The sequence below is a fragment of the Arachis ipaensis genome, chromosome B3 (genome assembly GCF_059453495.1).
Source record: "Arachis ipaensis isolate K30076 ecotype BB chromosome B3, ASM5945349v1, whole genome shotgun sequence".
In the NCBI taxonomy this organism is placed as follows: Eukaryota; Viridiplantae; Streptophyta; class Magnoliopsida; order Fabales; family Fabaceae; genus Arachis; species Arachis ipaensis.
In genome coordinates, this window is record NC_142438.1 from 123,283,712 (window position 1) to 123,355,800 (window position 72,089).

Here is a 72,089-nt window from a genome sequence, read left to right on the forward strand (position 1 = left end):
TGGCTGTTCGCTCACCTCCGAAATGGCCTCCATATTGAGATCCATGGCAATGCCATAGGATCCTTTGTGCTTCTTCTCTAGGAACACACCTACGGATTATTCCGTCTGCACATCTCTTAAAGAGATAGGGTTCATCCCACAAGTAGTACTTTGCGTCAGTGATTAATTTTTTCTTTTGTTGCCTGTTGTACTCTTTGAGTATGAACCTTTCAGCTTTATAGTTTGCAATATCGGCAAACCATGGTGTTTCCTGAATGGCAAATAAATGCTCATCCGGAAAAGTCTCAGAGATCTCAAGAAAGGGGAGGGACGTCCCTTCTACTGGCTCTATCTGGGACAGATGATCAGCCACTTGGTTCTCTGTCCCTTTTCTGTCTCTTATTTCTATATCAAACTCTTGCAGAAGCAACACCCATCTGATGAGCCTGGGTTTTGAATCCTGCTTTGTGAGTAGATATTTAAGAGCAGCATGGTCAGTATACACAATCACTTTTGATCCTACTAAGTATGATCTGAACTTGTCAATGGCATAAACCACTGCAAGTAATTCATTTTCTGTGGTTGTGTAATTTTTCTGGGCATCATTTAAAATGCGACTAGCATAATAAATGACGTGCAGAAGCTTGTCATGCCTCTGTCCCAATACTGCACCAATGGCGTGATCACTGGCATCACACATTAGCTCAAATGGTAATGTCCAGTCTGGTGCAGAAATAACTGGTGCTGTGACCAGCTTAGCTTTCAGCGTTTCAAACGCCTGCAGACACCCTGTGTCAAACACAAATGGCGTGTCAGCAGCTAGCAGATTGCTTAGAGGTTTTGCGATTTTTGAAAAATCCTTTATAAACCTCCTATAGAATCCTGCATGCCCCAGAAAGCTTCTGATTGCCTTAACATTGGCAGGTGGTGGTAATTTTTCAATTACCTCTATTTTTGCTTGATCCACCTCTATCCCCTTGTTTGAGATTTTATGCCCAAGGACAATCCCTTCAGTCACCATGAAGTGACATTTTTCCCAGTTTAAAACTAGGTTGGTCTCTTGGCATCTCTTCAGAACAAGTTTCAGGTGATCAAGACAGGAGCTGAATGAGTCTCCATATACTGAGAAGTCATCCATGAAGACTTCCAGAAATTTTTCTACCATATCAGAGAAAATAGAGAGCATGCATCTCTGGAAGGTTGCAGGCGCATTACACAGCCCAAATGGCATCCTTCTATAAGCAAACACTCCAAATGGACATGTGAATGCTGTTTTCTCTTGATCCTGGGGATCTACTGCAATCTGGTTATAGCCTGAGTAGCCATCCAGAAAGCAGTAATAATCATGACCTGCCAGTCTTTCTAGCATCTGGTCTATGAATGGTAAAGAAAAATGATCCTTTCTGGTGGCTGTATTGAGCCTTCTATAGTCAATACACATGCGCCACCCTGTAACTGTTCTTATAGGAACCAGTTCATTTTTTTCATTATGAATCACTGTCATGCCTCCCTTTTTTGGGACGACTTGGACAGGGCTCACCCAGGGACTATCAGAAATAGGATAAATAATCCCAGCCTCTAGTAATTTGGTGACCTCTTTCTGCACCACTTCCTTCATGGCTGGATTTAGCCGCCTCTGTGGTTGAACCACTGGTTTAGCATTATCCTCCAATAAGATTTTGTGCATGCATCTAGCTAGGCTTATGCCCTTAAGGTCACCTATGGACCACCCAAGAGCTGTCTTGTGTGTCCTTAGCACTTGAATAAGTGCTTCCTCTTCCTGTGGATTTAAAGCGGAGCTTATGATCACTGGAAAAGTGTCATCTTCTCCCAGAAATACATATTTCAGGGATGGTGGTAATGGTTTGAGCTCGGGTTTAGGAGGTTTTTCCTCTTCCAGAGGAAATTTCGGAGGCTTTTTTATCTCCTCTGAATCCTCCAAATCAGGCTGAACATCTTTAAAGATGTCTTTCAACTCTGATTCGAGACTCTCAGCCATGTTGATCTCTTCTACCAAAGAGTCAATAAGATCAACTTTCATGCAGTCTTTTGATGTGTCTGGATGCTGCATGGCTTTGATAGCATTCAACTTAAACTCATCATCATTGACTCTCAGGGTTATTTCCCCTTGTTAGACATCAATGAGGGTTCGTCCAGTTGCTAGGAAGGGTCTTCCTAGAATGAGAGTAGCACTCTTGTGCTCCTCCATTTCCAGCACTACAAAGTCAGTGGGAAAGGCGAATGGCCCAACTCTGACAATCATGTCTTCAATCACGCCTGATGGGTATTTAATGGAGCCATCAGCAAGTTGGAGACATATCCGGGTTGGTTTAACTTCTTCAGTTAAGCCCAGCTTTCTGATAGTGGATGCAGGTATTAGGTTGATGCTTGCCCCAAGATCGCACAAAGCTGTCTTGGTGCAATTACCTTCTAATATGCATGGTATCAGAAAACTCCCAGGGTCTTTAAGCTTTTCAGGAAAGCTTTTTAGAATGACTGCACTGCATTCTTCAGTGAGGAGAACTCTTTCTGTTTCTCTCCAATCCTTTTTATGACTCAAGATCTCTTTCATGAACTTGGCATAAGAAGGTATTTGCTCAAGTGCCTCTGCAAATGGAATCTTTATTTCAAGAGTCCTGAGATAATCTGCAAAGCGAGCAAATTGCTTATCCTGCTCCTCTTTCCGGAGTTTTTGAGGATAAGGTATCTTGGATTTATATTCCTCAACCTTAGTTGCTGTAAGTTTATTGCCTACAGAAGTGGTTGAAGAAGCCCTTTTAGAGGGGTTGTCATCAGCACTTGTGTGTGTCTGATCCCTCACTGGCAATAGAGTGCCAGAGTTAGAAGCTAGAGTGACGTTAGACGCCAACTCCTTGTCTGTTCCTGGCGTCTGAACGCCAGAACTGTGCCCATTTTGGGCGTTCAATGCCAGATCCTTGCTTGTTTCTGGCGTTGAACGCCAGTCCTTGCTTGTTACTGGCGTTGAACGCCAGTCTTGGGCATGGTCTGGGCGTTCAGCGCCAGCCTTCCACCAGATTGCTGGCGTTTTAACGCCAGAATTACTTTTCCCTGGGCTCTTACTGTCCTCAGGTGAATTTTGGGTGGTTTGCTCATTTCTTGGCTCTTTGCTGCCTTGAGGTGGGGTATTTAATGTTTTCCCACTTCTCAATTGAACTGCTTAGCATTCTTCTGTTATTTGTCTTGACAGCTGTTGCTTTGTTTGCTTCAATTGTTCTTCCATATTTATATTATCCATCCTTGTTTCTTTTAGTTTATCCTTGAATTCGGCTAACTGCTTTGTTAGAAAGTCCAATTGCTGATTGAATTCAGCAGCTTGTTTTACAGGGCTGAGTTCAGTAGTTACTGTTTTAACCTCTTCTTTCATGGAAGGGTCACTACTTAGATACAGATGCTGATTTCTGGCTACTGTATCAATGAGCTCTTGAGCCTCTTCAATTGTCTTTCTCATGTGGATAGATCCACCAGCTGAGTAATCTAGAGACATCTGAGCTCCTTCTGCAAGCCCATAATAGAAGATGTCTAACTGAACCCACTCTGAAAACATTTCAGAGGGGCATTTTCGTAGCATCTCTCTGTATCTCTCCCAGGCATCATAAAGAGATTCCTTATCTCCTTGTTTAAAGCCTTGGATGTCCAGCCTTAGTTGTGTCATCCGTTTTGGGGGAAAGTATTGATTCAAGAATTTTTCTGTCAGCTGTTTCCATGTCCTTATGCTGGCCTTAGGTTGGTTATTTAACTACCTCTTAGCTTGATCTTTTACAGCAAATGGAAACAGTAATAGTCTGTAGACATCCTGATCTATTTCCTTATCATGTACTGTGTCAGCAATTTGTAAAAATTGTGCCAGAAACTCTGTAGGTTCTTCCTGTGGAAGACCAGAATACTGGCAACTTTGCTGCACCATGATAATGAGCTGAGGATTCAACTCGAAGCTACTGACTCCAATGGAGGGTATGCAGATACTACTCCCATATGAAGCAGTAGAGGGGTTAGCATATGACCCCAGAGTCCTCCTGGACTGTTCATTTCCACTTAGATCCATGATGGAGAAAGGGAGATGATGTAAAATAAAAAATTTTATTTTAATTTATTTATTTATTTATTTATTTCGAAAATAAAATAAATTAAAATAAAATAAATAAAAATAGGTGAAGATTTTCGAAAAAATGAGGGGAGAGAAAGTGGTAAGGAAGTTTTGAAAAAGATATGATTTGGAAAAGATTTTAAATTTTGAAAAAAAATCTGAATTTTTAAAAATAATTTTCAAAAATTTGTTTTAAAATTAGAGAGAAAAGATATTTTTGAATTTAGTGAGGAAAGAGAAAAACAATAAAATAGCACAAGATTTAAAATTTTTAGATCTAATGCTCCTTGTTTTCGAAAATTTTGGAGGGAAAACACCAAGGAACACCAAACTTAAAATTTTAAGATCAAGACACAAGGAAAACTCAAGAACACTTTGAAGACTCACAAGAACACAAGAACATGAAGAAAGAACACCAAACTTAAAATTTTTAGAAAACCAAACTAAAATTTTCGAAAATCAAAGGGAAATCAATAAGAAAACACCAAACTTAAAATTTGGCACAAAATTTAATAGAGAAATTATTATTTTTGAAAAAGATTTAAAAAAAAAAAGTATACCAAACTGCCACGGACTTAGACCAACGCTCTAGCCAATTGGACAGTAAATGTAACACTTGTTTTGAAGAAGGATATTTTTAACCAAGAATAATAATAAGAGACTCTAAACCAAAAAGAAAAATTTTCCTAATCTAAGAAACAAAATAAACCGTCAGTTGTTCAAACACGAACAATCCCCGGCAATGGCGCCAAAAACTTGGTGCACGAATTGTGAATCACACTTTTCACACTCGTACCACTAACCAGCAAGTGCACTGGGTCGTCCAAGTAATACCTTACGTGAGTAAGGGTCGAATCCCACAGAGATTGTTGGTTTGAAGCAATCTATGGTTATCTTGCAATTCTTAGTCAGGAAGTCAATTATATTTATCAGTTGAATTGCGAATAAACAAGAGAGCATGGATTAAAGGTTACTTGTTATGCAGTAATGGGGAATATGTTGGAGTTTTGGAGATGCTTTGTCTTCAGAATCTCTGCTTTCCTCTGTCTTCTGATTCACGCACGCACGTCCTCCTATGGCAAGCTGTGTGTAGGTGGATCACCGTTGTCAATGGCTACCATCCATCCTTCCAGTGAAAAGGGTCCAGGTGCGCTGTCACCGCACGGCTAATCATCTGCAGGTTCTCAGTCGTACCGGAATAGGAATTACTATCCTTTTGCGTCTGTCACTACGCCCAGCACTCGCGAGTTTGAAGTTCGTCACAGCCATCCAATCCCAGAATCCTACTCGGAATACCACAGACAAGGTTTAGACTTTCCGGATTCTCATGAATGCCGCCATCAATCTAGCTTATACCACGAAGATTCTGATTAAGGAATCTAAGAGATATTCATTCAATCTGATGTAGAACGGAGGTGATTGTCAGACACACGTTCATGGATTGAGGAAGGTGATGAGTGTCACTGATCATCACCTTCTCCATAGTTAGGCGCGAATGGATATCTTAGGTAGGAACACGCATGTTTGAATAGAAAACAGAAATACTTGCATTAATTCATCGAGACACAGCAGAACTCCTCACCCCCAACAATGGAGTTTAGAGACTCATGCCGTCAAAGAGTACAAAGTTCAGATCTAAAATGTCATGAGATCCCAAATGAATCTCTAAAAGTTGTTTAAATACTAAACTAGTAGCCTAGGTTTACAGAAAATGAGTAAACTATAACAGATAGTGTAGAAATCCACTTCTGGGGCCCACTTGGTGTGTGCTGGGGCTGAGACTAAAGCTTCTCACGTGCCTGGGGCTGTTTTGGGCATTCAACGCCAGCTTTGGATCCTTTTCTGGCGTTGAACTCCAACTTGCAACTTGTTTCTGGCGCTGGACGCCAGAATTGGGCAGAGAGCTGGCGTTGAACGCCAGTTTATGTCATCTATCCTTGAGCAAAGTATGGACTATTATATATTGCTGGAAATCCCTGGATGTCTACTTTCCTACGCAATTAGAAGCATACCATTTGGAGTCTTGTAGCTCCAGAAAATCCATTTTGAGTGCAGGGAGGTCAGAATCCAACAACATCAGCAGTCCTTTTTCAGCCTGAATCAGATTTTTGCTCAGCTCCCTCAATTTCAGCCAGAAAATACCTGAAATTACAGAAAAACACACAAACTCATAGTAAAGTCCAGAAATGTGGATTTTGCCTAGAAACTAATGAAAATAAACTAAAAACCAACTAAAACATACTAAAATCTATATCAAATTAACCCCAAAAAGCGTATAAAATATCCGCTCATCAATAGTACTTCTGAAAAACAGCATATTGAGGAATTTCGTTTAGCCACTCTCCAACCAAATTTTGAAAATGCCAAGACAACTGAAGACCTTTTTTGGGCTGTTTTTTCTCTATTTCACTCCTGCAACAATTTTGTTAACAATAATTTGAACTTTACTCCTTTTCTGCGTCGAAACTGTGGCCCTGCATGGTTCAAATGCTTTCTCTTTCCTTCAGATGACGGGGAGAACGAAATAACCAACTCGAACTGGGCACACATTCTTGCTGTTCAGGTAATCCTCATTGGACTGCCCCAATACAAAAAAGAACAATTCAGAGTGGTCCTCTATTCTCCTCACTACGTCGCCAGACAACTAGGATTTTCTTAAGCCATTCCAGTACCCATCCCTCGAATTAATCATGCTCTTCAAAAGAAGACATTGATCTTTATCTTGCAATTAACCGACAACACTGAAGCAATTACTCCCATCTCTTCTATGAGCGCATCTCATTCGTCACCAAATCCTTCTCTGAGTGGTGAAATAAATAATATTCTCAATACGATCGTACTTTCGATCTAATAAAAAATCCAGCATTGAGAATCATTCCAATTGTTGATCGTTCACCAAAAAGAACTTCGAAAAGAAAACTCGAAGTCACAGCACAGCACCAACAACCAAAGTAAATTCAAAAAATTCTAGCAACAACCTCCAAAAAGGTAAACTTTTTGACCAAACTTTTCTAAATCTTCCTTTATCAAATTCATTTGAATACATCTCAACTCTAAAATTTTGGCTATTATTAGACTCAATCATCGGGCGAAAGTTCCTCTGATGAAAGCGAGCAACCAGCACAACCAAACATCTTTGTTCCTTCTCAAGAATCTGATTCGGATAATGACTCAGATGCTATTTTTCCCCCATTTCATTTGAAGAAAGTTCATCCAGGTAACTTCACTTTAATTTCGAATTGCTTATGTAAATCGAAAGAAACATAACTTATAAAACACTTTTTCATATTGCAGACCAAAAAAACTGCTAAATTTGTCTCTACTCCCTCATCGACTCCTGAATCGGGAACACAAGGGGATCAAAGAAGACAAACACAACAAGAGTCCCACTCATCTACTCAAATCGTGATTTTTGCTGATCCTATTTGGATCATCCTGCCAGAAACACAAGTTTTGGCCGATTCAACTCAAAAGCAACCCTTACCACCAACAAATTAACCCATTGAATATCCTCTTTCTTCCATTGAGCTGATGCGTTTCACACATCTCATATTACACACAGCCCTGAACTATCTGCTTAAAATGCAGGGACTGTCCCTTCTCCTCGAAGAATTTAAAGTCCAGAAAGAACCATTGAACTTTCTTCCTCATATGGTCCAGAACCATCTGTTAAGATACCTGACATTACTTCCACACCTTCGAACACTGAACTAGCCAAACTTGTAGCAGTTCTAACAGAAATCGTTTAAGAAGGAGAAGTGCCTATCTCAACTCCCATTCCTACAGTTCCTTCATCATCCAACGTTTCTTCTAAACTCAGTCAACACATTCTGCAGCAACTATCCAATCTTTTAGAACTTTTAAAACACGCTCTTTCTGAATGGACCAGTCAATTGAACCTGAATTATTTTTTATCATATATTTTTAGTTCTTCCCTCGAACTTTAGGTTCCTCCTGCACTTTCTTCTATAGTGAAGAGATTTACAAAAATTTCAAATAGCTACATCACTATTCAAGATAAGTTGCAGGGAGCCAGAGAAAAAATAAATAAGACCAAATCTGAGTCAGAAGAAGTCAATGCGGTTCTTCAACCGATGAAAGAATCCTATCAAGAATATGATTTAAGGGTCACTCAAGCCCTCACTGGTCAAGCTTACTATAACAAGCAAGAAGAAGATCTCGAGATAGAGTTAGCCCGAATCGAGCAAAAACTGGCTAGAATTCGACAAAGAAAAGTTGACTTGGCTACCCCTTTAACTGCCGTTCAACAACAACAACAGAGGATCTTCAAGGAGCTTTGTGTTGTAAAACCCAAACAGAAGAATTGCACCGAACAGCTCAATCAGGCTCAAAGTGAGGAACACATACAAATAAAAAATTACACTACTCTGGATAATGAAAGGGTTCAGCTTCATTCAAAACTTCAAGAACTTTTAGCATCTTTTGTTCCATCCGTTTGAAACTTTTGTTATGACAGTAACTTCATATATGCTTTTATATATATTTATGTTCCTACTCTTGATCCTGCATACATCGATATTGTTTCAAATATTTCCTATTTATCGATTTAATCACGTTTCCAGAATCAATATCCTTAATTCGATATGCATTTTTAGAATATAAATCAATCACTTGAAAATGTCCTTCCCAAGTATGAGACCATTTGCCAAGAAACCTAGACTTCTTTTTCATCGGCAACACAACTTTTAAAACCAATTCTCCTATATTGAAACATTTCTCCTTTATTCGACGATTATAATTTCGAGCAACACTTTCTTTTTGTTGAATCATGTTTTCGAGTGCCAAAATGCGTTCTGAGTCTAAACCATTCAACTCTTCATACATTGCATTCCAATAATCATCAACTGAAAAATTATCTTGGCTCAATATTCTTAACGTATGGAGATTAATCTCTAATGGCAAAACTGAATCATGCCCATACACCAATTTATAAGGAGAGGTACCTGTTGACCCTCTTGATGAATTTTGATAGGCCCACAATACTTAACTCAAAGTTTCATGCCAAGTTCGAAGTCTACTCCCAATTTGTTTTTTAATCAAATTGATTAAAATTTTGTATGCTGCTTCGACTTGCCCATTAGCTTGTGCATAATAAGGGGTTGAAGTGACCATATTAATGTTTCTCGAGGCTTTAAAATTCTTAATTCGCTGACCAGTGAACATAGTTCCTTGGTCAGTACTTAACGGTTGAAGAATTCCAAATCGATGAATTATGTATTCCTCGATAAAGTCTATTACTTCATTCTGCCCAGCTCTATGAGAGGAACAGCTTCAACCCGCTTCGTGAAATAATCTATTGCCACCAAAATAAATTTATGATTTTTCGATGAAGGAGAGTGTATCAATCCGATTAAATTCAAATCCCATCCTCGAAAAAGTCATGGCTTAATGATCGAATGCAACTCAGACGCTGGGATCTGTTGTACTATCCCATGGCATTGACACTCTTGACACGCCTTTGCATAATCGATGTAGTCTTTGATCATAGAAGGCCAATAATAAACATGATTTCGACGTAATACCCATTTCATTTTTATCCCAACTTGATGGGCCCCACATATACCTCTATGAACTTTTCCTAAAGCAATATCCTTATCAGCTTGACCTAAACATCTCAAAAGGCTTCCATCAATTCCTTTCTTATATAATTCATCAGCCATCAATACAAAGTTCATCGCTTTCAATTTTATCTTCCTATCAACTCGAACATTGGGGTCTTTTAAATAATCAGCAATGGTTTTCTCCAATCGTCATCTTCCCATTTATCCAGACACAGCCTCTCTCTCATCGATAGGCACTAAAATCTGATGAATTTCTGCCAGCTTTCTTAGTGTCTCTGGGAATATCTTATATCTCGAAGCGATTTGAGCCAACTCATTCGCAATTTTATTTTGAATTCTCGGAATATGAACTAATGAGACTTTCCGAAAAGAAGTTAACAATCCCATGCTATTTCCAAATACTTTTGTAACTTCTCATTGTTACATTTAAATTCTTTCGACAACTGTTTCAAAACTAACTGAGAATCACCAAGAATTTGAACTTCTAAGGCTCCTTTTCCAATCAAAATTTCGAGGCATAATATTAAACCTTTATACTCAGCCACATTATTTGAACAAGAATATTTCAATTCAAACAAAAATTCTGATGGAACCCCATCTGGTGAGATAATTAAAATCCCTACTCCAGCACCACCTTTATGTTTCGAACCATCGAAATACAATTTCCAATAATCAACATAGACATCAATTATATTGGCCCCCTGTTCATTTAGATTATTCGAATGATCTACTAGAAAATCTGCAATGACCTGACCTTTCACGGCCTTTGCTGGGACATATTGCAAATCAAACTCTGTTAATGCTAACATCCATTTTTCTAACCGACCTCTCAACATTGGATATGTCAACATATATTTAACGAGATCAGTTTATGCAATAATTTTCATAGGTTTAGCAACTATATAGCACTTTAGCTTTGTACAAGCATAATACAGGGATAAGCACAATTTTTTGATGGGTGAATACCTTGTCTCAATATCAGTCAATACTCGACTAAGGTAATAAACAACTCGTTCATGTCTATTTTCATCATCTTGAGCCAACATACACCCAATCGTATTCATGGATGCCGAATTATACAATTTTAAATCTTCATAAGGGAAAACGTTTGCCATTACTGGAGCTTTGGACAAATAAGCTTTAAGTGACTCAAAAGCCTCTTGATATTCTTCTGTCCACTCGAACTGAGATTCATTTTTAAGTTTCACCAAAGGTGCGACTACTCGAGTTTGACCCGAAAGATTCGATATGAATACTCTAAGATAATTAATTTTCTCAAGAAAAGATTGTACTTCCTTCTTCAATTTAGGAGGGGATAAAGCCAAGATTGCATCAGCCTTACCTTTATCGATAGCAATCCCCTTTTTATGGACAACAAATCCTAAGAAATTTTCGACTGAAAGGCTGAATGCACACTTTAAAGGATTCATTTTTAATCATTTCTTTCGCATAGTAATAAATGCTTTTCTCAAATGATCGATGTGTTGAGTCACAGAGTTCGACTTAACCATAACATCATCGATATATACTTCCATAAAGTTTCCAATATACTTCTGAAAAATAGTATTCATGGCACGTTGATATGTCGCACCAACATTTTTCAAACCAAATGGCATAACAACCCATTCATATGTACCTAATGCCCCAGGACATCGAAAAGCAGTTTTGGACACGTCATCTTCTGCAATGAAGATCTGGTTATATCCCGAATCACCGTCCATAAAACTTAAAATCTCATTTCCTGTAGTAGAATCAATTAACATATCTGCTCTGGGCATAAAATATTCATATTTCGGAGTAACATTATTCAAATATTGAAAATCAATGCACACTCTCAATTTCCCGTTCTTCTTCATCACAGGGACGATGTTCGAAACCCATTCAACATAATGTGAGGTGCGAATAAATTTTGCCTTAATCAAGCATTCAATTTCTTCTTTAATCTTTTGATTAATCTCAGGAGCAAATCGTTGATGCGTTTGCTTTATGGTTCGAGCATTTGGTCTCAACGCTAGTCGATGTTCCACAAGAGAACAATCAAGACCAAGCATCTGATGATAATCCCAAACAAAACAATCTTTAAATTTGAGCAAAAGATGACGTAATTCAGTTCAAAATGGGACTGGAAGGTCCTTACATATGTAAGTAATTTGAACATCATTAATAGATCCCAAATTAATCTCTAAAGGATCTTGCGACTCAAAACCTTTCGCATTTTCACCATCTTATACCGAATACTTTTCAAAACCCAGCAATTCCAAATCATAGATACAATCAAAAGATAGATCAACGAATTCATTAGGATTGAAACAAACTTGATCATTCGCTAAATTAACAACAACTTTGTTTCCAATACAATGTACTTCTGCTACACCAGCAGCAGTTTGATTAACAACATTATCCTCATAATAGGAACAAAAAGAACTTAAACCATGGCTAAATTCGACCGAAGGGGTCGAGCCTACATTATCAGAAGAAGATGAAACTAATTTCCTACATGACTCAACTTCATCAGAAGAATCACTTTTATTTTCTACTGAAAGAAAATTACTTAAATATTTATTTAAAGTTACCAGATAATCCGAGACATCTCGTTCACTTGCCATCGAAGACTGTCCTCGAATTTATGTAGAAGAATCCCACCCAGTCGGAGGAATACTGAGTTGTGGATAACGAAGCTTAACACTCAAACCTTATGATGTCAGATAATAGCCTTCACAATTGAAAGAATTCAAGACCCCGTTAACATTCAAAGGTTTTAGTTTTGGACTATACACCCTGAAATCAACATGCAACTGTTCAACGTATAGATTCGAATCAGCCTTAACTACTTCAGGTTTTCCATCATCTGTCCAAAGAAGGATACTCTGATGCACAGTGGTTAGTACAACCCCAACACCATGGATCCAATCTCGCCCCAGTAAAGCATTGTAACTAGCTTTCGAAGACACCACCACAAAGATAGTGTTTTGGTAAGAAGATCCAAGCTTTACCACAAGAGTAACCAACCCCTTAGCAGGAGTCAAAACACCACTGTAATATGTCACAGCAATGTTAGTAGGAATTAGATCATCAGAGTGTTTCCCCACTTTCATCAACATCCTCTCCGGTAGAAGGCTAATAGCTGCTCCTCCGTTGATCAGAAATTTGTTTATTTTGATCCCACTCATAGTTGCAGTAATGTGTAGTGAGCACAAATGAGATTTTTGTTTCTCAGAAGGCCTTTGAAAATAACCAGGTTCATCCTCATATCGAATGAACGAAAAGGCTTCTTCATCATCCACATCATATCATCTATAGAATTCTTTTATATTACCCTAGATATTCAGTCGGGATAATCAAAAATGGTACTGACCATCTCATCTTCTCCTTCTTCGAAGTAATCTTCATCTAAACCAGCAACCTTATCTTTGTCACCATCTGAAGCAATACCCACTGCTTTTCCTTTATCCAACTTCACAGGGGAGGGAACTCCCTTTGGACACGTCTATCCACCAATCGGAAAAACTATTCGAGAATACACAGAAGGTGTTGCCCCTTTGACTTTGTTGACTGAAAACACCTTGGACATCGAGGACATAGAGATACGTCCCCGATCTTTCAACTTTTCAGTTTTGAATCATTCGACTTCTCATTGTCAGAGATTTTCTTAAGTAAAGAACAAACATAAGGAGGGCATTTCCTAAGTTCATCCAAATCAACTTCTGCCTCCAAATCAAACTCCTCATCAGAGGATTCCATGGCCACATAGGAAACTTTCTCCTTACGAGAGAAAGGTTTGCTCTTTAACCTCCTTTCATTTTTATATTTCTCTTTTTCTTTCTTCAGAATTTCTACTTGCCAAACCCTCTCAGCTAAATGGGCTAAGTCAGGAATATGTACATTAAGTAATTTTCGACGCATATAAAATCTTAACCCCATAACTGCTATCTTCACTACACTTTCAGAAAGTGACATAACAATGACTTCTGGCATTTTTGAAACGAATTATATAATCATCAATGGTTTCACCATCTTCATGTTTCAAAGTCACTAAGTCAGTAATTGCCACATTCAATTCTCCCCGATAAAATTGGGCATGAAAAGCAGTTTCCAACTGAGCCCATGTTGTTATCGAATTTGGTCTAAGATTCAAAAACCAAGTAAATGCATTCTTCGTTAACGAAGAAGGAAAAAACTTCATTTTCAAACTTTCATCATTGGCCAGATTTCCAATCTCAACCAAATATCGGGCAACATGTTCAGTGGTTGACTCCTCAACTTCTCCTGCAAACTTCATAATTATTTTAGGATTTTTCACTCCCCTTGGCACTTCAGCCATTTGAATATTATGAGAAAAAGCTTACACAAAGTGGGGGTCAATTCATGAATCCTATATTGAATCCAACCCTATTTAAAACATCTTCCACAATTCTGGTAACCTGATAACGTTCACCGACTTGATTAGCGCGTAATCGAGCCAGGACATCATTTGCATTTTGACCACGAGAAATTAATTGAGGATTTTCTCTATTTCTAAAAACATCGTTCTCATTTTGAAATAAATTTTCAAAACCATAATTATTTCCTCTGGCATTCTGCCTTTCTCCTTCATCATAATCAATGATTTAAGCAATTCGCTCGACTTGCCTTACAAGACGATCAAATTTCGATTCATGATCAGCCATCATAGATTCAAAATTGTAGTCATTTGCTGGGTTCATAAATTGACCAAATCATTATGACTTTCTTCTACATGTTGTCGAAATGCCACTATAGAATTAGAAGTATTCAATGTAGAGCTCACATTATAATCTCGAGAAAACTCGGATTGCTATTGTGGATTTTGAGCATTGTTTATCCTATGTGAACCCCCAAAACAAATTGGAGGAACGAAACTACTCACTGGTAGAGTATAACCAGGAGGAAGGCCATAAGGAGGCCAAACTAACAGTTACTTGGGGCTGAATTAATGGTGGATTACCACGTGGACGAGTGTTACGCACGTTATTTTCAACTTGAACACTAGTAATTGCCACACTTTCATTTACAACTACCCCTTCCGAACGTGAAATAACATCCAAAGGCTGTCTATTTACTGGTGCACTGTAATTCGTGGCCAAAACACTATTCACATTCAAAACTTCGTCAGCCATGTGAACAATCCTCCCACTCCTTAATCGCATACACTAAGTGACACCAAAATATTTGACACACTTTAATTAAAAACTGTCCCATCGGGCGTGCCAATTTGTTTTGTTCTATTTTTAGCAAGTCGATGGTGGTTCGATTCTAATAGTCTGGGAGCGAAACCAACTCCTCTTTTGCAAGTACCAATTTTCTAAAAGTTCATCAAAGTTCCTCGAATTAGACGAGATTAGAAGAAAAGACTGAAAAGACAATAAATAAAAGGTTTTGAAAATAAAATCAACTGGAATTGAAATGGTTTGCATTAAATCTAAACAAAGCAGTAAAATGCCTTCGACTGAAGGACTTTTGACATGAAGATTAAAAGTTTTGAAACATAAATTTGGACGAATAAAGTAAATGCTGCTTGAAAAGTAAATTTGCATGAAAAGTAAAGTCTGCAGAAAATGTAAATGGAAAATAAAGACATGTGGAAGGAACCTTATAGAAAATTGACTCGAAGCAGACTCAGAAAGTCCCTGGGATGTGAGTGTGCATGAGTAATTTCTGAAGCAAAGTTCCAACCCCTGTGATTTCGAGCCTTCTAGTATTTATAACCATTTTCTTAACCGATTAATTTGAAATGAAAATTCCACGTGTGCGAAAACGTGAATAACCATTCTTGCTCTTTTATCTGATCATGTGACGGTTTCAGAATGACTTTCGATTTCAAAGTCTTCGATCTTCTTTGTCGAATACCTCCTCAATTCACTAAGTTAATCGGACTCTTACTTAATGTCCTCAAACACGTGTCTCCTTCGATGCCAACTTCTTTCCGAAAGCTCACTTAGTTACTCGAATAATCTCCTACTTCGAATTCAATTATTTTTGAACAACAGAACCCTACAACATCTTGTTCTTCCTTTGTCTTGCATTTCCTAGGATAGTAGTTCGGCAGTGAGATTGATGAAGCGATACATTCACTCACCAAAAGCTCTTCCATGTCCTCCAAGATAAAAGTATCTTCTATCTGCACTGGTTGTGCCCTAACACCTGATTCGATACAACATTCATTTATATAAAGGATAATTTCTACAAATAACTTTTACCCATATTAATTATCCAAATAGCGCTTACCCAGAACGTCGAGCACTGCCAATGCCATTGTAAGAAACAGTGGATGCGCCTTCGGTTATTGAAAGACTCTGCATCTGACAAGACAACATCTGGCTCTTCGAAAATATCAGCAGCCCATTCCTCGTTGGTCGTCATCGTTACTATTGTTGTTTTCTCCCAATGTCATCCACTCAATTGTGTCATGATGCAATTAAAAACCCTTGTATTCATTACCCTTAAAACCGGTGATTTGCTTCTCACAATTCTTTCATGAACTGTAAATCCTATGAACCCTATCCTTTCTCACAGCATAGTAATTATACGTCCAACCTTCCAGACTTTTGAATTTGCAATGTCACCCTTCCTATAGCATCCCCTTTAAAGTAACAGAAATGACCCTCGCTCAAACACCTCATGGAACATATTTAAATCATCAACAGAGTCCACGAATCCTGCCTACATGGCTTAATCTCCATCCTCCAATATTTAGCCGCAACATGTGTCTTCTTAATTACTTATTAAGCTTCCTTCATTTTTTTAAATATATTAGATTTATATTCTGCCCTACGAATTACATAAAAATCATGTATGGCTACATATAATATATAACATATACATCCTCTAAATTAATAACAGGTTTTTAACCCATTATTACCACCAAATTCTTCAAGATTTTATCTGTTTTTATAACACAATATATTACAAGAACTATTATTTTACACAATCCTACATGTAATTGTTACAATTTATAAGGTTAATTATGTTGCACAAATTTAATTATTACCCTAAACTTTTAAACCTTGTTCATTTGAAAATCACATATTATTACTGTGTCCATGACAGTGTAATACTTAATAAAATATCTTCTCATCCATCTTTATATTCGTTATTTAGGATAAGCGCTCTTATTCCTGCATGCATAACCACTCAATAAACTGTCTTCTCATCCATCTCTACATTCGTTATGTAGAATCAACGCTCTTATCCCCGCCTCAATACCAGATACTCAATTTTTTTGTGATTGTTACCTGCTTTATTTTCTCCATGCATGTACATCCAAACTTTTGTTCTGAAATTAAATCGTAAGCCCTAAAACCCTAAACCTTAAAACTCAACTCGCAACCCTAAACCTAAACCCAAAACGATAAACCTCAAACCCAACCCTACACCCTAAACCATAGAGCGCTAAACTATCCATATTAACCCTAAATCCTAAACCCTAAATCTTAACCTTACCCTAAAAATCCTAAAATTCTCAACCTTAACTACTTTAGCCTAATCCCCACGTTAATAACCCTAATAAGTAAACCCTTAAAGATAACCAATAAATCTTTTACACCACCACCAAAATCCTAAATCCAAACTTAACAACTTCTTTCAATATTCATAACTCAAGTTGATTACAACTCATTACTTACCTTAACTACTAATGAAATACATTTTGCTTCCCACATGACTCACGATAAGTTGCAAGTAAACCCATATTAAACATAAGAACAAAACCTATTAGACAATTACTATATAGCTTAATGGCTCGTGATATTTAATATGCCATGCTAACTCAATGCAACTAATTCAATTATCCCACTACATACTATTCGTACATAATGATCACGTACACGAGTGCATCTATCTTTGCCTTTCATAACAATTTATATACTTAACTATACATCCTAACATTAATCCATCATCAAACCCTAAACCAAGCTACAATAAAATACGAACAACAGCCTCTTCATACCCTCATGCAAATAATTTTACCGACACATCAACTAAATAATGTTTATACATTATCATCTTTCCAATTCTTCATAAATGTACCCATGCTTTGGAATATGTCGCAGAAATTTCTCAACATCACTAATTTAATCTAAAATGAAAAAATATTTACATCTACATTGCATGTAACCCTAAGGTGAATGTTGTTATCACGAAATTCTCTTATCATTATTTTGTTCTTTCACATGCTGTGTCATTTCTAGGTAAATGATCCATTTCGTTCACATTCATGGATCATGTTATTTCATGCCGCTTTTGGTTCGACGCCAACAAGTCACCAAATTCATCGGGAATCACTATAGCCTACACTACTATTTCATTTTAAACCAACATAACTCAAGAAGCTCATACAAAATAGTCCATTAACCCACCTATCTTAACCACTTAATTAGCCATAATGAAACTGACACACGGAACGGGGTACATTTCCATTTTCGTTTTCGTTTCACTAGCAACCTTACCTAACACGCATCGCTTTCTTACGATGACATGGGGAGACATCATTCCATGCTGACCACTTCCATCAGCATGCTAGAATTTTTCTAATATTAAAGGCTAATTAGAGTCAAAATAAAATTTGGAAAAAAATCTGTCAGCTATGCCGTAACTTGTATCAGAAAAAATAGGTTAATGCGTCTCATTGTAGTCAGCACATGCTAAAACTCACCTACATTCATTGAGATAATAATAAAAAAAAATCTAAAATAGAAAATATGAAAGTTTTCAATCACTTTTAAAAATAAAAAAACATGACTATCATATTCATACGATAACAAAAATATACAAAAATAAAGACTTTTTAGTATAAATAAAATAAAAAAATCTACTTTTATTAGATTGTTTTAAACTAAAACTTATTATACATGCATCATATTTTGTAATTTATATAAATCACTATTTTTTTAATTCGTAAATTGAGCTACTTATCATAATTTACTAAGAATACCATAATATATTTAAACTGAGAAAGATATTGTGTTTAATGAAAAATATGAATTTAATTAAAAAACTAACTTTTTTAATTTAATATCAATTACTTTTTTAATTTAAAATTATAAAATTTAATTTTAAATTCTAAATTCTCAAAAAATAAGATTGATAAAATAATTTTGCAATAGAAACATGTTGGCTAAACTCAACATTATCATTTAATAAATAAATTGCGGTATGGTAGTAAGCTTTTAAAGTTGCACATCTATACATACTAGAATTCAAGAGGAAACATCACCGAGGTGGAATTTTCATAGAATTTAGAATTTTCTTAAAAAAAAATTCTCTTCTTTACCTTTTTGTTTTTACAGTCTATCCATAGAATAGGTTTATTAGATTTCAAAATCTATAGTCAAAGGGATTAGGTAATTGTAATAGGTATGTACGACAGCAGGAAAGTTATTTCCAACCCACTTTTTCTTTTTTTTTATTTTTCTTTTTCGGACAAAATTCAAGCCCAAGAGCCCAATGAAGGAAATAAAGAAATGAGGTTAGGAAGAAGAAGAGGTAAGGAAGACAGAAAAACAGCTATGGCTTTTGATTCTTCACCCATCAACAACGGTACACAGCTCTCTTCTTCTTCTCTTTCGTCTTCTTTCTATTTTGTAATATTTTTAATTTTATTTTTTATTTAAACCTTTTTGGTTTCAGGTCCTTCATCTCCAACAATTCCCCTTCAAGCCCAACCGGCAACACCTTCTCCTCCCTTGGCGATACTTCTCGCCGCAATCATCGTCGTTGAACTCTTCCATGCCGTCCGCCTTTGATACCCCGCCTGTGCATTGTTCCCGGTTCGCCGCAGCCACTGATGCTCCACCTACTCCAATGTGATTCAGAGGCTCCTGAATGATTATTCTCCGGTAAAGAAATTTTGGATTCCGACACAAAGTTTCATGAGTTTTGTGAGGAGTTCTATCGGTCTGTGAAGAATAGGGGAGTGGCAAATTCAGGGATTGATGAGGCTGGAAGTTGAAGACCAGGGTATGGTGGGTTAATTCTATCATTGATTTCCTTTTATGATCTTTTTCTTTTATTCAAAATCAATAAATTTGTAAGGATTTGTTTATTATTTAAAATTTTTATTCATTTTTGTAGGTTGTCTCGATATTGGTGACCCTGTGTATACTTGTCTATGTTGTGGTGCGTCGTTTTGGTTACTAGAGCGGGTTGAAAAACAGTCAAGAATTAATCAGCTTCTTTTTACACTTTGTTGTTTTCAAGGAAAAATTCAATTACTGTATCTTCAGAAAGGGCCAAATTTATTATATAATTTGATTCATGGTCATGATAGTAAGTCTTTATAGTTTCAGAAGAAAATTCAGTATTATAATAGTATGTTTGCTTTCACTTCTCTTGGTGATAAAGTAATAGACTCAGTGAATGATGGAACTGACTCACCACAATTCATCATAAGTGGCCAAAATTATCATAGGATTGGAAGTTTATTACCTCAGACTGGTCAAGTTCTGAAATTTGCCCAATTATACATATATGACACAGAACATGAGTTAACGCATAGAGAAGGAATATTTGGGTAAGGTCAACTCTTACAAAAATTTTGTTATGATTGTTTGTAATTTTAATTTGTTTCTTTTATTTTCAATTTAATTTTTAGTTGGTAAGATACTAATATGGATGTAACTTTGATTATTATAATCAAAATATTTGTATCTTATTGTTTAAATATTGTTGTTAAGATTCATTCTAATTATAAAAAATGCATGTTTCTTCATTTTAAGTAAAATTACTTAGTAATATTGTGTTACTATTTTTCTTAATTATAAGCAAAGTTCAAATATAGATAGACAGCTGATAATTGATTTGACCCAAATGATTGATGAACACAATTCCATAGAACAATCATTTAAAAGAGTGAGGGAATTCCATGAGAATCACCCGCCTGAGGTGTTTTCTTTGAAATTGTTTAGTCAAAGAGAACGTGATCGAAGAGTTTATAATTATCCTTCGTGCGATGAAGTTGCTGCTTTGGTTGTTGATGATTTTGATTCTTCTGATACTGGTCGTGATGTCATTGTTAAATATGCAGCTGGCCAACTTCAAAGAATATATGAGACACATGCTTTATACTGGCCATTGTAATATTCCTTGCTTTTTCCTTACGGGAAAGATGGTTATCAATTGGGTATTCCTTATCGAGATATTCAAGATATAAATGTTGCAGGGAGAAGGACTAGAGTATCCATGCGAGAATTTATCTGTTTTTGTTTGCAAATGAGAGAGCATGAGGATAGCATTATTCATAAGTCTAGAAGATTGTTCCAACAGTTTGTTGTTGATTCATTCTCTATGATTGAGTCACAAAGGCTTTATGAAATCAGGAAAAAATAGAGCACATTAGAGGAGAAGTCTTACAAGGTATTGAAGAAGCTATGCGACGCGGTGATACTGAAGCATCATCAATTGGTACTCGAGTGATTTTTCCTTCTTCCTTCACTGGTGGTAAACGTTACATGTTTAATAATTGCCAAGATGCTATGGCTATTTGTAAGCATTTTGGGTATCCAGATCTATTTCTTACCCTTACTTGCAATCCTAAATGACCTGAGTTTCAAAGATATACTAATCGTGATCAAGTTCCAATTGCTGATCGGCCAGACATTGCTTGCCGAGTCTTTCATGCTAAGATGAAGTGTCTTCTTAATGATCTTAAGAATGGTGTTTTTTTAGTCCTCTTAATGCAGGTATATCGAATATAGAGAATTCTATATTGAATTTATGCTTATTTATAAAAATTTCTATATTTTCAGACATTTTTTTACTTTTTAGGTATGTATACAACTGAGTTTCAAAAAAGAGGTTTGCCACATGCACATATTCTACTTTGGCTTGATGGAAGGAATAGATTGCAAAATATTGAAATTGTTGATGAGTTGATTTGTGCGGAACTTCCTACTCCTATGAGGTTTCCACATTTGTATAGTGTGGTTAGTAAATATATGATTCATGGCCCTTGTGGTAGGGTAAGACCAACTTTTCCATGCATGAAAGATGGAAGATGCTCCAAGTTTTATCCGAAGCAGTTTGTTAATTATACGAGTTTTGATGAAGATGGTTATCCTATTTACAAGCGTCGAGATATTGATGTTACAGTTAAAAGTCATGGTGTTGATCTTGATAATAGATTTGTTGTTCCATATAATCCATTATTGTTGATGAAGTACCAGGCTCATATCAATTTGGAATTTTGCAACAAGTCAAATGTTATAAAGTATCTTTTCAAGTACATTAACAAAGGTCCAGATCGTGTAATTGCAACCATTAGTCATTCAATTGAGACAACTCATTCTTTTGAAGTGGTTGATGAGATCAAACAGTATTATGATTGTAGGTATCTTTCACCTTGTGAATCTATGTGGAGAATTTTTGCATATGAAATTCATCATAGATGCCCACCTGTGCAAAGACTCACATTTCATTTACCTAATCAGCAGCATGTTGTGTTCGATGATCATGATACTATTGGCTCTGTTTTAATAAGAAATAGAGATTTGATGACAATGTTTACTGCTTGGATGATGGCTAATCGAACATATGTTGAAGGGCGAACACTAACATATGTTGAGTTCCCAAGTAAATTCGTTTATGATTTACAATCTCGATAGTGGAAACTAAGAAGAAGGGGATTTTCTATAAGAAGATTGAGTTTTGTTCATCCTTCAACTGGTGAGCTATTCTATATGCGTATGCTTCTCAATATGCAAAGAGGATGCACCAGTTTTCGAAGTATAAGGACTGTCAATTCTGTTTTATATGATACATTCCAAGAGGCATGTTCTGCTATGGATTTTTTAATAGATGATAATGAGTTTGTCTTGGCCATTAATGAAGCGGCTGAGTTATCTTCTGGCGCCCAATTGAGAAAATTTTATTTCATTGTTAATATCTGGTTGTCTTTAGGCCCATTTTAGTTTGGAATCAAACTTGGAAATATTTATCTGATGATATCATTTATTACAGGCGAAGTGAGCTTCATTTTTCAGATATTTATTTAATCTTTAGTTTATCTTTTTTATTTATAGGATTAAGAAAAACACTTAACAATAAATAAATAAAAAGTGATATGCACAAAGTTTGGAATACATACATAGCATGATAGGAAAAATTTTCAAACAATACAAGTTTTTGATATATTGATGAATTTACTAACTGAAAAAAAATATATTGCAGAAATAACAATGACTGACGAAGAGTTACAAATATTTTGTCTAATAGAAATAGAGAAATTGCTACAGGCCAATGGAAAATCATTAAGAAATTTTGCTGGTATGCCTCTTCCTAACGTTGATTTGGTCTCACAATTTAATAATTCTATGGTGTTGCGTGAATTGGAATATGACATTTCTGTGATGCTTGAACACGATTCAAATTTTCCAAAGTTGAATGAAGAACAGAAGTCAATCTATAATAGGATTATATATTGTGTTACTAACAAGGAACATGGGTTGTTTTTCATTTATGGGTTTGGTGGGACTAAAAAATTTTTTTGTATAGACTCTTATCTGCCAAATTGCGTTCTCAAAGAAGAAGTGTTATTAATGTTGCTTCAAGTGGAATTGCTTCATTATTGTTACCTGGTGGTAAGACAGCTCATTCTATGTTTGGTATCCCACTTGAATTGAATGAAGATACTATTTGTAGAATTTCAAAAGATAGTCCTAAGGCTGATTTAATTCGGCTTGCTGAGCTGATTATTTGGGATGAAGCTCCAATGACTAACAAGTTGGCATTTGAAGCTTTAGACAAAAGTTTTCGAGACATAATGACGTCGATTTTAGTGTCTTACAAAGATCTACCTTTTGGGGAAAAAATCATTGTTATTGGAGGTGATTTTTGACAAGTTTTGCTTGTTATTCCTAAAGCTTCTCGTGCTGAGATTATTATGGCATCAATCAATTCTTCAATTCTTTGGAAGCACTTTGAAGTGTTGGCATTGACAAAAAATATGCGGTTAGAAAGTGCTACAAATCAATTAAATTTGGACGAATTGAAAAGATTTTTCGATTGGATTCTTCAGATTGGAGAAGGGCGTATTGGGACAATAATTAACGAAAAGCTTTTAGTTCAAATTCCAATTGAGTTTCTAATTTTTCCTTCTGATAATGCAATTGATGATATTATAAATGCATTTTATCCTGACATAGTTAGAAACTTTGATGATACTAGTTTTTTCCAAGATAGAGCCATATTAGCTCCAACAGTAGAGATTGTTGAAGAAATCAATGATCACATTGTTCAATTGCTACCTGGGGCAGAAAGAGTATCTAAGTGCTGATTTTATATGTGGTAGTGATGCTTATTGTGACGTTGATGTTGATTGGATAAATACTGAGTTTTTGAATCAAATAAAATGTTCAGGGTTACCGAATCACTCATTGAAATTGAAGAAAGGCGTGCCTATTATTTTGTTGAGAAATATTGATCCAGCTAGTGGCTTATGCAATGGTACTTGCCTTATTGTTAGAGATCTAGGAACAAATGTGATTGGAGCTGAAATTGTCTCAGGGAGTCACATTGGAGATAAAGTTTTCATTCCTCGGATAAATTTAATTCCGAGTGATGCTGAGATACCTTTCAAATTTTAACGAAGACAATTTTCTATAAACTTGTGTTTTGCAATGACTATCAATAAGAACCAAGGTCAAACTCTATCCAGTGTTGGACTGTTCTTGCGTCGACCGGTATTTTCTCATGGTCAACTCTATGTCGCTATTTCTCGAGTGAAGAGCAAAGATGGTTTAAGAATTTTGGTATCTGGCGAGGAAAATGATGATTCTACTTTAACTCAAAATGTCGTATTTAAAGAAATATTTGATAAGATTTTATAATTTATTTTGTTTTGTTTTTATATTAATATTATTTTATGTTGTGGTTATTTTTTGTAATGATACTGCTTTATTGTATAAAATATAAAGATAAATTAGAATGTTAACTTATTTTATAAGATTCAGTTTATTCAAATACATTTTAACAAATTATTTTTCTATTTACTATATTGTATATTTACGAAAATATCTTTAAAAGATTTTTTAATTGGTAAAATATTTTTTCTTAATATACTCTTCAATAATTTTTTATTTATTAAATTTTAATTTTACCAAAATTTCTTTAATAAAAATTATATTTTACTATTAATTTCCTAATATCAATGCACATTTTTAGCATTAAATAAAAAATGCTTACCAATATTAATATGTATAACAATTAATAATAATAATTAATAAATAATTAACAAAACAAATTCCTTAAAATCAATAACCCATTAATTCTAAAATTCTAAATTCACTCTCACCTCCACATCAGAGAAAAGAGAGCAGCAACTCTCCACCAATTATTACCGTTTTAATTTTGATTCTCTATCCGTTTTATTTTTCATTTATACTTTTGTGGTAAATTGCTAACAGAGAATTAAAAAACATTTTAGAATGTTATAGTATAAGGGTAAAAAACCCTAATAAGCCAAGTCAAGAATCCTGTAATGTAAATACGCCAAAGCGAAAATCGTTTCAGCAATAAGCCAAACACTATTTTAATGTAATTCGAACCAGGGTGGTTCGAACTACAATCCTTAATAAATCGAACCAGGGTGGTTCGAATTAGGGTGAGAGAAACGTTGAACGTAATTCGAACCAAGGTGGTTCGAACTCAAAATCAACGTAATTCGAACTGGGGTAGTTCGAATTATGCATTCGAAATCAACCCATATAATTCGAACCAACCTGGTTCGAATTACCCTTGAAGTGGCTCCTTAGTAATTCGAACCAACCTGGTTCGAATTACTCGTGATTTGGCTATATAAGGAGTTCGAATCAGCCTCATTCGAACCATTCTTCCTTTGCCCTACCCCACCAAATCCCAGAGAAAACGACCCAGATTCTCTCCGACGAAGACCTGAACGGAATACTCTGCTGATGGGGGATGATCCGGCACGGTTATATCGCTTGGACGGAGTTGCTCATATAGCCGGGGTCATCAACGACGAGGTTAGTACAGAAATAACTTCGTGCTAGTGGTATATGTGACTTAGTGGTTTTGCATGCGGGTTAGATGGTGGTTTATGTAGGAGATTTATGTTAGTGGTTTATGTTAGTGGTTTAAGTTAGTGGTTTACGTTAGTGGTTTATGTTAGTGGTTTATGTTAGTGGTTTATGTTAGTGGTTTATGTTAGTGGTTTAAGTTAGTGGTTTTTGTTAGTTGTTTATGTAAGTGGTTTATGTCAGTGGTTTTATGTTAGTGGTTCTACTTAAGCTGTTCTATGTTAGCGGTTTAGTTGTGCGGTCTATTGGTTTGTTTTGCATGTGGTTCTTGTTGATGTATTTTGATGCGGTTTTACTTAGTATAATGTTTTGTTGATAATTTATCGTGTTAGTGGTGTTTGTCGTTGTTTATTAAGCTGGTTCTAACATTGCGGTGCATTTCATGCGCAGCCTCAGTGATGCATCAGGAGCATGCGGCGGCAGCAGGGCATGCGACTGGATGACAGATACGTTCCGTACTTGCAGATGGCCGGTCTATACCATCTTGCAAGGCTGAACGATAGATGGTTCCAGTTAGACGAGGCCCTTGTCAGTGCATTCGTCGAGCGATGGCGTCCGGAAACGCACACGTTTCATATGCCGTTCGGAGAGTGCACGATCACACTCCAGGACGTGGCATACCAGTTAGGTTTGCCAGTGGACGGGCGTTACGTTAGCGGCTGCCTATCAGAGTTCCATATATACATCCAGGGTGGGCGTCCAACCTGGGAGTGGTTCCAAGAGTTGCTTGGAGTGATACCTCCTCCTAGCCAGGTTCAGAAGTACGCAGTGAACTGCAGCTGGTTTCAGGAGACTTTTGGTGAGTGCCCCGAGGGAGCCGATGACGAGACTGTGCGCCGATATGCCCGTGCGTACATCATGATGTTGTTGGGCACACAGCTGTTTGCGGACAAGTCCGGCAACCGCATTCACATCAGATGGCTTCCGTACGTAGCTAAGCTGGAGGAGATGGGTACCTACAGCTGGGGTTCTGCAGCACTGGCATGGTTGTACCGGTGCATGTGCCGAGTGGCGAACAGACATGTTGTCAAGCTAGCGGGCCCACTTCAGCTACTTCAGTCATGGATCTTCTGGCGATTTCCTCAGTTCAGGCCTGAGAGGTATGAGACGTTCGGTTGGCCATTGGCCTCGAGGTACTCCACTAAGTCATCTCTATTTCAATTTAATATACATAATCCATGTTTATTAATAATGTATTACATACTTTAAACACACATTTAAGTAGCCGTAACACATGTGTATGATGCAGGTGGTCAGGTTACAACCCTTCCAGGAGCGAGAAGGGTCCTAGAGTGCAGATGTGGAGGCTCAGGATAGACCGGTTACAGGACAGGGAGATCAGTATGCTACCTAATAAATTTCTTTTTTTAACCACACTATACGAGTTGGGTCCATGACTTGCCCTGACAATGGAGAGTTCTTCGTGCAGTTTATCTGGATGCCGTACAGCAGCCCCGACGTACTTCAGGTTGTGCATCCAGAGGTTTTGGAGCCTCGGCATATGGCGTTGTGGCGGTCTGTGACGTCGCTGATCTACTTTGCCATCATAGAGTGGCATCAGATAGATAGGGTTCTTCCGCAGTTCGGAGGGGTGCAGCCCCGTCCGAATCCCGCCCTGAACATCGACTTTCTGATGTCGAAGGACGGCAGAGGTGGGGATCGATGGTTCCCGTACCATTTGCAGAAGTGGCATCTATATTGGGACGACCGTGCGGAGACCGTGCTGAGGTTCGATGTTGTTGCCGACCCTGGACCGTCGCATGAGTTCCTCGAGTGGTGGAGTCAGCATGGAAAGAGGTTCTTGTCTCCAGATATGCAGTTGGGGGATCCGAGAGTCGTGCCTATTCCAGTTGAGGCCTCACAGCGGGGTCCTGGGCGAGTTCCTGACATGGATCGTCCTGAGGACGTGCCGGACAGATGGCGGGTTGAGAGGAGATCTCGTGTCGGGACACGACGGAGCCAGCGTGACTGGAACTGGCTTGAGCATGCTATGGACGATCATGACGATGCGAGTCCTGCTGGAGGCGGACGACGAGGCCAGCGAGGGAGACGGAGAGGGCGTGGTGCGGCGGAGCACCCTGGTCGTGACCATGACGACGATGACGACGATCAGCATGGGCCCGTGGGCGGGGATGGTGCAGGGGCGGTAGCAGTTGCTGGTGTTAGTACCCACGATGGCGGATATGGAGGTGAGTGGTATGGGTCAGGTATGGGTGACGGGGCTGACCCTGGTGACGTTCGACTAGGGTCGGGGCCTCTTGGAGATTACTTCATTGGTGTACCTGCCTATGACCAGCCTCAGCAGGAGGGTACCCCATGGGTTATTCTGGGATCACAATGGTCAGACTTCCTTGCCTCGGATACGCTTGATGCGGACTTCGGAGGTCAGCAGTTTTTAGAGGAGATTACCACCATCATGCAGGAGGACATGTCGGCCCGGAGACGTGGTCAGACCTCCGGCACGCAGGCTCCTCTAGATGTCGATCTGAACGAGCCTCCTACGACATCTGTTGCCGACCATTTCGGTTTGGGAGGTACCCCACCCTCCGCCTACACTGCTGCATCACATTCAGTTGCCGGGCCGTCTGTGGCACCCATCCATTCTACGCCACCTGCACAGCCTGCCCCGGATGAGGAGGTGGATGAGATCGAGGACGAGGAGCCGCTTATCCGCAGAGGTCATAGGACACGGGTACCCCGTCGTTGCTTTATGAGCTCGCATCTGTTTAGATGATTCATGATTCATGTATGCTGGCCATGATTACTTTTGTTGTTATTTTAGCCATTTTCACTTTTGTTGTTATCTTAGCCATTTTCACTTTTGTTGTTTGTTCATGTTGTTGTACTTTGCAAACGAGGTGTTTAATGGTTATATCGTTGAATATCAGATTCATTCGTAGTACGCCACAATGTAATATTTTGATTTACTTATTAAAAATTACATTCACCAGACTTGTAGAAAGACTCAAAGCGAAACATAACATATTCATTAGTTAACGCACAGTGGGCATAGTACAACACACAAAACTCAATGATTTACATGAGTGCTTAGCTAAAACATCGAAACTCGAAACTTAAAAAAATAAGTACCAAGACTAAGAACATGGCTACTAATGGCTTCCTGTGTGAGACGATCCAGCTAGCTGTGGGCAACTCCGGCATGTGTGTCCGGGTTGGCGACAGAGGCCACACCTCTTTGGCCGGTTCTGATCTGCCTCGTCCATATTCGTCCGTATCCTAGTGGACCTCGGACGACCCTCTCTCGCGCGCCTCTTGTTAGGGTCCGGTATCACAGTGGGCCCGTCGTATGGTGGCCAAAAACTCTCCGGGATCAGAGGTGTGAATCCAATCCGATACACACTGAATACCGAACTAATCCGATAGACGTTGTGAACATAAGAGGTCCAGGTCACCCGTGAGTAGGCACAACATGCAAGTGCGTGCTGACACGGGAAATGAAGTGCCTGGAAGTACCCGCAATCACATGTCTGAGAGGCAAGCGATACTCTGTAGCTACCCAATGAGAAAGAGTCCGTCGGAGTGGTCTCTGCTACGGTGAACTCGGAGTTATCCCGGTCATACAAAGTCACCGTGAAGCACCTGGCCGTCTTCAAGTTGGCCTCAATACACTTCACCAAGTGTTGGCTGAATTGTTGTCCGGTTCCCATCTGGGCCTCAGCCTCTCTCCCCTTGCGAACAAAGAGTTCCGCAAGCCTTCCATATGTTGCCTTCACCAGAGAGCATATAGGGAGGTTTCTGACACCCTTCAGGATTGAGTTCACACACTCGGAGATATTCGTCGTCATGTGACCGAATCTCCGTCCCTCATCACGATGCTGAGTCCACAAGGAATAATCAATCCGGTTTGCCCACTCACACATCGCCGGGTCTTCAGAACGCAGAATATCAAACCAGTAATCAAACTCAACCTCGGTCTTGGCATACGCCGCATTCACTAGAAGCCTTCGTGCGTCTTTTCCCTTGAAGGTTAGGGCAAAATTAGCCGCTACGTGTCGAATGCAGAATGCACGGTATGCAGATGGAGGTAACCAACCTCCGTCAGGAGCCTCAAGCGCAGGCTTGATGCCGTTATGCCTGTCGGATATAACCAGCAGACCTGGCTGCGGTGTCACGTGCTGTCGAAGGTGGGAGAGAAAGAATGACCAAGACTCTGCATTCTCACCCTCTACTAGTGCGAATGCAACAGGTAGAATGTTAGAGTTCCCATCCTGTGCAATCGCGATGAGCAAAGTACCCCCGTACTTCCCATACAGATGGGTGCCGTCAATGCTAACTAGCGGCTTGCAATGACGAAATGCCTCGATGAGCGGTGGAAACGTCCAGAAAAGTCTGTGAAAAAAAGCTTGAGACTCGTCTACTTGTCCACCAACTCGAACGGGGCTCGTCCGTAGGATTGCAACAGTACCGGGCATCGTCAACTGGACTCCCAACACCCACCTGGGGAGCTCGTTGTATGACTCATCCCAGTCACCGTAGATAAGGGCAATAGCCTTCTGCTTCGCCATCCAGACCCTCCTGTAAGTCGGCCTAAACCCAAAGTGTGCTGCCGTGGCACTTAGGAGCACCTTGATGCTGACGGATGCATCAGCCCTAACCATTGGCATAATGAACACCGAAATCACATGATAATCCAAGCTCCTGTGGTCACTCGAGATGGAGGTCGCAAGACAAATGTGAGGTCCATTGTACCGTTTGACCTCCCAAATGCCCTTGCGCTGCCTGAGACTCAGTCGAATCAACCATGTGCACCCATTCCCAAACTCAGAACACTTGCCCACATAACGGCGATGATCAGACTCCACTACCTTGTACTGTACCCCTCGCCGGATGCTGTAAGTCTTCACTCTTAACAGGGCCTCATCTTTATCCTGAAATTGCTGACCAACCTGGAACTCTGTCAGACCAGCAGTCCCTTCCGCATCTCTAGCTCCGAATCCAACGGAGTGCCCTGAAACACCCTCCTGCCTCATGGCGTCCAGGTCCAAAGAGGAAAAATGTGGTGGATACTGCTATGTGCCAGAACTAGAACCACCGACCGCCAATGCAGTCTCAGTCGCTCCGACCTCGTTGCCACTGTCATCCTCAATCATATCCGGCTCGACGTCGTCCTCCTCTGCATCACCCAACAATCCATCTCCGACGCCAACCGGTGGAACTCCCTGTAAAGCGTTCGGCAGAATATCAAATGATCCTACCACGTCGCCTACTTCGTCATTGAGATCAACAGTAAAAGACGGGGAGGCGACAGGTTGGACCGCTGGCTCGTACACAGGGACGGACGAAGAAGCAACGGCAGGCCTGGAACTGGAACCGGCTGCCGTGGCTACAGTGGTGGTATTCCTGTTCGAACCTCCTGAGCTGGATACCACATCAACCAGCTTTGCCAATAATTCTGGTGTCTTCACCTCTGGAAACTGCCTCCGACAAAGAAACATGACTTGCAGGTCCTCATCACTACCAATCGTGAAACAATCATACTTCACGGTATCCTGCAGGACCGTGACTGGAATGCGATAGAAAAACTTCTTAACCCGCTTCGCACCTTCCAGACTAAGTTTCATCAGCACAGATCTAACAAGGTCATCATACCTTGTCGTTGGATTCACGACAATACAGAGAAGATCCTTATCTGTGAACTTCAAACCGGAACGAGTTTTCCTCTTAATGGATCCTCTGTGGTGAACCAAAACAACAAAACTCTCCTCACTAGCCATCTTACACCCTCTAATGAGAGCAACTCACGTTTACAACCCTATATATACTGCTCTGTATACCACTAAATCGAACAATGGTGGTTCGAATTAGGAGTTGTGTAATTCGAACCAGCTTGGTTCGAATTACTTGACGCAGCATCTCTCCCTATAATTCGAACCAGCCTGGTTCGAATTATATGAAGCAGCTTCTCTCTCTGTAATTCGAACCAGCTTGGTTCGATTTACTTGAACCATCTTCTCTCTCTGTAATTCGAACTGAATTGGTTCGAATTATTAACGAATGGAGTTCGAACCACCTTGGTTCGAATTACATAAAAATATGGTCTGGCTTATTGCTGAAACGATTTTCGCTTTGGCGTATTTACGTTACATGATTCTTGACTTGGCTTATTAGGATTTTTTATCGATAGTATAATGTATTTACAATAAAAAAAAGATAATTATAAAAAATACCAAATTAATAGATTACATGCTTACATATAATCTTTTCGCACTTTTTAAATTTGACCAAATTAAAAAAGTTAAATAATTTTTGAATTTTTGAAAAAAATTCATGAAATGTATATTATTAAATTTATACTTTACTTTTCTCATTTTTTTTATTTTTTTTATCTTTTTTCTTCTTCTTTTTTTTTATAATTTTTTATTTTTTTTATTCGGTCTCTATTTTGTTTAATATATCTTTCACTCATTATTTTTTAATATGTATGCATTTTGTTATATATATATATTTGGTTATTTATAAATGCATAAAATAACATGCGCGTTCTATTTTAACTAATTGTATTTATTTATTCTAATTAAAATATCAAATTATTTATTTTTCATATCATGTATGTATCCACTAGTAATAGTATAATACCTATTAGCCTAGTAGATTTTTGTTAAAAAAGATTAACATTCAATATTGATATCTAACAAACACACGCTAGAGAATATATATATATTACATTTTCTTATTATGATGATTCACATTTTGTTTAGGGCTGCACATGGATCGGATTGGATATAGCCTAAAATTCTAACCGATCCGCACTGCACTCATCGGATCGGATCAGATACGATATCTGCAATTTTTTAGGCTGGATCCGATCCGATCCGATCCGATCCGATCCGATCCGATCCGCATACTTGCGGATCGGATCGGATCGGATATCGGGTATATCCGCATAATTCAAAAGAAACTATTTTAAAATTCTATTTGGCTGTTTTTACAAAAAAATATCCATAAAATTTATTTTTTTATCTGTTTAAGTCTATTTACTCATAAAATATTATCAATAATAGTTCTCTTGAATAACAAAAATAAAATAATAACACAAGATTTAAGTTTAATTATTCTAAGTTGAAGTACAACATAAAAAATTAAAAACAAAATATCATAAAATTCATAAAATAACACACTAAAATTCATATAACATTAGGGTTTACTTTCTTAGACTATGCTATTTATATGTGATGTGCGGATATGCGGATTTGCGGATCGGATCCGCGGATATCACTGCCGAATCCGCAATCCGATCCGACCATAGTGCGGATCAGACCCGATCCGATCCGATAACTCTGCAGATCGGATAATATCCACAAAATTCGGATCGGATGCGGATAATTACCGCGGATATGCGGATATTATCCGATCCATGTGCAGCCCTAATTTTGTTAATTTAAATTTTGTATTATCATTTGATATTTTGTTATTATAAATTTATGAATATTTTTTCTTACAAAAATGTTATTTATAATTTATATGTACCTAATAAAATTTTATATTTTAGATTTTTGTTATTCTATTTAGGTGAAAAAAAATAGAGAGATTAAAATTAATGAATCAGATTCTCAATTGATCTATCCTAAAAAAAGTTCTAAAATTATTGAAGATATGACTTGAATCTAATCTTTTTTGTTATTACATACTCTTCTTGTCATTAAATTAGGTCATTTTTTATTGTTTTATATACTAATTATTAATTATATAATAAAAATATACAATAATTTTATTAATATTATTTTAATTTTATATTTACTTATTTAAATTAATTATATTTTTATTAATTACAATATTATTAAATTTTTTTATGATTATATGATATTTATTAAATATTATTTTTAATAAAAATAATATAATAAATATAAACTAATTAGTTATTATTAAAATAAAAAATAGTTATTTTGGTATAAAAATAAAATTAAAAAATTTTTATTATAAAAAAAATATTATAATTTTATATACTTATTTAATAATAATTAAATTACAACTTTTTTTCTTTATCAAAGATATGAAACTCGAACCCACAACCTCTTAATTGAATATGGAAAGACTATACCTTTTAAGCTATTACTTATTGGCTAACTAACTAACTAACTAACTAAACTATAACTTATTAATTATAATTGTTAAAATTTAATTATTTTTAAAATATTAATAAAAATATTTATTTTAAATTTTAATTTTTAAGTTTTTAATTATTTTATATTTTTTATTTATATAAAATTAATTCTATCGATTCAATTAATAATTTATTAATTAAATTAAATTAATACACCAATAATATGCCGGATTTGATTATCGTTCGGTTCTTACCACTATGTTCCTGTTTGACTAGAGGCGGTACACATGAATTACTCTTTTCTCTCTCTCTTCCCGTGAACTAATAGCAATAGCAATATCAATAGCAAAAGCAGCCAGACCAGCTACATTGCATTTGCCTTTTTCTCTCTTCCAAACTCGAAACTCGAAACTTGAACTTTTTCCCTTTCACTCCACACACACACACACAATCACAATATTCCCTTTCTTGTGAGGTCATTAATTAATAATTAATATTTAATGAAACTGTGAAAGTTTAGCTTCAGCATGTCGAAGAAGGTGGGGGTGGTAGGGGACGCCAAGGCTGCGGCGGAGTTAGCAATCAACGCAATTGGCCTGGGTTACGACCTCGCCGCCGATCTCAAGCTAAAGTCCTGCAAGACCAGGCTGGTCCCTATCGACCACCACTCCCTCCGCACCGTCGACCTCCCCGGCCGCATCACCATCCTCAATGTCCCCAAATCCATAAATTGCGACAAAGGCGAACGCACCAGATTGTGCTCCGATGTACTCTCTTTTCAGCAGGTTTACGGTTTCCCTTTCCCCTTAAATTCACGTCTTTTCATTTTTTTCCCTCTCCCAAAGTCAAAGCTTTTTCATTTTTGGAGCTAGCAACGGAGTTTCTTCTTCTGTACTTCAACTTGAAAGTTTGCTATCATTATTATTAAATACAAAGTAGATTATTCTTGCTGGATATTTTATTTTAATTTGACTTGACTATTCATATTTATTAGGGTTTTGCTAACTATGGTCTTAACGCACTTTTGAATAATTCAAGAAAAGGGACATGGAGCCTTAACTTCTTTTCTTTTTACTCATATAAAACTTTATTAAGATGGTTGAATCAAATATTTTGCTTGCTGAGTAGTATAATTTTTATTTTACTGACTTGTTTTATTATCCTAACACAACTTATTATTATTATTATTGAAGGTGGATGATTATAATTGTTGTTTTGTCTGACAATTTAGCATGGCTTGTTTGTTTGTTTTACTACCGTTTGTATAGATGTCAGAGCAGTTTAACCAGGAGTTGTCACTGTCTGGAAAGATTCCAACAGGGCACTTCAATGCTGCATTCGAGTTCACAGGAGCATGGCAGAAAGATGCTGCTAACACCAAAAGTCTTGCATTCGACGGCGTCTCCATCGCCCTCTACAACTTTGCACTTGAGAAAACTCAGGTGGTGCTTGGTGATTTTGTCAAGCAAGCTGTTCCTTCTTCTTGGGATCCTGCTGCATTGGCAAAGTACTTTCACCTGTCACACCTTCTTGCTTCATTTCCTTACATACATTTATATCTTATGCTAGTAATTAAATATGGCATTTATATCTAAATATATATTGTAGGTTCAGATTATGTAGATGATCTTTTGTCTTATCATTTTAGGTTTATTAACGAATTTGGGACCCATGTAATAGTCGGGGTGAAAATAGGAGGAACTGATATAATCTATGCAAAGCAGCAGTACTCATCTTCTCTACAACCTGCTGAAGTGCAGAAAACATTGAGGGAGATGGCAGACAAACTCTTCGTAGAGCAAGCTGGATTGAATAAGGTTTGGATGTTGCTTTCCAATTCAAATTTCATTCCTTTTCCCCACTTGAAATCCACTTATTAGCCATATGCAGCCAGCAAGCATAACTTGTAACTGTGTCTTCTCCTGCCAGTTTGATGATGGGCTTGGTTTCGACATTCCATCTGCGTCATATTCTGAATCACAGGTGAGTATATTTTTCTTTGAGAACTGAATTTTATGCCTGGTTAGGATCCTTATTGTCAATTGTATTGGCTTTGGCTCTGATAACCTCGGCCTAATTCCTTTTTCCTGTTTCTTGCAATTTAATTACTGCGTAACATGAAGACAGTTGATGGGCTAGTTTGTTATTCTTTGGTTTATTACTTTGATTCTTTTGTTTAATGGAGATTGTATTGTGTTTGAATATAAAATTCCAAACCTTTGTGATTGACACTATAATTTCATGTCCATTACTGAGATCTGCATTTAAACAGCTGAATATTGATGGTGGACAAGTGTATATTTTGTTGCATTATTGATAGAATTAAGTTTCCATTCTAGCCAAGAATGTCATCAAATTGATATATTTTTCAATAGCATCTTTTTACTGCCACAACCCAAAATCAAATGAATAAATAAAACAAAAGGAAACACAACAACTTATATTCTTACTCTTCCTTCCCTTTTACTATATTTTAGGTGCAGGATACCAAGTTCATGTGCAAGAGGAAAGGTGGAAGTCGCAAAAAATTTCTCTCCCATAATGAATGGTGCCAAACTGTTTGGTCCCAACCTGATGTAATATCAATGTCATTCATACCAATTACATCACTACTTAGCGGAATAAACGGGAGTGGATATTTAACTCATGCAATAAATCTCTATCTACGATGTAAGCAACTAAGCATGGCTTCTTTAGCCATCTACTTATTTACATTTTGACTCAAAACATATGGAATCTTCTAAATATTATGGCAGCAATTTTATAATCTTGTGTTTGTGACATTATAAGTGTAGTTAAAGAGGAGGCGGGGTTTTTGGCATTATTCCCAATGTTTGATGTCTATGAAATTAATTCAATATATGCAATAATTGTGATTATTGATCCTTGAATATGTAAGTGTATAACCATGGATTGTGACCTGTGACCACAGATAAACCACAGATTGATGAACTGCATCAGTTTTTGGAGTTCCAGCTTCCAAGGCAATGGGCTCCTGTATTTGGTGAACTAGCCCTTGGTCCTGAAAGAAAGCCACGGAATAGTGCATCACTGCAGTTCAGTTTCATGGGTCCGAAGCTTTATGTTAACACAACACCGGTAATGCTGCTTGTTTCACATTGAACATTTTCCCATGAATCCAAATGGTTTCTTGTTTCTTTTGTTCTTTGACTAGTATTAGTTGTCTTGAGTACCTGTGGACAGCCATGTTAATACCTTCCCCATATGTTTAGCTTTCTTTTATTGTTAAAGAAAATTGGAGAATTTAGGAGCAGAATTATTGACCATTCACTTAAAATTGTTTGTCATACTGTATTGTTGATCAATATACTTGTAATAGCGAAGGGTCTTTTGTTTCTTTAGATGGTCCGGGAAATGGTTTGATTTAGATGGACTTTGAACTACTTACAGGTTGATGTGGGAAAGAAGCCTGTGACAGGCCTTCGGTTGTATTTGGAAGGAAAGAGAAGCAACTGTTTGGCAATCCATTTACAGCATCTCTCATCGATGCCCAAGACCTTCCAACTTGAAGATGAGCCCAACGGGAATGTATCCGATGTGTCCTTGGAAGAACGCAAATACTATGAGAAGGTCCAGTGGAAGAGTTTCTCCCATGTCTGCACAGTCCCTGTTCAGTCTGAAGATGACACCTCAATTGTGACTGGCGCACATTTCGAAGTTGGAGAAGCTGGTCTGAAAAGTGTTCTGTTCCTAAGACTTCATTTCTCCAAAGTTGTTAATGCAACCCAAGTGAAAGCACCTCAGTGGGATGATCCTCCTGGCTTCACTCAGAAATCCGGAATAATTTCAACTTTGATCAGTACTCACTTCTCAGGTCCTCAAAAACCACCGCCGCCACGACCATCGGACGTAAACATCAACTCTGCTTTGTACCCTGCAGGACCTCCGGTGCCCACTCAGACACCAAAACTTCTGAGGTTTGTTGATACAACAGAAATGACAAGAGGACCACAAGACTTGCCTGGGTATTGGGTTGTCTCCGGTGCAAGGCTTGTGGTAGATAAGGGTAAAATATCTCTGAAAGTGAGGTATTCTCTTTTAACGGCCATTTTACCTGATGAAGAGGTGGCAGGTTATTGAAAAATATCAAATGGGGTTTGTATATATAATGCATGATTCTTTTCCATTGTACATTTGCCTCCATTCATTATAGGTTACTTACTAGTTGATCGTGTTACCATTATTTGTGTATACCTACACTTTTGGGGGAATCCTTGTAGTTTTTGAGAGAAGCTTGTGTAGTGATGAACTGATGATGCCTGAATGTTTTGAGTGTATTTCTTTTGTGTTGGTGACCGTGGCTTCTTCAAGTAATGGTTCCAGTTTTATCAATAACTTAGAACAATGGAAGGATATTTAATTCTTATTTTAATTCTTTTGCAAGGTTATTGGGTGCTTTATTTCTTAAGGTTTTTTCATATACCATTCTAAGCTTTATTAGGTAATTAGACGGGTAAACGTTGACTATGTATTTAGACGAGTGTTTGATAAGGCTGCATTTGGTTAGTGTCTTTGAGACACATACACTAAGATATATGAACATAAAGATATACTTTTGTAATGTGTTTGGTAATAAATTAATAATATGTAAAATACATATGAATAAATTAAATGTTAATTTTATTCTTTTTAATATATTTTATCACTGTCACAGTTAGTCAAGAATAAAAATTAGTAATTTTAAAAATAATTAAGAATAAAAAAATTAAATTGCGTTTTATGTATTGTCTCTTGTTACGGCTTGGCCCAAACTTCACACTGGCCGACCCGACCCACAGGCCACCCGACCCAAACGGTCGGGTGAGCGTTGTTCCACTACCGATCCGGACACATGTCCTTGACAGCTCTCCACTACAGCTGTATGAGGAAACTTCGAGGAAGGTGGGTCTGCTCCTTCGGGACCCACTTCTAACATGATATATATGGGGAGGGTCTTACCCCCTCCCCCAAGGTACGTCACATACCATTCTCTCACTTTTCGCCTGCACACTTGACTGACTAGAGTGTCGGAGTGTCTTTGCAGGTGACACTCCCCTTCTCCACACGAAGAGCTCGGGACGTTGGCTGCACCCCCTTCAACCCAGCGACCCGGGACCAGGCGATTCCCCCTCTCACCAACCGAAGTACCAACCCGAACTGTCCGGTACCCGACCTACCGTACATTGGCGCCGTCTGTGGGGACGCCTGAATGGACGTTGTACTGGGCCCAAGAGGAACAGCCCGCGAGGCCGAGCGCAGAGGGGAAGCCTCCGTGGCTTCCTCCCGGGAGCGCACGAGGTCCCCTCCACGACGAACCGAGCTGTCTTCACGATCTCAAGAAAGACGCCCCTTTGGGAGAACAGGCGACAACAGCGCCATGATAATGCAGGAACTGCGTCACAGGATGCAGAACCTGGAGCACCAGCCGGTAGATCAGGAACATCGTCAACGAACTCCCGGTCCCCTCCGAGAAGTCACTCCCGGCGGACGCCAAGCCCACGATCTGAACCCGAGAGTGCCCGGGAGGAAGGACGTCCAAGAAGACGCCGCGACCCCATCATATACACCAGGCGAGAAAGGAGACGCGACCGGGAAGACGGGCGACGGGAAGACGGCGAGGGAAGACCAAGGAGAGCGCAGAGACCTGTGATAATGGGCGCAACCCTATTTCACCGTTCCATCCTCGAGTTCCGGCTGCAAAAGCACTTTGACAAGCCGACGGACATGAGGTACGACGGAACACAAGACCCACAGGAACATCTTACCGCCTTCGAAGCCAGAATGAACCTAGAAGGAGTGGGTGACGAGGTAAGGTGCCGCACTTTTCCGGTCACTCTCGCGGGACCTGCAATACGGTGGTTTAATAGCCTCCCGCACGGGTCGGTGGCCAGGTTTTCAGATATTAGCCACGCCTTCCTAGCCTAATTTACTACCAGAATCGCAAAGGAAAAACACCCGATCAATCTGCTCCGGGTGACGCAGAGGTCCGGCGAGCCGACCAGAAAATACCTAGACCGGTTCAACGATGAATGCTTGGAGATCGACGGGCTAACTGATTCGGTAGCTAGTCTGTGTCTGACGAATGGACTCCTGAATGAGGACTTCTGAAAGCATCTCACCACGAAGCCGGTATGGACGATGCAGGAGATCCAAAGCGTAGCCAGGGAATATATCAACGATGAAGAAGTTTGTCAAGTCGTGGCTGCCAACAAGCGGCAGCCCTCCTACAATCAACCTAGGCAACACGGCGGCAGAGATAGACAAAAGGAGCACGCCAGAGACAGCGGCCCGGGCAAGACGCCCAGGCCGTTCCCTCGAGTCGAGAAGTTCACCAATTACACCCCCCTCACCGTCCCCATCATAGAAGTTTATCAGCAGATAGCCGAGAAGGGAATTTTGTCGAAGCCCCGACCTCTGAAGGACCAAACCGGGGGGAACAAGAGCCTCTATTGCGATTATCATAAGGGCTATGGACATAAGACACATGACTGTTTCGACCTCAAGGATGCGCTAGAACAAGCGATCCGGGACGGAAAACTGGCCGAATTCTCCCATCTCATCAGGGAGCCGAGAAGACGATATCGCGATCGCGAGGGAGAGGACAAGACCCGCGCGGTAAAGCAACGTCACGACCAGGACGACAACGAACAAGGCCTCACCATAGTGAACGTTGTAACAGCAAGAGACGCGCTCCCAAGGTCGAAGTCGGCACACAAGAAAGACGCCAAAGTCCTGGCGGTTTCCTCATCTTCCGTGCAAAGCCCCAAGAGGTCGAGGTCTCCACCCATCTCATTCGGTCCGGAGGACCAGTGGTTTGACGAGGTCGCGGAAAGCCCCCCATGGTCGTCACGGCCAGAGTGGGAACCGGCCTCATCAAGCGCATCCTCATAGACACCGGGGCTGACTCGAATATCACGTTCCGTAATGTGTTCAATAATTTGGGTCTGCGGGATGCCGACCTAAAGACCCACCAGCATGGTGTTGTAGGATTAGGTGACCACTTCATCAAGCCAGATGGGATAATCTCTCTGCCGATATCAGTAGGACTAGGACGGGGGCGAAGGTCGGTAATGGCTGAGTTCGTGGTTCTGCGAGACTCCACAGCCTACAACGTCATCCTAGGGAGGAAGACCATCAACGATCTCGGGGCAGTGATCAGTACGAAGATGCTGGTAATGAAGTTCGTGACTGATGACAGATCCGTGGGATCCATAAAAGGAGATTTGGAAACGGCAGTTGCCTGCGACAATACCAATCTCTCCTTAAGGAAGAAGTCCAAGGAAGCATCGGGAGTGTTCCTTGCCGACCTAGACGCTAGAGTCGAAGACAAGCCCAGACCCGAGCCGGAAGGGAACTTAGAGAAATTCAGAGTCGGCGACACAGAGGAGAAGTTCACCTTCGTGAACAGAAACCTACCACACGACCTGAAGGAACCCCTAATGGAAATGATCAGGGCTAACAGCGACCTGTTTGCTTAGATGCCAACCGACATGCCGGGGATAGACCCCCAACTCATGTCACACCACTTGGTCGTCAAGGCGGAGGCCAAATCAATGGCTCAGAGGAGAAGAAAGATGTCACAAGAAAGAGCGAAGGAGGTGGCCAGGCAGACGACCAGCCTCCTCGAGGCGGGATTTATTCGAGAACTCGACTACTCGACATGGTTGTCGAATGTAGTTCTAGTGAAAAAGCACAATGGAAAATGGAGGATGTGTGTGAATTACTCCGATCTCAACAAAGCATGTCACAAGGACTGCTACCCCCTACCCAACATTGATTCCCTGGTCGACGCAGCGGCGGGATATCTGTACCTGAGCTTTATGGATGCTTATTCTGGCTACAATCAGATATCGATGCACCGATCTGACGAAGAGAAAACAGCGTTCATAACGCCGGGAGGGATATATTACTACAAGGTAATGCCGTTCGGCCTGAAGAACGCCGGGGCCACGTACCAAAGGCTAATGAACAAGATATTCAGTGATCTCATAGGCAAAACGGTGGAGGTGTATGTGGATGATATCCTTGCAAAGACCACACGGCCTGAGGACCTCATAAGCGACCTGGAAAATGTATTCGCTTCCCTCCGGCAACACAGCATGAGGCTCAACCTACTCAAGTGTGCCTTTGCCATGGAAGCAGGAAAGTTCCTAGGGTTTATGATAACCCAAAGAGGGGTGGAGGCCAACCCTAAAAAGTGTCAAGCAATACTCCAAATGAAGAGTCCGGACTGTGTCAAGGATGTTCAGAGATTGTCAGGAAGACTCACCGCCCTATCCCGTTTCCTCGGAGCATCGGCTGCTAGGGCACTATAATTTTTCAACCTTATGAAAAAGGGGATAGCGTTTGAATGGACCCCGGCGTGTTAGGAAGCATTTAAGCATTTCAAAGAGATCCTCGCAACACCACCTGTCCTCGGGAAGCCCAAGATCGGAGAACTGCTCTACCTGTATCTAGCCATAACAGACGAAGCGATGGCAGCGGTTTTGGTACGGGAGGAAGGGAAGGTTCAGCAACCAATCTACTTCGTGAGTAAAGCACTGTAAGGGGCAGAGTTGAGATACAAAAAATTAGAGAAGTTGGCACTTGCACTCCTAACCTCTTCCCGTAGATTACGACAGTACTTCCAAGGTCATCAGGTAGTCGTGAGGACGGATCAGGGAATCCGCCAGATACTCCAGAAATCCGACCTGACGGGAAGAATGATGACTTGGGCCATCGAGTTGTCCCAATACGACTTGCAATACGAGCCCAGGCATGCGATTAAGGCACATGCCATGGCCGATTTCTTGGTAGAGGTAACGGGGGACCCAGCCGAGGCAACGGGCATACGGTGGAGGCTCCACGTAGATGGGGCCTCCAACCAGACGTCTGGAGGTGCCGAAATCATCCTAGAGAGTCCCGCTGGAGTCATATATGAACAATCGATCAAGTTTGAATTCCCAGTATCAAACAATCAGGCAGAGTATGAGGCCCTTCTGGGCGGCTTAATCTTAGCTCGGGAAGTCGGCACCACCAGGCTAGAAGTATGCAACGACTCACAGGTCGTCACTTCACAAGTCAATGGGACCGACCAGGCTAGAGACTCCCTATTACAGAAGTATCTAGAGAGGGTCAAAGAGTTAAGCAAACAATTTGAGGAGGTCGAGATCCAACACGTTCCGAGAGAAAGGAACACACGGGCGGACCTCTTGTCCAAGTTAGCAAGCACAAAACCAGCGGTGGGCAACCGGTCTCTGATCCAGGTCTTGGTAAAGGAACCAGCAGTCACCCTCCATTTGATGAAGATAAGCCCCTCCTGGATGGACCCGATAATCGACTTCTTAGAAAACGGCAAGCTCCTTGACGACTAGAAGGCGGCCAAAGTGTTGAGAAGGGAGGCGGCCAAATACGTGACCATACAGGGACATCTGTTTAGAAAGAGACTCAGTCAACCCCTGTTGAAGTGCCTACACCCTGACCAAACGGACTATGTGCTTAGAGAGGTCCACGAGGGGTGCTGCGGACATCACATCGGTGGCAAAGCCCTAGCAAGAAAGCTCGTCAGAGCCGGTTATTACTGGCCATCAATGATGAGGGACTCCAAAGAATTCGTAAGGAAATGCGTCAAGTGCCAGGAAAACGCCAACTTTCATAAGGTGTCGGCTTCCGAGCTGAGCCTGTTGACGTCCTCCCGACCTTTCTCACAGTGGGGAATCGACCTCTTGGGGCCTTTTCCGGTTGGCCCGGGGCAAGTCAAGTATCTCATTGTTGCTATCGACTACTACACCAAGTGGATAGAGCCCGAGCCACTGGCCAGTATATCCTCATCCAATTGTCAAATGTTTATGTGGAGATAGGTGATAACCCGATTCAGTATCCCAGAAGTCGTTATCTCTGACAACGGGACGCAGTTCACCGACAAGAAGTTTGTGGAGTTCCTCGCCGGCTTGGGCATAAAGCAAAAATTCTCATCTGTAGAGCATCCCCAGACGAACGGCCAAGTTGAGGTCGCAAACAAGGTCATCTTGCTAGGCCTCAAGAAGCGGCTTGACAATACAAAGGGCGCATGGGCTGACGAACTCGCCTCAGTCCTCTGGTCTTTCCGAACGACTGAGAAATCGTCCACAGGAGAAACCCCTTTCCGCCTGACGTACGGGGTAGATGCTATGATACCCGTAGAGGTCGGCGAGCCGAGCCCACGATTACTTCTGCAGGGAGTGGAGGAAGCCGTAGAGAAGGACCTAGTAGATGAGGCTAGGGAGATGGCCCATTTGTCAGAGGTAGCACTAAAGCAAAGGATGGCCCTGCACTACAACACCAAAGTACTCAGGAGAGAATTTGAAGAAAACGACCTAGTCCTGCGGCGCAACGACATCGGGCCACCGACTCCAGGAGAAGGTAAGTTGGCGGCAAACTGGGAAGGCCCCTACCGAGTCAAAGAAGTGATTGGCAAGGGTGCCTACAAGTTGGAGAGGCTCGATGGTAAGGAAGTCCCGAGAACCTGGAATGCAGGTAACTTAAGAAGATTTTATTCTTAGCCCAAACACGCCGAGTAGGCGATTTGCCGGGTTCCAGATAATTTACTTTTGTTAAGTACTTATCATTGCAATGGACTTGTTCAACTGTCGACTAATGTTCACTTGTTTAATTTAACCCTAAATTTCTAATACATGTTAAACAGAATGACGGCGCGGTAACCTGGGACTGATCACCCCGGAAACCGACCAAGTTAACGCCATAACGAACGGCTACAACGATGGCGAAGCCACGACCCAGCTTCGTCAAGTTACCAACAACAGTAAACAAACACGAACGACAAGCCAATACCAATAGAACGGTAATAAAATACGCTGCCAAATAAGCAGAAAAAGACAATAGTCATAAACCGACCAAGCAGCTATCAAAATAATCCAAAAATCACAAGTCTACAAGTTCATCAAACCGTACAGCAATTTCTACAACAAAATTACAAACTCTATGCAAAGGCACAAGAGATCATTTCTTCGGCATATCAACAATCTTGCCATCTCTGATTGTTTTGAAAACCCCGATTTCCGACGTGTCGAAGTCAGGAGCCACAATCTTCACTTGAGCCTTGAGGGCCTCTTTAGTTATTAGGATTACGCTCTTTCCCTGCTTCACGGTCTCTTTATGCTTCTTCTTAAACTCTTCTGCCTCAGCTTGAGCGGCCTTAGCCGATGAGACGGCCATATCACGTTCCTTCTCCAAAGCGACCACCCGACCTTGCGTGGCATTGAGCTGGCTCTCCAAAGTCATCTCCCGCTCGGTTAGACGGGATACGGTAGCATCAGAAGTCTTCAATTTTTCCTTGACAGACGCGGCCTTCTCCTCGGCAGCCTTAAGCTTCTCCTCCGCCTTGGACAGCTGCTCTCGAAGTGTTTCAACTTGAGTCTTGAATTGATTATTGGCCTTAGCAGCAGACTCGAGCTTCCTATGCAGCGACTGCATCTCCGACAGCTCAAACTCGGCCTTCCGAGCTATGGCAGCATCGCGAAGAAGGGTACGGTACATCCACCTTGCCTGCCCCGCAAGATCGGAGCCGTGGAAGTGTTCCTCCGTGCCGGGAAGCAGCTGGTAGTCTATGAAGGTCCCGGCGTCGAAGTTCCTCTCCATCATGGTAAGGACTCCTTCAGGGCTGGAGGACGACTTCTGCCTCTTGGGATTGGGGATAACCTTCAAGTCATCCTCCTCGACTTGTCGGGCGGAGGTCGAATCTCCAGTACCGGCCGCCTCCTCATGAACAGGAGAGACGCGCGCCCCATCAGAATCTTTGTCCGACATCTCGACGTCACGAGGTGAAGGCACGGCCTGATCATCCTTATTCTCGAGAGGGGCCTCCGACTTCCCGTCAGCCTTCTCTTCATCGCTTTCCTCCAAAAAAGTCTTGAACAGACTCTCAAGGCCTGTCACCTCGGCAGACATTCCCACTGCAATAAATAAATAAATGACTTAGTCGTTAAATCGACATAACCAATCAAAGCAACAGTAATGCAAGGAATACAAGTTAGAGCTACTCACAAATATAACTTCTGGCAACCTCCCGGTCACCCATCAGAAGATGGGGATTCACATGGTTTTTCCCAAAAACGGCCAACAACACGTCGGCAATCTTTTTGTTCACAGCGGACATCCCCTTGTAAGTCACCTTAATAAAGGTATTGGACCCCGCTCCGAAACTCCAATACGTCGGGATGAGGCGTTTCCCTTCTAACGAAAGCCAGAAGGGGTGGCGACCTTTGGTTGGACGCACCTTGAAATACTTGTCCTTATACCCATGGTAAGAGTCATCGAACAAGCCAAAAATCCTCTGACCCTGGGCAGATCGGAAGGACATGAACCCTTTCCTCGCTTTCCCTTCTTTGGAAGGATTCGTAAGGTTGAAGAAATGAAGGAAAACATCGACGGACACCAACAGCTCTAAATATTCACATACCATCTCGAAACAGCAGATGGAAGCCCAACTGTTTGGATGCAGCTGCGACGGCGCCATGGAGATCCGGTTAAGTAGCGCCATTTGAAAAGAAGAAAAGGGAATGCGAACCCCCACTTGGTGAACATTGACTTGTAGAACCAAATCCAATCGGCAACCCGGGGGGAATAGAAGTTGAGTTCGTATAACCGTTCGTTGGGGGCGGGAATGAAAACGTCGTAGTTGGCCTCCTCGTCAGTCCCACCGCACAAGTACTCGGCTTGGCGGAACTCGGTAAGCTCCTCCACGCCCATCTGGTTCGGGGACTCTTTCACGTCGGAGGTCACCCAAGCGTACGGGTCGTAACCCGTGTTGGAGGTGGAAGCTCGTGAGACGATGCGAGGCATACCTACAGTGAGGGCACCACTCGGTTAGTCTACGAGGTCGGGAGCTCGAAAAAGGCCCAGAAACTACATTTATCCTATTCAACAACTGAAATCAAGCATGGCCGAAACCACTCCTAAAACAAAGCCTAAAAGATCAACGCCCTAGAATGGTAACCCCCCTAATACACCTATCTAACATTAATGTCATCCAACACACAAGCCCAGTTAGGAAGAGCAGCATGCATGCAGGAACATAAAATAGAAAGGTAAAATGAGATGAAACAGAAAGCGAAAGCAAAGGAGGAATACTTACCAGGATTGATTGCAATAACTCGAAAGGAAGAAAGAGGGAGTGAAGGCACGAGGCTGCAGGAATCGCGATAGGAAATTTGAGAAAGAAGAAGATGAGAGTGAAAAGGAGTTAGGCACTGGAGAGAAAATGAAATGCAAAACTGGGGAGGAAGGGGAGTTAGAAAACTAACTTGAAGCGCGAAGGCAAGGGCAAAAGAGTCTTTACTCGCAGGGTTTGAAACAATCCATTATGAGCATTAAATGTCCAACGCGAAGAACGAGGCGACGAACGGTTATCCCAACAACGAATAGACACGCGCGCAAGAGGCACGTCCTCTCCACGAGCGGTCGACCTAGCGACAACATACGAGAGAACATAACACGCCACCAATGGCTCTCACGATCATTGCTGGCGCGTTTGGGGCACTGTTACGGCCTGGCCCAAACTTCACACGGGCCGACCCAACTCACAGGCCACCCGACCCAAACGGTCAGGTGAGAGTTGCTCCACCACCGACCCGGACATATGTCCTTGACAGTTCTCCACTACAGCTGTATGAGGAAACTTCGAGGAAGGTGGGTCTGCTCCTTCGGGATCCACTTCTGACACGGTATATATGGAGAGAGTCCTACCCCTCCTCCAAGATACGTCACATACCATTCTCTCACTTTTCGCCTACACACTTGACTGACTAGAGCGTCGGAGTGTCTTTGCAGGTGACACCCCCCTCTCCACACGAAGAGCTCGGGACGTCGGCTGCACCTCCTTCAACCCAGTGATCCGAGACTAGGCGATTCTCCCTCTCACTAACCGAAGTACCAACCCGAACTGTTCGATACCCGACCTACCATACATCTCTGTATCTCAATTTTAAAGAGAAACATTAAATACATATATTTTATATATATCTATATATCATCGTACCCATCTAAATTTATGTCTTAACAAATAAACGATGGACGTACCGTATATAATAACTAGTGTCCATGTTTCAATAAACGAACCCAGCCAAGCCATAATAATGATAATGTTTGATTCAGATGTTTGGATGCAGCAAAAGTCAAATAAAAATCTAGCTTGCCTCCACATTTGTCATTTGGCAATAGTGAGAGGAACAGGTAAAGGTACAGCAGATTTTTCTCTGACCCGTGAACCATCATTGCATTAATTAACCAACCATGCAAGAAGCCAATCATTAGATAACAAGATTTCTATTTTTCCGTCATTATCATCAGTGTTGCTGTAGTTGAATTAATAAAACTTGCTATGTAATGTGTATGCTGACTAAATTATTATTAATCATCTGAAGATTTAAATTGATGTCACTTTTTTATGTACTTTTCTAAATTATCCTTTATTTTTGTTATTTTAAATTTGTAAAATTTTTAATTAAAAATAATTTTAAAATAACATAATAAAAAATATCATTATCAATTAAAAAAAAAGTCATACTATGAATATAAAAAAATTAATTATTAAATTAATCATTCGTATAAAATATATATTTATTTATAAATAAATACATAATAATTAATTTAATGTCTGATTTTTGGTGTGCGGATAATAATTTTTAATAAGAAAATTAACCAAATCACTTATCCGTACTAATTGGTTATAAGGATATTTTGAGAAGTGTGAAATTATGGAGTACTAAATTACTGAATAACAGTTATTCCATTCCTTTGTGTTGGGTTGATGCAAGTTTTACGTAATTGGATGAAAGGATAAGATATTTGGTCAATGTTCAAAGTCAAAGGAATGGAAGCCGCGTTGCGTGCACTGGAAGCGGTGGTGGTGCATGCATTTGTCCCCGATATGGATGCCTCATGTCTATCTGGACGCCCCCTCAAACATTCCATTTCTCTTTTCTTATTTTATTATATTTCCTTTCCATCACAACCATCAAAATACATGTGAATTGTTATCCTATAAAATGGAATAATATAATATCATTTTAGATGATTACTCTTCTTGTGATAATTTTCATTGGGAGCCACAGCCACTCACATAAAAATGTTTAAAACGTCTTTTTTTAAAATATTTTTTAATAATTAAAATTTAATATATATAATTGATCAAATTATGTTATTTTTGTTAAAATTAGACCAAACAAATTAATTTAACTGAAAAATCGATAAATCAAATCTTGAACCGATCTAAATTAATATTTTTTTATATAGAAAATGACTATAATACTTTTATTATAAAAAAATAAATAAAATATTTTTATTATATATATTAATTTTAAAAATCCTAAATTCTAATCTTATGATGATATAGAGAGAAGAGAAGAGTTAGGATTTAGAATTTTTAAAATAGGGGTATTGTAATTTTAAGTCATTTTCTATAATAGGGATATTATAATTATTTTTATAAAAAATATTAATTTAAATCGGTTCAAAATTTGATTTATCAATTTTTTGGTCAAATCGATTTATTTGGTCTAATTTTGACAAAAATAACATAGTTTAATCGATTATATATGTTGAATTTTAATTATTAAAAAAAGTCTTTAAAAAAATACATTTTAAACGTCTTTATGTGAGTAGCTCCTATTTTCATTATCATGTTTACGTAATAATAACGAATTTAGATCCTCTAAAATTAAAAAATTAATAAAATAAAAAATTAATTATGATTAATTTTATAATTTTTATAAAATATATATTCCACTATTCTAATTTAAAAATAATCAATCTCTCACTTTATTAATTTACTCCGTTTAACGATAACTCCGTGACATTTCTCATCCATCTGATCAGTATTCTTTATACACCACTTAAGGTAGTATATGAGTCCTTTTTTCATTATTCAACAACAATGGATGCAACACTTGGCCAAAAAATATAACGAGGATAAATAAATAATAATATTATATGATAATACAAACCTAGAATAGGTGCCATATCCTCATATTATATTGTCTATACACTCGCTCACTATCAAGAACCAAAAACAGAAACCACCCTGCTCTAAAGCCAAACGGGCAACCACTGCAAACATTGATGCCTATCTTCTCAACAATGCCCTCAATTTCAGACAAGACAGCAACTATCTACATCAATCATGGTGCACAACACCACCCATGCAAGGCTTGCATTCAGCACTTGGAGCCTGAATAATATGCTGCTTCATATTTACACAAGGACAACAACTCTGTCTTCATGGTTGCAAATTATCTAGGCACGTCTAGTCTATCGATCAGATCCAACGCTCTCTTCTTGTCGATATCAAAATCAATCACGGGAAGCTTAGAGCAAATCCTATTAAAAGAAAATTCCTTGCATCTAACCGTTGATGAGTAACTGCTACTCTTTGTAAGTATGCTCTTGTCTGTTAAGCTAGCCTTCACATTATCCAGGTCCAAGCTTTTACTGATCCCTCTGATTCGGAATCTCTTACTTGCATCCTGCAACATGTTCTGCTCATCAGTTGTTAGCAACGGCAATTCAGAATGATTTGTCTTCTGTGGAGCAGTGCCGATAGATTTCGTGGTAGGCCTCATTTCGCCTGCATCTATGCCAACCTTACTTTTGATGGCCAAACGCTGAAGCCACAAGAGAAGTTCAAGAATATAATTTTCCACTTTGTCTTTATCTGCATGGTGGAATGTTTCGATCCGCATTATATCGGTCTTCAAGGTCTTCTTATTCAGCTCAGAGCTGCAAGAACCAAACAAATATTTAGAAATAGAGTAGGAACACTTCTAAAGAAAAGATAAAATGGAGAATCATGCATGCTTATATCAAATAGAAACAGCAGATTGTTACTTACCCAGTGTTTGCCCACTCTCCTACCCAACCAAAACCATGATGGGCCCTGATTCAATTTTGGAGCAACCGAAAGAAAAAGAATAAATTGCGAGCTTATAATAGAAAGCAAATTAACTGATGCCTATAGAAAATTTTCTCACATAGGAAAATACAAAAATCCATAAATCTTACTTGGCTGTATTTGTAGCAATTGGAACCAACCAATGCAATGTTTTCTCCATCTCATTTTTTATATCTGCTATAGTGAGCTGCAGGAAACAAACCGCAAACAGCAACCGCAAGGGAAAGAACAAACAAAAAGCTTAATCAATATGGGATATTTTCAAAGGAAGTAGTGACTAAGGGAAGTACATGGTAGTGACTGTAAAGAATTGAGTAAGTATCAGCAGAGAAGATCATACCTCTTCTACAACATGAAAGGACGGTAATTTGGAACGCAAAGCTGACTTTATATTAGGAGGCAAGCTCTGATATAACGAATCTCTCGTATTCGCAGGCATAGAACTGGATCTGGCAACCTGACAACAACAGAGGCTTAGCAGTTAGCACAATAATCTTCATCTACAGATATAGTCTTTGCCTTACATTTATAAATGTAACAATAACACATCAAGATTGGGAATCAGGGAAACTGATAGAGCAGGGCAATATTCGAAATTTATCTCATAAGAATGTCACATATCAAGATTTTAGGATCCTCCCATTTTCACTTTGCAATAAGGGTCATGCATTTCTCAAGATCAAGTCATAGATGATCGTAACCATATTAATATTATTCAGGAAAACTATGAACGCAAGGACAGAGATCATCTTTATAAACACAATATGAGAAGCAACTCTGCAAACTTGATTAATTACTAGTGTTAAACCTGTGAGATGCACGGACTTACATTCTAATTTGACATGATAAACCGAAAATAATATTTTTTAACAATAAATTTCACGAGTTTAGTATAACACTCATCGTCATTATGTAATAAATGTAGTGAATATGTTGTTTTATATTTATTCAATGTAAAATGCAAATTGAACAATTTGAAGTCTATAATATTCTTGAACTATAATGAAAGAAAACTGAAAAAGTCAGAACATATATAACCGTATTATTAGCAAGTCAATTTTGCATTAAACTTTATTGACAACCTAGTATTTCACTAACCTCATTAGAAAAGAATTGCAATAAGGGTCATGCACTTCTCAAGATCAAGTCACAAATGGTTGAAATCCTATTATATTATTGAGGAAAACTAAGATTCTAAGAAGGCAAGGACAGAGATCGTTTTTATAAAAACACAATATGAGAAGCAACTCTGCAAACTTGATTAATTATAACATCAACTGTTTGATCGGAAGGCATAGGGAAAAACAGACCCGTGATGAAATAAATAGTTGATGGCAATGATTCACTTACAAGAGTATCAATTTGAAGCACTATATTTGCATAATGCAAAGAAAGGCCCGCAGGGCCCAATCTTTGGCGATTGCTCATGGTTCCGATTAATGGTTTACGGACATCTGCAGGTACCCATAGATAATAACACATTTTAATAATACAATACAACTAGGTAGTCTTTCACTACGAACTGATTAGAAAGATCTTCCAAGTTCAAAATAAGGTTCATACATGGCTAAAATCTGTTTAGTGGGTATCAATAACCTCAACCAAGTATTCATATTTATAAATGAAAATTACAGGAGGGTAAAACAAGAAGCATAACAGTATGATCTTAATGCCTTTAAGTGGATTAATACCTGGACTGCCAAAGATGTTATCTATCTCCAGATGTAAAAAACTTACAATGTCTACAAGCTTCTCCATAACCTGTAACCAGTTAGAATGCAAATTATACCACAATTTCCACACTTTCTCCTTTTATTTTAGGAGACTAAGAGATGAGATAATCAAATGCATAAACACCAGTAACATGAAATTACCTCCTCCAAGCTTCTGGACCAGAGCGACTTTTTCTTTAAATGTTTAACTTGCTTCTTTTGGCTTTTTACTTCTGCCCTTAAGATTGAACGGCTATCACCTATATGATGAAAAAATATATCAAAGATATATATGCATTCATACTGGGATGGTATATGATGTTATTGTACATATTTCTCCACTTTACAGAACCAATTATGTGTTCAATTTGATTCTTGTTCAAGTTTTGATAATAAAGGTTTTGCAATACAAAACTTAACCTTTTTTTAATTATTATTATTCATCAAACTATTGATTTTTGGTTAGGTTGAAATTGTTTTTCAAAAACAAGATTTGGAATGTCAATGGTGTTCTCCTGAATTACCGCTTTGAGTTGCACTTGAGTTATCCTCCTCTTCACGCTTACGTTGATAATCTTGTTCAAATCTATCCAAAGCATGTAACTCGTGGTATAATTCCTGAGGTGATAAAAGTACTTTTTACCAAAAGTTCTGTTTTAGAAAGAAGTTTTTACTACATTTGAGCTTCAGAAGTAAATCAGTCCTGGAGCAATAGTAAATATTTCTTTAGCAAAGGAATACACTCACAGCCGTAAATTGAACCCAGTTCATCAATTGCTGCATGATCAATTCTGCCTCATCCCTTGATTGTCTTTGAGGATTAAGTTCTCTGCTAATTCTAAATTCATAATTAAAAGGAAAAGACAAAAAAAGGAACAAAAAGGGTCAGAACAACCAATGATATAAAGGGTTAAAAAATATTTTTCTGAAAGGCTCAATAATAAGACAAATTTAGTGAGTACAATTTATATTACTTCTCAAAGTAACGGTCCAAGTTGTGCCACTGAGGATCCTTTGAACGATTTCCAAATCGAATCACTTCATCAGAAAAAACTTTCAACTCCTCCCTAAAAGCATCAACAGAAAATCAAATGCAGTTGCCATTTTCTCGTGCTAAAACAATTGATGGAACAGAAGCTGATATTTACCTCTTATCTGCAGCAACAATTCTTAGAAGTTCATCCGTATCCTTTGATACCAAATCTTGCACAGCCTCTAAAGGAAGCACCTCTTCTTTCAGGTGCTTAATACTTGTAGGAGAAAGAGATTCCATAAGATTAGAAGCCTTCACAATTGTGTTTGCTACCTCAAATGCTAAGATAGTAATTTCATTCCCTTTTGTCACAGTGCCCGAAACGAACCCATTGCCAGCATTTAAACTTGTCATGCTGCTACCAAGAGTGTCCAAAACATCAACTGCCTTCCCAATTCCATAAGTACCGGCTCTGCCCAGACGTGAACTCACCTCTGAAACCTGAAGTAGAAAGATTTAGTACCTCTTCATTCTTCTCCAATGATAATATATTTCTAACCATTCTCTTTCCCAGTGAAATAAGATATCCAATACACAAACATCACAATTACAGAGTCCCTAAATACTAATAATTAAACAGTAAATCTGCATCTATAAACCCTACACCCAAATAATATATAAATCTCAGGTTACTACATAAGGCTTGTAAATGTCAGCTCCTCTCATCACCGCAACTGATCTTTTGTTTCTTTTTTTAGATGCCAGTTGCTTTCTAATCAGGGATAAAGTATTCTTTTTGTCCCTAAAATTTGTGATTTTCATCAAAAATACCCCTAACGTTTAATCTCATTCAATTTTATCTTTAATGTTCTCGATTTGTGTCAAAATTACCCCTGGACATTAACTCCATCTAAGACTTTTGGGATAAAGTTGGAAACATCCAGGGGTACTTTTCACATAAATCGGAAACATCAGGAACAAAATTGAATAAATCAAAAACGTTAAGGACAAAATTAAATAAAATTAAACGTTAGGATATTTTTGAAGAAAAAGTATACTTTACCTATAATCACTCTACTTAGAACTAGTTAACAAAGACAATTGTTCTGAATTTAATTTGATGTACGAACACACAACCTAGGCACAATAAAGAATTGCCGCGGATAACATTACAGTCCTGCAAGCTTCAAGCATATTTCTCCAAATGGAATTAAATAACAAACTTTAAATATTGTCAAGAAATAATTAGATACTGTTTGCAGTATATTTTAAATTATATCAAGATCTATACATTTGCATAGTGTAGTTTTCAATTATTCGAGGTTTGCAGATATGGATGCATGTGCACACATGAAGAAACTAAAGATAAAGGAAACGAAACAACAAAGCAAGCTACCATGAGAGTTAAACCATAAGACAAATGTTCCTTCCCCTATCAAATATGCCAGTTAAATTGACAATGTCAAGATTTGGTTGGAATGAAAATAGAACTCAATGTTGTGGCAGGGATTGCCGTCTTAGTGTGACATTTAATAGTCGAATCCAATCCTATTATACTAATAATCAAATCATTCATCATTCAAAAATATAGACATCCCCATCTCAAAAAACCACTTTAGTTAGAATTACATTCCCAAAATGCCAACCTATCAATCGGAATCAAATGCTTAACATAAAACTAACGAATCTTTTGATTACCAGCAACATAGTAATCAAACCCTTAAATTGCAAAGAAAGAATCTAAAGATGTATTTCTAGGAACAATCGTTATCCTCCTCCACACTTCCACTCACCCTGATCTATTCATCAAATTGCAAAGAATGTTATGAACAAGGAAAAAAAGGAAAGATGAAACTGAAAAAAGGAGCATCAAACACACCAACCTTTGCAACAGCAGTCTGCCTTGACCTTACAGACCTTGACTTATTCGGAAAAGAATCATTATAGCGTGGGATTCCATCATAGAATTCATCAGCACCAGTCCCTGCAGCATTCTCAGCACCATGTTCATGTTTGTTATTGTCCTCCTTTGTGTGAGGTGCAGGTGCCAAATCAGAAGGCACGGTGGTCTTGTAGCTCTTATGGTTTTCTTTGGCGCCATCTGTGGTGGCAACCACCCTGTCACCACCCTTGGCAGATTTGGAACAAAGACCCCCCATATATTATATCAAAGTTTCAATCTCTGAGTAACTGGGGCATCCAGCAGCAGAGTTAAAATCCCGAAAAACAAGAAATGGGTATAGAGTAGCAACTGTGTATGTTCATCCAAATCAGGAATCAATAAAGAAGAAGGGTTTCAATGTTGGTGGCGAAAGGAATAATAGAAAGGGAGGGAAGAGGAGGAGAAAAGGGATTCTGGGATTGGAACAAAGAGAAGAAAAAGTCCACAGTCAAGTTGCCATTGGTTTGAGCTAAGTAGAATAATAATATAATAATAAATAAATAAGAAAAAAGAAGGGATGGGAGAGAGCAAAAACATAGTTTTTATTTAAGAGAGAGAGAATCAAAGAGACATGAGGCGGCGTGTGTGTGGTGTGGTAGGTCTAAGTTTAGCAGTGAGAAGTAAGAAAACGCTAAGAAGAGTAGCGTTGTGAGTGACTATACAGAAAGCATTGGACTGCAAATGCAAGAGAGAGCTCAAAATACTTGAACACTTTGAACATCTCTGACCTACCAATCAACTTTGCTAAATGCCAGTTACTCCATCTTCGTTTCTTGCGCATCGTCAATGCCAACGATGCATAACATAACACTTCCTATTTATTTATACTCATTACTCATCATTCGTTTCTAAACTTTCTTCAAATACATACACCCCCATAAGGCCATAAGTCCATTAACATTGCGTTTTGATTGGTCTTTTTATTCTTTTATGGTTTTTAGATCAGCAAAAATATTATTTATATATTAAAATTATTTAATAGTATCAATTATTATATATTTATATATATTTTATATTTTATATTAATTATTAATTTTAATAATTAATTTTTATATACACTTAACATGATTGTTAAATCAAATAGTAATTTTTTTATTTGAATATATAATTTAAGAAATGCCTTTAATATTCACTTATTAATTTTTTTTAAGATCATTATTATTAACTTTTTTTTTAAAGTTACGAGTGAGACTCGAACCCATAACCTCTAAATAAGTGAAAAGATTATGTTCTTTGGCTATCATTATTATTGGGTTAAAGAGTAAGAGACAAAAATAAATATATTTGTTATTTTGTTGATTATAATAGTTAAATTAAAGAGAGTGTTAAAGGTCAATAATTATAATATTAAAAAATTAATTATACTATTTATATATAAAAAATTAACTATTAAATTAACTATTTATGTAGAATATATATTGATTTGATAGTTAATTTTTAAAATACATATAATATTTTTTATATAAATTAAAGAATTAGTTAAATATTAAAAATCTAGTATTTTTCTTAAATATGTAATTCTTTATTGTGGTGTTGCAAGTGGGTGCTTTGATGATTTGCGGAAGAAATTCAATTTGTTGATAAACCAAAAGCAAAGTCATTGACGTTGGTTGTGAACATGACAAATGGCTACGAAAAATTGCAAGCAGCGTAGGAAGTGAAATAACTCGTGGAAGAAGCAAAGCGGCAGTGGGAACGAAACATTATTGACCTATTCTCGTGTGTAACGAACCTTTTTGCTTTGTTTTAATCATTTACCGTTTACTATTGTTTTGTCTCCTCTTATTTCTACGCTTCAAATCAAATTTGTTACTACATCATTGCCTAGGCTATGCTATCATAACAACCTTGAACATAGCCGGTGTAATGGGTAGGAAAGTCTCTTTTTGTTATAGCTTCATTATTAGGTGCGTCCGTTAAAATATTATTCCGTGGTTTTTTTTGATATTGTTTGCGATATTTTTTAGTCTAACGGTGAAAAAAATTAATTCGTCGTGAATCATTCAAATTTTTTATATTTATTTAAACAGACAATTCCACCAATATAAATTAATTATTCCATAGTTAATCAAGAAAACAAATGGAAAATATATCTAGAAAGCCTAATTAAGGAAAGTCAACCAAAGACCTCTGACTGAAAGAAAGAATGAGAGCAGACCAGGCATCCGCCCCACGCCAACAACACACAAGCTTTTAAGCAACTTGTTTACGCAACAATAAAACGGATAGAGTATTTTATGTGCATAAAATAGAATGTATATGTATAAAAAATTATTTCGTGCACGTAAAAAAAATAACCATCAAACATGTAGTAATTTATTGATTAATAATAAAGTTTTAAACATGTAGTGCTATTTAGAGAGAATTTGTACCTCCAAAGATCGAGCTATTTGCTTGGTTTGTGTTGGTCGGTAGGATGAATACTAAAGATAGATTATGTAGATTAGGCGTTATAGCACCGCATGATAATTTGTACGTGTTATACTGTAAGTCTGAAGAGACTGCGTTTCATTTGTTTTTTGGGTGTGAGCTCACTTGACAGGTGTGGAGTGTTTGGTTGTTCGCTCTTGGGAGGCTTTGGACAATGCCAGGTTCATTAAAGGAGCACTTTTAAAATTGAACGAATGGGACAGTGCGAAAGGATGAGAAGAAGCGATGGTTCATTGAATTCTGTCTGTTATATGGACAATTTGGCTAGAAAGAAATTGTAGAATTTTTAAAACCCAAGCATCTTGTGTGGAAGAAAGTCTGAACAGATCTTTCGAATTCGCTGATGAATGGCTTGGCGGTGAACCCTATGGTTGTTGATGGCATTGTCGAAGATGACTAGGGGTTGTCATATTGCTTTAATGCTCCACCTTGTGTGTCGAGCTCTTTACTTCAAAAAAAAAAGTTTTAAACAAAAATTTTTTAAATTTTATTTATTTTAATTTTATTTTAAAAGTTTTTAATTGATATTCATTCTATTTTTGATAGTTAAGTTTTTAAAAAATTTATGATCAATCTAACTATAATGTTTGACAAATAATAGTCAGGTAAAGAATTTTGTTTTTATCTATGTGAAGTTATTATTAAATTAGTCTTAAATTATTTAAAAAATCAACTATCCAAATATATTTAATATAAATAGAAAATTTTTAGAATAGAATTGAAACAAATAGAGGCGAGAGCTATTTCAGTAGGAATTAGACCTTCTGAGTCTGTTACATGAGCCTTTGAGACTTGTGAGGCTAGCGAATAATAGAGAGGATAGAGTTGTGTGATAGACTTGGTATCTTTTCGACTAACTCTTTTATGCAGGTGCTACAAGAAGAAATGCTATCAGAGGATATTACTAGTTACAACTTCACGAAGACCATTTGGAAAGGGTTGGTTCTATCAAGGATGGAGCTGTTTGCTTGGTTTGTCCTGATAGACAGAGTGAATACTAAGGAACAATCGGTTCGAGATTATTAGACAGGATGATAAGAGTTGTGTTTTATGTAATAAGGATGTTGAGCAAGTACATCACTTGTTTTTTGGCTGTGAATTTGCTTGGATATCTGTGTTTGACCGACACTGGTCTTTTCCGGGATTAGTGAAGGACCACTTCCTAAGTTGGACAGATGAGCCGCATAGAAAAGAGGGTCGAAAGCAGCGTTTGAGGTGCTTCTATGCGATCATTTGTCACATTTGGATGGAAAGGAATAAGAGGATATTTCAGAATAAAAGCAAAGGCGTAGAAAATATCATTAACATGACCATGCTTAGCTGCGACGAGTGGAGAGTTGTACATTCCTAGTGTTGTTGATCGCTATACTAAAGATGACATGCATATTTTTTTTCTTTTCTTTGGGTTATGGTACTTTTTAGAGTTGCTTGCTTGTTGTTTATTATTTGTTGCTATTTGCTCCACATTAGTGTGTTAAGCTCTTTTGCTTAAAAAAAAAAGAATTGAAACAAAAATTCTAAAAACCAATCCAGTCATTAAACTAGTAAAAATAGATGTTTTAAAGTTAAAAATTCAATCGAATTTAAACTAAATATAATAAAATAATATATCATATATAAATAATTTTTTTATATTTTATTATTTTAAATCATTATTAAAAAATTATACCGTTCAACCATTCTTTGATCAATTTTTTTTATTCTTTAATTAATTCGCTGCCAAGTAATTTTTTAACTACACTGTTTCTCAATTAACTTGTTAAACTAACCTATTCGCTCAGGACCTTAAGTCAAGTGATTCGTAGGACAATATAATTTATGAGTTTGCTACTGTATGCAAATAAAAATCATATAGAGTTAACTACTAATTCGATATTCAAAAAATATAAAAAATTTTTAAAAAATATTATCAATAAAGTAATTTTTAATAATTTAAAATTATGACAAAAATAATTAATAAATATTATATTTTATATAAATAACAAAAAAATTTTATATTTAACAAATAATTTATTTATTTGTTCCGAATTCTTTCGACAACATTTGAATAAGAATTTAAAAAGTGCAAAAAAGATTTGAAGCATAATTTGATCGTTAGATTTTTTATTTTTTTAAAAAAGAATTGATCATTCACAATAAAACAAAAATAGTTGATATAAAATTACTAAATTTTGAAGATGAAAATATTTTATTTTTCTAATATGTTACTCGTAAAAAAAATCAAAATATGTTCTCTAAAGTATTTTTCATAATATCTATTTTTTTGTTATATTTTTAAATCTTTTAGTAATTTATTTATCATATTTTTAAATTTTTTAATAATATTTTTATTATTAATATTTTTTAGAGTTATTTTTTGTCAATAAAATAAACTTTTAAATACCATTTTAATATTTTATTAACAATACCGTAACCCCATCTATGGTTGGCCCTGACTATGAGTACAATAAACGAATAAAGAATAAACTATTATTATAGTTTATAATATTTTTTTTAATATTTAAAATATATTTTTTTAAAAATCTTCTATTTCATTTAAATTTTATTTTTAGTTAAAATTAATTTTTAAAATATCATTTTTAATATTATATTCTTTTTTATTAATTTTACTCTCAAAATATTATAACCGTCACTGATCCATCATCTCATAACTCGATTTTTATTGTGCATTATGAGTCATAACTCGACTTTATTTGCTTTTATTCTAAGTTTGTAACGGACAATCTTAATAATCATATTTTGACTTAATGACCAACGGTCATAACATCAACTCTATTCATCAACTTGATGTTTATAAAGACACCATTTTCTATATCTCAAAAGACACCAGATGATAAGTTCTATTTCATGTCTAACATTCTATATTCATAGAATCATTATATACCTCTTAAATACTTATTGACTTGAGCGTTGGAGTGCCTTTTGCAGGTACCTTCCATCCGTGTTCTTCTTGCCGAAGTATACATCCTTTGGAGGCGAAGAGACAAGTTCAATTTCCTCTAAGCGAGATATACTTCGCAAGTTCATCCATGCAAGAATAATTGGCGCCATTTGTGGGACAAGTAAAATAATTCCTACTCCACTCGGTTAATGCAGATTCTACGAAACGAAGTTATAATATTAACAAATAAAATTTAGTAATTCACATTTGGTATGTATGACATTCATATGTCGTCTTCTTTTCTATAATTATCAACTTTCAAGATATATTTTTCTACTTTGAACTCTGTAATTTTACAATATATTATTCAATATATGTTGCGATTTTATACATATTTATTTTCTCAATTTATCTTATTCATGTCATATGACCTTCAATATAAATTGTAAATATTCAATAGCTAATTATTTTGAGCGAAAAATTCATCAATAAGTTGTTGTGGGTCAAAAAAATTTCCAAGACAATTAATCATTATATCCTCGGATCATACAATCGATTCCGTCAATGGATATATATTTCTGAACTTTTTAGTTCACATACAATCAAATGCTATACGCATGTCATGAAAAATTGTTCTCAAGCGAAAAAATATCCCCCACACAAACTATCTTGATTGAATGACTCTTACCACTCAATTATTTTTTGAATAAGTGCCGACATAATAATCCGACTAAACTTGGGGGCTCACCGTATCATTATTCACTTATCTTTTAACCGAGTTATAACTCATTTTATTTTCTAAGCTTAGCCTGGATCATATGATCGATAGACAAAGCTTGGGGACTGTGATCCCTCACCTCATAACTCGGTCTTTATTGTGTATTATGAGTCATAACTTGACTTTATTTGCCTTCATTCTAAGTTTGTAACGGACAATCTTAATAACCATTATTTTGACTTCATGACCAACGGTCATAACATCATCTATATTCATCAACTTTATATACCTATAAAGACACCAATTTCTATATCTCAAAAGGCACTAGATGATAAGTTTTATTTCATGTCTAACATTCTATATTCATAGAATTATTATATACCTCTTAAATACTTACTAACTTATGCGTCAGAGTGCCTTTTGCAGGTATCCACCCTCCATGTTCTTCTTACCGAAGTATACATCCTTTGGAGACGAAAAGACAAGTTCAATTTCCTCTAAGGCGAGATATACCTCAGAAATTCATCTACAAAAGAACAGTCACTATGATCACTATGATTATGATTTTTGTCATTGTTTAGAAGAAAAACATAATAGAAAAAAAAGTATTTTTGAAAAAAAATTAATTTTAATAAAAAAATTTAAGATAAAATAAACTATTTAGAATGAAAATAAGACTTAGTTTTAGTAAAGTTTTTGATGAGGTGCTTGTATTCTTCAAAAGCGTAAGCTCTACATTTTGTGCTTGGTAAATTGAAAATACCATACACTTGTACTTGTAGCTTTTAAAAGAAGGTGGAGATTTTTAAAGTTGGTTTGTACTTATTAAAATTAAAAAATCTAATATAACTGCATATATTAATTAATTTTCAAATTTTACTCTTATATTTTGATGAGCGAAAAGTGAAGCTCACGGATACCAACAAGTACACCAGATCGTTCAAGTAATTCCACAGTGAGTGGATATCGTTTCCATGAGGATTATTGGATTGAGAACGCAAATATCAAATTAAACTACTAATTAAATCAATAAAACCTGGAATTATTGAGTGCTGAAATCTTGAAGACTTGCTGGAAAAGTAAAGCTTGAAGGAACTTGAAAGCTAGGGTTTTGATTTGCTTGAGGCAGTACATGTGATTGTTGGAGAAAAATATATATGACGGGAAAGTCAAGGGTTTTGGGGATTCTTAAGTTTTTAGAAGAATTAAACTTTGTTTTCTCTATTCAAAGCAAGCAAGGATTGTTCACGACGAATCTTAATTAACCAATTTTCAATGTCTTGACTCCTTGGTTTCTCCTCAATTAATCAACAGTCAATGTCTTGGTCAATCAATTAACCAAAGAGGTTAAGTGCAAAAATTGATTCAATTTTACATAAGATTCAAGAGTAGTCCTCAGGTTGCATTATATGTAATGTATCCAAGTTAGTCATGTCCAATTGAATCTTATGCGAAAACATAATTTTCGAAAATCGTTCTAATCCGAATTATATGTCATGTATTCAAAACTAGGGTAATAAAAAATCATGTACTGTGTCGCATGCTTTAAAAACACTATGTCTAGTCAATTTAAAAAACTATGTGAAAGAATTTTCAAACACAATTCGAATATAAGCTCTGTCGAGTTAGTTAACAAATTTAAAATGAGATTAGCACACTTGTCGGCACTACTAATCCTTTAAGGATGAAGAACGAAAATACTCAATTATAAATAGATTAATGCAAAGTTTAAAACAGAAGGAAACTTAGATTAATAATTCATAGAAAACAGAAACAGAGCTCCTAATTCTTTGACAAAGGATTAGTGACTTATGGAGAATTCAAAAACACAAAGATAAAAAGTCTGCAGAGAACTCCCTGTGTGTTCTCTCTGTGAATGTAATTCACTTATTATACCTAGGTTTCTCTCTAATTCAAATTCAAATTCTAATCTTATCTTAATCAGAATAATTAAGATCATCTCTAACTAATTTAAATCTTAAATTTCAAAACAAAATCAAAAGGAATTCAAAACTAATTAACTACAGAATCTTCTTTAATCTTCAAATTAAAATCAAATCTTCAAAGTTGGGCTTGTGATGAATCAACACTGAACAAGACAATTTTTGGGATAGTGTGGCATACCCACACTCCTCGTGGCATGCCTGGTTTGGAAAACACCTCCAAGGCTTGAAAGTTTTAGGGCGCGACACGTCCTTTCCTTGGCGTGGCACTCCCTCTCTTGGCTTGGCCCAAGCATGGCACACCTTGCTTCCCCTGTAACATCCTACCACACAGAGCTTTATGCCTAGGTCATAAATCAATGGTGGTAAAATATCACGACCTCTAAATATAAAATATATACATATATAATGGAAGGAATATGATATACTAGGAGCTTGTGAAGGAGAGACATAAGCAAAATTGCATCACACTCGAAAGCCAACGATATACATAAGCAGAACAACAGAAAAAAAATATATGATTCAAAAGGTTATATATAGCAACACTAGTCTTGATCTGCGAAGATAAGGATGACTAGTTAATATATAATACAACCCAAAAGTATGACAAAAGCATAAACATAAGTCTTGTTTCTCCATAATCAACCTCTAAGAGGGATATACAAGTCATAACATACAGCAGTGGAGAATATATATATATATATATATATATATATATATATATATATATATATATATATATATAATGTCAAAGCAAAAGTAAAAATCCCAAATTCCTCGCTTCGTAGAGAAAAACTGGCACGCTCAAAGAAGTGCATCACGTCCAGTACCTATAAAGTGAAAATTTCCGAAATGGATGAGAACATCATCCCTTCCAGAGTTCTCAGTAGGGTAATAATTCCAAAGCAGAGATGATGTAAAGACTACACGAATCCTCTAGGCAATCCTAAAACTGCAACAGACAGAAATCAAAGCCTAGAAGTATACTAATCCAGAAAAACAAGGTATGCTAGGTGTATCTAACCATGTTCATACATCTCAAGTTTTCACTTGCCTTTTCTCTTTTTGTCAAACCTTAAGTCCCTCCCAGCCTCTATCTTATCAGTTCTATCACCTTTCACTCATCCTATTTATTTTCAGTCTCAAATTCTCCCATTTCATCTCAGCATCCATATACGTGGTCTCACAGTTAATTAGTAACAGCAAACACAAGTAATGAAATTTAAAGACAACCAAATTCAATTACGGTAATTATAGACAAACCATATATACAATAAACACACCCAAACAATGTCACATAGATGCAAATGACGCATGCCGGTCCTACTGGCCATGAGCTTATGCGTCGGTTATATTGCCAGACCCGACTTAGATAAGCGGGATTTAACCACCATCCTTACTAGGCATCTCGAACAAGCGAGATTACACCACCATCCTTTCTTGGGTTACATTCACAACTCAATCTGCAAGCGAGATTAAACCACCGTCCTTGCCAAATACAAAACAATATACAAGCGGGATCACCTCTGTCCTTGCTAAACAATTCATCAATACGTGAGTGGGATAAAACCTCCGCCCTCATTGCGGGTGGGATAAAACCATCAACCCCGCATACGCACAATAACCACGACAAGCAAGATCAAACCACCATCTTTGCTGGGAAAAAACTCATTATTCAATAACCACGATAAGCGGGATCAAACCACCGTCCTTGTCGGGACAACTCAACTCAGTTAACATTAATCTCTCTTGCTTGTTTCATACATTACAAAGCTCATAAATCCCAGTCACTTATTTACTCATTCTCATTAACTTGTGAGTGGGATCAAACCTCCGTCCTCACCGCGGGCGAGATAAACCACCATCCCCGCATACTGGGATATGCACTGAGCAAGCAAAATCCGACCTCCATCCTTGCCAGGCCAGAAACGCCTCATTATATTCACAGTCACTACTGTACACATTCCATTCATTCTCGGGATATTATACTCACCCTCGTAATACCTTACTCATAGTTAATCACCATTCCTCAATATTACATCTCTCATTAACATGTGAGCGGGATACAACCACCGTCCTTACAACCATTCTCAATTCCAGCTCATTCTCTTCATTCAACCATGCCTTATCAATCCATAATTCAAAACCTAATACTTCCCTTACTAAGTACCAAACTCACGTCATCATCAATTATCATAAACAACATATTTTACCTCATTCATAATCATAATCATATTTGTTCACTATCATCTCTCAATATCAACTCAGTAGGCTCCTTCCTTAACTCTTCTACCCTCAATTATATTAGCTCTAGATTCCTAACAGAGCCGACAAGAGTTTGGAAGGTTAGAAGAATGGTTGAAGACTTAAAATTTCATTTTTAGCAAAATAGAGGGTTATGCGTACACATGCCATCCACGTATGCATGAGATTCAAAAAGTGCAATGTCGCATACACGGACTATAGCCGCGTACGTGAGTATCTTGGCAGCAGCATAGGCTTGCGTACGCGAGACACTTTTGCATACGCGAAGGCGTAAAATTTTCCAAAGTCGCGTACACAACCCACGTCCACGTATGCGAAAGCACTGAGCAGAGCCCTATACTCATATCGCGTGAGACATCTGATAAATCCATATTTGATGATAAATTTTGGATTAATTTGAGTGGATTTCGTCATATAAACCCACATTTATCCACCTAAATAGCATACTTTTGTATTTTCTCTCTAAATTGTGCTTGATTATGAAAACATGCTCTTTTGTGCTTATTTTGACTAATTTTATTCCATTTACCTTCCATTCGACACCTTGATGTTATTTGTGAGTGATTTCAGATGAATAAGGTAGGAATGGCTTGCTGGGAATAGAAGAGGAGCATGCAATTTGGTGCGGAATTTATAACCTACAAACTAACCGACAAGTGCACCGGGTCGTACCAAGTAATACCTCAGGTGAGTGAGGGTCGATCCCACGAGGATTGATGGACTAAGAAACAATGGTTAAGTGATTTACTTAGTTAGACTAACAGAAAATGGTGTTTGAGAATTCAAAAGCATTAAACAGTAAATTCAGAATATCAGAAAAGCAAGTAGTAAACAAATAGTGAATAATATATGGAGAAACAGTTAAGGTTTCAGAGATATCTATTTTTCGGATTGACTTTTCTTACTAACTATTTTAATCATGCAAGATTTAATTCATGGCAAACTATATGTGACTAAACCCCTAATTCCTTAGACCTTTTTAGTCTCCTCTAAAATTCATCAACCGCCATTTTCTTGGTCACTTAATTCCAATTAGAGGGTGAAGTTCAATTCTAGTTTATATGCCACAAAAATCCTAATTATCCAAATATAAGAGGATTATATGTCACGTATCCCGTTAAATTCAGATAATTAGAAATTTAGGAGAAATTGTTTTTAAGCTGTTGTTTAAGTAAAGAGCTTTTCCAAGTTATACAAGAACTCAATTAGAACCAAGGTCATACTTTCGTTCCACCCAGATTCATAAAATAAAGAACGAAAACAATTCTTGAAATATAAATCAGTACATGAATTAAAATAGAAAAATAATAGTATCAATCCATACAATAGACAGAGCTCCTAACCTTAACAGTGGAGGTTTAGTTGCTCATGGTTTAGAGAGAAAATAAAGATTCTGGTAAACTGTAAATTGCAGAATGAGGTAGAAGAGAAGAGATCAGATTTTTATATCTAATCCTAATTAATGTAAAATATATTTCCTAAAACTAAATAATATCTTTTCCTATTTTTAAATAAAATAAAGTTTAAATTAGAATTAATAGGAGATTGCATGCTTGCTTCTTGGAGAGTTGGGGACCACTTGATTCCTTAATAATCCATGCCTAACTTGAGAAATCTCAAGTTAGGCGCAGCCTTGGCCGAATTGATGGAAAAGAAGTATGGACTATTATATATCGTTGGAAAGCTCTGGAAGTTAGCTTTCCAACGCCACTAAAATCACGTCAATTGGATCTTTGTAGCTCGAGTTATTCAGGTTTGAGTGCAGAGAGGTCAAGGTTGACAGCATCATTCGCCTTCTTCTCTTTTTCTGCGAAAACCCCATCGAATCCATCCGAATGCTAGCTAAAATAAACAGAATTTCACAAGACTCAAAGTGGCATCTATAGTGGATAAAAGATAGTTAATTCTTGATTAAACTCAAAAAATTAAATACAAATTCACTAGGAAAAGATAGGAAAGATGCTCACGCATCACAACACCAAACTTGAATTGTTGCTTGTCCTCAAGCAACCAAAACTAATACAAGATTAAGATGTGAATTTGCATGAGAAGTGAGAGTTCAGTTATGCTTGTGTCTCTTCTTAAAGTGGGATTTATCTATTGCAATTTTGAACAGTTTTGGCATCTCACTCTCCTTTGAATTAGAGGAATGTCAATGTCATGCGGAATTAGAATCCAGATCATATTATGAGTTCTCTGATCTTTATACCTCAGTTAAATCCTTAAACACAACAGATATCCCTTAATTCTCAATTAACTGGTGCTTTGAACCTTGAGCCTAACCATGACTTTTAAATGTTCTGTCTCAAGGGTTAATTGACACAAGAACACCACAAGCACTTAACTGGGGAACTCTTTTGAAGTTCTGATTTTTTTTCAGCTACTCTCAGACAGTGGTGCTCAAAGCCTTTGGCATACTCTACTAATTGCAATTGATCTCGACTCTAAATGTTCTGTCTCAAAGATTACTTGACACAAGAACACCACAAGCATATGACTAGGGAAACAATTCTTTGAGCTTTTAATCATGTTTGACCTCCCTAGTCATTGATGCTCAGAGCCTTGGACCTTGCTTTTATATCCTCTCTTTTTTTTTTGCTGTTTCTTTTGCTTCAAGGATTAACTGTCACTAATTTCAGAAAATTCATAATACTTCTCTAAATTCCTTTTCCTTATACGTCAACATTCCTTGATTCAAATTCAAACATGCACGGTTTATGTCATGCATTCAAAATTACAGAGAACACCACCACATTTGGATAAATGAGACTACTCTTAAAATTAAACTCAATTTCTCATGCACTACATCTTTTCTTCTTTATTTTTTTATTTCAAGCTTAGTGGGCAATACATGAGACACCTTTCAGAATTAAAGCAAATAACAGAATAAAAAAATAAATAAACTGAAACCTAGGAATTGAAATAACAAAGGATCATGCAGAAACCAAGTAAAATAGCAGAAACAGGAATATAACATAATAAGAACGGGAGAAAATATAGAATGAAAGGAACTCAACCACCTCAGTTATCCTAGTGGCCGTCTCATTCTTCAGGTTGTGCTCCTCCGTGAAGATGATTCGTCTCCCTTTGGTGCCATTAAAGTAAACAGAAAAACCACAAGCGAAGTGACAACACCAAACTTAAAAGTTTGCTTGTCCTCAAGCAAAGAAAATCTAAAAACAGGGAGGGACATAAAAATGCACGGAAGAAGAAAAATAAAAATTAGTACAAAAAAAGGAAAATAATAAAAGAATAAAAAATATTAAAATAAAAAAATTATTTTTTGTATTTTTGTATTTTATTTTTTTTGTGTTTTTTTTGGTATTATTATTATTATATATATAGGGATTTATATATAGAATTATTTAGATATATATGTATAGAAGGGACGGGGTTACGTAGGTATGGGGAGTGGCTCGGATGATATATATATATATATATATATATATATATATAGGAATGGTTGGGGTTTTGGGTGGGAAGGGTCAAAGGATTGGTTGGGTATTGTGTTGTGATGCGAGCAGGGAAAGGGTTCTTGAAGTAAGGGGGCAGGAGCTATGGGTGTGCAAGGCTTGCAAACAAAAAAGGGGAAGGGAATATGGTGTAATTAGGAGAGATATGGTGCATTAATAGGCCTGACAATTGTTTAGCACCTAACTTGGGTATTTCGGTGCCTAACTTGATATGTTTTTCTTCCCAGGATGCCTAACTTGAGGGTTTGAGGTGTCTAACTTAATGTCATTCCCTTACTCAGCGCCTAACTTGGCAAAGTTTCCTTCATTGGCGCCTAACTTGAGGTCACGCTTTTCTTTGCTGCGCCTTACTTGAAGCCTCCCGAATGTTCAAATACCTGCTGCGCCTAACTTGAATTCGGTTGCGTCTAATTTGAGGTGTGTCTTCACAGCTTGTGCCTAACTTGAAAATTCTCAAGTTAGGCAACCCTAAATCCTAAACCCTCCAGAGAGAATTGTTTTTTTGTGCGTAATATGTGGCGCCTAACTTGAGAATTTTAAGTTAGGCGTCAACTCTTCTGAATATACTCTTCCTCTAGCGTCCGTAGCTCTGTATTCGGGAACCTGTTTCTGTTTCAATAATTCAGCATGATCCAAACACACGTAAAACAAAGGAAAAATAGTAAAAACTCAACTAAAACCAATTAAATAACAAAATCAAACCAACAGATATCAAACTAAAAGATACGAACACATCGGGTTGCCTTCCGACAAGTGCTTCTTTACCGTCACTAGCTTGACGGTCAGCTCCTCTAAGGAGGATGATCATAGGGGCTCAGCTCTTCACCCCTTACTTTGAACTTCTTTCTTGTGTCTCCATAAATTAGCTCAATATGCTCCAGAGAGAAGATTCTGTTTACTGTATAAATCCACACTAGATTGCTAGTCAACTCCACCTTCATTCCTGGGGAGAAACCTTCAATGGGGATCTTTTTGTTTCTCCATCCCCTGGGTACTTTCTTCTTTTTGGGGACCTCCTCCTTGGTGGATGATGCATTCCCGATACTAAACTTAGGTTTGATGTCAGGAGGAATTTTATTGGTTGTCACTAAAGGAGGTTTGAGCTGCAGATTTTGCTGTCCGTCATCAGGGGGTTCTTGAGGGGTTGGATCAATAAGCTCAGTCTGCATGCACCTCTCTTCTTTACCCGCCGAATGTATATCTTTGAAGACATGAAAGACCAGTTACTCATTATGCACTCTGAACACTAATTCACCCACTTCTACATCAATTAGAGCTCTTCCAGTGGCTAGGAATGACCTTCCTAGAATTATAGAGGCATTCTCATCCTCCCCCGTGTCAAGAATCACAAAATCTACTGGGAGGAAGAACTTACTCACTTTGACCAAGATATTCTCCACTAATCCGTATGCAGGCTTCATAGATTTGTCTGCCATCTGTAATGCTATCCTTGTGGGTTGTGCCTCTTGGATTTGCAACTTCTTCATCACAGACAAGGACATTAAATTGATGCTTGCTCCCAGATCACATAATGCTTTCTCAAAGGTTGTGCCCCCAATGGTGCATGGAATTTGGAAGCTCCCTGGATCCAGCATCTTCCTTGGCAAGTTATTCTGAATGATGGCACTGCATTCTTTAGTCAGGACCACTGTCTCATCTCCCTTTAAAGGCTTCTTCTTTGACAACAACTCCTTCATGAACTTGACATAGAGAGGCATTTGCTCCAAAACCTCTGCAAAAGGAATATTGATTTGCAATTTTTTGAAGACTTCCAAGAACTTTGAAAACTGCTTGTCCTTGGTCTCCTTTTGAAGTCTCTGAGGATATGGCATTTTAGGCTTGTACTTAGGAGCCTTTGGCAATGTAGGATAAGTGTCAAGAGAGTCTGGGAATGGGTTGTCTACACGCTTTGGAGGGACATACTCTACTTCTTCCTTCTTCTCCTCTGGAGCTTCTTTTTCAACGGGCTCCACACTAACTTGTGCTTCCATACTTGCCACTTGTCCATCTATCAAGGTGATAGCCTTATATTCCTCTCTTGGATTTGGAATTGTGTTTCCAGGAAGGCTATTAGTGGTCCTTTGATCAATTTCATTAACTCTTGTGGCTATTTGACCCATCTGAATCTCCAAATTCTTGATTGATGCTCTGGTTTCCTGCACAAAACTCTTCATCATCTCCCAATTAGCATCTTCTTGGGATTTAGAGTTTGCCTGCTGAGACTGAAATTGGCGGTTATTGTAATTGTTCTGTTGGAAGCCGCCTTGAGAATTATTGTTGAAGTTCTGAGGTCTCTGAGATTGGTCTCTCCACCCAAAATTTAGGTGATTTCTCCACCCTTGATTGTAGGTTTGAGAATAGGGATCATTATTGGGATTTCTAGGAGCACTCCCCATGTAATTGACCTGTTCAGAAGGGGATTGAGTATAATCATAATTATTATTTTGTACAAAATTACCTGCCATGTCATAGGAGGCCTCTTGAGGTGGATTTTGGGTGTTGATAGCTGAGACTTGCATGCCACCCATCTGCTGAGTAAGTAGATTTATTTGCTGAGACATAAGCTTGTTCTGAGCAAGAAGAGCATTAACAGCTTCCACTTCCAACACGCCTCTCTTCTGAGAGGTCTCAGAGTTCACAGGATTCCTGTTAGATGAGTATAAATATTGGTTGCTAGCAACCAATTCAATAAGCTCAATAGTCTCCTCTGGTGTCTTCTTCTTGTGCAATGAACCGCCTGCAGAAGTATCTAAGCTCATCTTGGACATCTTACCCAAGCCTTCATAAAAGATATCTAGTTGGGTCCATTTGAAGAACATGTCCGGAGGGTATTGACTAGTCAATAGCTTGTATCTCTCCCAAACTTCATAAAGAGTTTCACCCTCCTTCTGCCTGAAGGTCTGAACCTCCAACCTAAGCTTAGTCAGCTTCTTTGGTGGAAAAGTTTTAGTGAGAAATTCAGTAACAACCTTTTTCCAAGTATTCAGACTCTCCTTTGGTTGGGAATCTAGCCATAGCTTTACTTTATTCCTCAGAGCAAACGAGAAGAGCATG

General features: G+C 37.9%; 4 protein-coding genes and 3 pseudogenes across 5 annotated transcripts; 3 read left to right on the forward strand and 4 right to left on the reverse strand.

Moving 5' to 3' along the window:
* Nucleotides 1–8,596: 8,596 nt before the first annotated feature.
* LOC107633552 (uncharacterized) lies at nucleotides 8,597–9,780 on the reverse strand. Its single transcript, XM_016337165.1, has 2 exons — nucleotides 9,669–9,780; nucleotides 8,597–9,009 (listed from the first exon to the last, which is right to left on the reverse strand). The coding sequence occupies exons 1-2, from the start codon at nucleotides 9,778–9,780 to the stop codon at nucleotides 8,597–8,599; spliced, it is 525 nt and encodes a 174-aa protein (XP_016192651.1).
* A 9,407-nt stretch (nucleotides 9,781–19,187) lies between these two features.
* LOC148572324 (uncharacterized) lies at nucleotides 19,188–20,234 on the forward strand (annotated as a pseudogene).
* Nucleotides 20,235–20,487: 253 nt separating this feature from the next.
* On the forward strand, nucleotides 20,488–23,950 carry LOC148572325 (uncharacterized). Its single transcript, XM_088507455.1, has 6 exons — nucleotides 20,488–20,753; nucleotides 21,346–21,359; nucleotides 21,445–22,248; nucleotides 22,846–23,071; nucleotides 23,170–23,423; nucleotides 23,538–23,950. The coding sequence occupies exons 1-6, from the start codon at nucleotides 20,488–20,490 to the stop codon at nucleotides 23,948–23,950; spliced, it is 1,977 nt and encodes a 658-aa protein (XP_088363581.1).
* A 1,321-nt stretch (nucleotides 23,951–25,271) lies between these two features.
* LOC148572326 (uncharacterized) lies at nucleotides 25,272–31,447 on the reverse strand (annotated as a pseudogene).
* Nucleotides 31,448–34,026: 2,579 nt separating this feature from the next.
* On the forward strand, nucleotides 34,027–38,178 carry LOC107630906 (MACPF domain-containing protein At4g24290). Its single transcript, XM_016334191.3, has 7 exons — nucleotides 34,027–34,559; nucleotides 35,043–35,281; nucleotides 35,423–35,591; nucleotides 35,704–35,757; nucleotides 36,252–36,444; nucleotides 36,707–36,873; nucleotides 37,186–38,178. Exons 1-7 carry the CDS (start codon nucleotides 34,302–34,304, stop codon nucleotides 37,873–37,875), a joined length of 1,770 nt encoding a protein of 589 aa, XP_016189677.1. The 5' UTR covers nucleotides 34,027–34,301; the 3' UTR covers nucleotides 37,876–38,178.
* A 6,533-nt stretch (nucleotides 38,179–44,711) lies between these two features.
* LOC148572327 (uncharacterized) lies at nucleotides 44,712–45,907 on the reverse strand (annotated as a pseudogene).
* Nucleotides 45,908–49,697: 3,790 nt separating this feature from the next.
* LOC107630907 (protein PSK SIMULATOR 1) lies at nucleotides 49,698–56,131 on the reverse strand. Of its 2 annotated transcripts, none has more exons than XM_016334192.3 (12): nucleotides 55,267–56,131; nucleotides 53,559–53,884; nucleotides 53,385–53,477; nucleotides 53,158–53,248; nucleotides 52,935–53,028; nucleotides 52,573–52,670; nucleotides 52,390–52,459; nucleotides 52,049–52,152; nucleotides 51,039–51,155; nucleotides 50,809–50,885; nucleotides 50,639–50,683; nucleotides 49,698–50,526 (listed from the first exon to the last, which is right to left on the reverse strand). In XM_016334192.3, exons 1-12 carry the CDS (start codon nucleotides 55,540–55,542, stop codon nucleotides 50,040–50,042), a joined length of 1,878 nt encoding a protein of 625 aa, XP_016189678.1. In that variant the 5' UTR covers nucleotides 55,543–56,131; the 3' UTR covers nucleotides 49,698–50,039. The 2 variants fall into 2 exon arrangements, with proteins under 2 accessions (XP_016189678.1, XP_088365127.1); XM_088509001.1 differs by having other exon boundaries at nucleotides 53,559–53,877; nucleotides 55,263–56,117.
* Nucleotides 56,132–72,089: the final 15,958 nt, after the last annotated feature.

What these genes read in the sequence shown, in the direction of transcription:
- LOC148572325 (XM_088507455.1), top strand. Translation starts at nt 20,488, where the DNA reads ATGATTGATGAACACAATTCCATAGAACAATCATTTAAAAGAGTGAGG. An exon ending in AACATATGTTGAGTTCCCAA is followed by an intron (nt 22,249 to 22,845) that starts GTAAATTCGTTT and finishes AATATATTGCAG; the next exon opens with AAATAACAATGACTGACGAA. An exon ending in AAGTTGAATGAAGAACAGAA is followed by an intron (nt 23,072 to 23,169) that starts GTCAATCTATAA and finishes TTTTTTGTATAG; the next exon opens with ACTCTTATCTGCCAAATTGC.
- LOC107630907 (XM_016334192.3), bottom strand. Translation starts at nt 55,542, where the DNA reads ATGGGGGGTCTTTGTTCCAAATCTGCCAAGGGTGGTGACAGGGTGGTT. An exon ending in CTCAAGTGCAACTCAAAGCG is followed by an intron (nt 52,671 to 52,934) that starts GTAATTCAGGAG and finishes TTCATCATATAG; the next exon opens with GTGATAGCCGTTCAATCTTA. An exon ending in TAACATCTTTGGCAGTCCAG is followed by an intron (nt 52,153 to 52,389) that starts GTATTAATCCAC and finishes GGGTACCTGCAG; the next exon opens with ATGTCCGTAAACCATTAATC.
- LOC107633552 (XM_016337165.1), bottom strand. Translation starts at nt 9,780, where the DNA reads ATGAACTTTGTATTGATGGCTGATGAATTATATAAGAAAGGAATTGAT. An exon ending in TTTAGGAAAAGTTCATAGAG is followed by an intron (nt 9,010 to 9,668) that starts GTATATGTGGGG and finishes GGCATGATTCAG; the next exon opens with TTTTGCCATTAGAGATTAAT.
- LOC107630906 (XM_016334191.3), top strand. Translation starts at nt 34,302, where the DNA reads ATGTCGAAGAAGGTGGGGGTGGTAGGGGACGCCAAGGCTGCGGCGGAG. An exon ending in GATCCTGCTGCATTGGCAAA is followed by an intron (nt 35,282 to 35,422) that starts GTACTTTCACCT and finishes TTATCATTTTAG; the next exon opens with GTTTATTAACGAATTTGGGA. An exon ending in CGTCATATTCTGAATCACAG is followed by an intron (nt 35,758 to 36,251) that starts GTGAGTATATTT and finishes ACTATATTTTAG; the next exon opens with GTGCAGGATACCAAGTTCAT.